General features: G+C 47.4%; 2 protein-coding genes across 5 annotated transcripts in view; one reads left to right on the forward strand and one right to left on the reverse strand.

Annotated features, from left to right (window-relative positions):
* Positions 1 to 1215: 1215 nt before the first annotated feature.
* erfl3 (Ets2 repressor factor like 3) lies at positions 1216 to 37529 on the reverse strand. Of its 2 annotated transcripts, none has more exons than XM_037273243.1 (5): positions 37126 to 37529; positions 14511 to 14745; positions 5845 to 5960; positions 4628 to 5709; positions 1216 to 4415 (listed from the first exon to the last, which is right to left on the reverse strand). In XM_037273243.1, exons 1-5 carry the CDS (start codon positions 37145 to 37147, stop codon positions 3780 to 3782), a joined length of 2091 nt encoding a protein of 696 aa, XP_037129138.1. In that variant the 5' UTR covers positions 37148 to 37529; the 3' UTR covers positions 1216 to 3779. The 2 variants fall into 2 exon arrangements, with proteins under 2 accessions (XP_037129138.1, XP_037129139.1); XM_037273244.1 differs by lacking the exon at positions 37126 to 37529 and adding an exon at positions 34364 to 34369.
* Positions 37530 to 52775: 15246 nt separating this feature from the next.
* The window catches only part of cicb (capicua transcriptional repressor b), a 24924-nt gene continuing 6214 nt past the window's right edge, over positions 52776 to 71485 (forward strand). For 2 of the 3 annotated variants that reach the window (XM_037273115.1, XM_037273117.1), the window contains exons 1-11: positions 52776 to 53013; positions 57837 to 61525; positions 69005 to 69154; positions 69313 to 69475; positions 69755 to 69866; positions 69930 to 70112; positions 70227 to 70359; positions 70447 to 70631; positions 70765 to 70903; positions 71044 to 71141; positions 71337 to 71485. The exon at positions 71337 to 71485 is cut by the window's right edge and continues 710 nt beyond it. In XM_037273115.1, coding sequence (XP_037129010.1) covers positions 57931 to 61525; positions 69005 to 69154; positions 69313 to 69475; positions 69755 to 69866; positions 69930 to 70112; positions 70227 to 70359; positions 70447 to 70631; positions 70765 to 70903; positions 71044 to 71141; positions 71337 to 71485 — 4907 coding nt within the window. In that variant the 5' untranslated portion in view covers positions 52776 to 53013; positions 57837 to 57930. Of the gene's footprint in view, positions 53014 to 53183; positions 53283 to 57836; positions 61526 to 69004; positions 69155 to 69312; positions 69476 to 69754; positions 69867 to 69929; positions 70113 to 70226; positions 70360 to 70446; positions 70632 to 70764; positions 70904 to 71043; positions 71142 to 71336 lie in introns of those variants that run through there. The other variant, XM_037273116.1, reaches the window with a different exon arrangement.

Raw genomic sequence — 71485 nt, forward strand, 5'->3', positions numbered from 1 at the left:
GCTTTTTCACAAACGCACATCCCAAACGAGTCCCAGATTTTAAAGTATCAAACCAAAGAGCTCCGACTTTCTTGATTTTTCTCTCAAAACGTCTCACCTGGCGACCTGCCACTCATTTACAACCTCTGCTATCCAAAGGGAAATAATAATGATGCTAATGAAGATAATGATGAAATGTATATTTTTGACTATTTGTCATCATCTGAATTATGATGATCTTGATGACGATGATAATGAAGTTTCTCTTGGTATCTTTGTAGCTGTTCTGATTTTTTCTGCCAAAGTTAGCCCCACCCCATCCTCCGCCCCCTTTGACCCCGATTTCCGTGTGAGTGTTCGCGAGGGGTTTCTCTTGGAGTGGTCATTTGCCAACTTCCTCGTTCATGTAGCTTTAATTGCCCCTGTCAATTGATGTGTGTAGATGGATGGATGGATGGATGGATGGATGACATCGCCCCCGCAACATCCTATTGTGTCTTCCATCATGTCAGCCCAAACCCTTGTAGTAGCGAATTTGAGTGTTTATCTTGAAAAGAAAAACAAAAAAAAGAGTAACTCTGCTTGTTCATTGTACAGTGTTGTTCATTTTAAGTCATTTTTGTAACTGAACGTGTTTAATTCATGCAAATAAAAACAGGAAACAAAAACTGTACAGATGACCCCTGCTGCTCGCCGACTCTTGCCTTCTGCTTCTTCAGACCGCACCAAAAGCTGTAGGGCCACAATCGGACCACCGGAGGCCGCTAGAAGACTTAAAATAGGTACATTTAGTTTTTTTTTGTTTTTTTTATTCTGCAAATCTAATTTAAAAATATTAAAGTTTTTTCATTAGTTTTATGAATTACTTAACATTTATGGCAAAGCTAAATTAATCAAATTGAATCTAAGATAGATATTTGGCATTTTTTATTTAATTGTATTTAAGACACCTCAGCAAAAGTATAGTGAGATAAATCTTATTTTCATGGTTACATTAACTCCACAAATGTTCTGTAACGCTTATGTCAATATTCAGAGGGAACCGTTCTCAGGAAAGTAAGTACAGTACAGTAAATTATGTGTTAACTTCAGTTTACAAGTCTATCAAATTGAAAAGTGGGTTGCTCAAACAAGTTATTGTTATTGACAAACAAGCTGGTAATTAAAACTCAGTCTGCCTGGCAGCTGAAGACCACTATTTGCATACAAGTAAGACAAACAAACGCACACATGAGCTTTTGTTTTGTCTTTTAACTGGTTTTAATTAACCCTGATTACATCTTAATTACAATTTTTTGGGGAGGCAGGGAAAAAAAACAACCCACAGGGAAGGGGGGGTAGTGAGGACGATGACATTACGTCACGGGATCAACTCAGCTCATCTTATCTCCGTGTCAGAACTGTTACGTAACAAGTTGGTAACATTTACACAAACAGTAGTCCAAACGGGTTTTTTTTTGTCCTCAACGCAACCTCCCCCGAGGTAAAAACTATAAAATACAAATGACTTTAGGGGATGGGGTGAAAAAAAGAGATAAAATAGGTAAGATTGGACTCATTTGAGTTATAATACACCAGTTAAATCTCAAAACAGTAAAAGAGGCTTCTGATGTACAGGGCAAAAAAGCTATGGAATAATAATAATAATTACAAGTGGAGGGGACTGTAGGAACAATATTAACATCAGAAAAATAAACTTTAATCCTCTTGATTGAGAATCTTTGTGCTGCGTTATTCATTGTTTTGTTTAAAAGCGAGGAAAAGATGCTTTGGGTTAGGAAAAGTCAAGAGTAAGGCGGCAGCGGTTACTTGCAACTTGTGTGTGCATGTACTGTATGTGTGCGTGTGACATGCTCTCGTGCAGACACAGAGTACGCCAGAGGAATTCAATCACAGCGCTGCCTGGAGGTCTTATGGATCCGTCTGATCGCGCGCGCGTGCACCTCGATTGAGGAGAGAGGGCATTTGAGGACATGCGTCAGATGCTAATAATTAACCTCCTCAACACTTCACTTGCTGTCTTTTCGCCCTGAGCGGTACCACACACTGAGCTGCAAAGGTGACGCAGAACCCAATGACAGGTGTGGCCGAAAAATAAAGTAAAAGTCGAAACATGATTAAGTAATTCAACGTAAACTTGGTTTAGTCCCACACACCAGCGCAGTCATGGGACAGGACAGTAGAGGTGATACTGAAGAACACAAAGTTGAAAGGGACTGACTGCAAGTAGCAACAAGATCAAGCGTTTCACTAATAATCCAACACCAAATGATCTTGCTCTCACCTTGAAGTGTTGAAAAAATGACTGAAAATTGAAGAAAACAAGATAAACAGTTTCATGAATTGCCCTCATCTAATTCTCTCTCTAGTCCAGTGGTTCTTAACCTTTTTGGAGGTACTGAACTGCACCAGTTTCATATGCGCTTCACTGAACCCCTCTTTAGTGAAAAATAAGATTTTCTTTTTTTAAATTGAAGACTGGAGCACAAAATGAGCCAAGCATGGATATTACCTTGTTCAAAGAACAAAACTAACACAATGCATGAACTCGCAACAAATTACATACCTGCAAATCAGTGTGACTTCTGCTGTTTTGCGAGACCAGTTCAGAAATGCGTCATCACGAATTTACACGATACGCCAGGTGTGTTTGGACCTCCGCAATGGAGGCTCTGCCGAACCCCTGAGACCGACTCACCGAACCCCGAGGGTTCGATCGAACCCAGGTTAAGAACCACTGCTCTAGCCTGCGAGAGCATGTCAGTGTTCGTGTGTGTGTGCGCGTGCTGAGGTGAGCACTCGTGCATTTGTGTATGTTTTTTGATTTTTAGAGGAGCTCAGGCTGGTGAAGTGTGTCGAGCAAAGTCGTCGTTGGTCGTCAACGTGTAGGCCGGCTGGGGTAGGTGTTAAGCTATTCTCCGAGAGTGGACTGTAAGCAGAAGAAGGAAGGTCAGGCAGGACACAAGGGATTTCTGAGAGGACGGACGCCCGTTCTGTTTTTGCCGACCGGCTTCCCTGACGCGAGCGGGCCGTTTTGAAGAACCACGACACCATGCGCTCCTGAAAAAAACCCTTTGCCCGTCTTTTCTTCATTATCCTGCCAAGAGAGGCAGTAAATGCAGGCACTTGTCATCGGCGCCTATTTACAGTGAGCAGGTTGGGAGAGGAAAAAGCCCTGAGGAACATGTGACAAGAGTTGGGAGCTGCGCTTTGGAGTGTGACTGGCCTTGGTAACCTTCCACGAGTGTGTCTGACTGCAGTCCACGCACGGCCCGTTTCCACCCGACGTTTCTTTTCCGTATGTCCGCTTTTTCTCTGCATTACCACCTATTTGTCGATTTTCTGCTGCGTTCTCCCCCATCACGTCAATCACAGGGCCATCGAAAAGTGACGCGCTAACCACAAGGACACCGCGCAATCTGAAAAGCCTTACGGCGGCCAACCGTTGGCATAACGGGAATTGGAACGGAATCGGTTTGAACGTGAGCGGTATTCATCCCTAACACAAAGGGACAAAAAGGCTTTTCCGGTATGATATGCGTGTCGGTTTGGCCGTCCCACCTATCGGCTTTTATTAGGCATACCACGGAACAAAACCGCTGGGTGGAAACGTGGCCTGACAGTCAGTGTTCCTGCGCTTTTGGAAGTACCTACTCCCAAATAATATGTCCCAGAAGAATCCTAATAGCGAACTTGTCGGTGGGGCCTCTGTCAGAGTAAGGCAGTGTTTGGGGTGGCCGGGCACAGAGGCTTTGGGGCGTACAGAGGAACCATTTGCACACCTCCGGCATCCAATCCCATCAGCAGTCTTTGTTTTCCAGGGACAGCTGCGCCGTGGCACGATGCAGCTCGGCACTGGCCCGCCCACGCACTGGCAAGGGCGGCGCTATGGACCTCTGGTACGTCGACAGAGGGGGGCTGTCCCCGTGCCCGGGCCCTTCCTCCTCCGTGTCCATCTGGCCGTTGCCTCGACGGTCCCTTTGCTCCTGAGGCCGGACTTTCTTGTCGTCCGACTCCTCCTGTGAGGCCTCCAGGCGCTGGTCTTCGCTCCAGCGCCTCTTGAAGCGCAGCTTGAGGGGGATGCACTTGGTCTGAGGCGGCGCGTGCGGGGGAGGACTGGCGTCCACCGGCTCGCCGGGCTCCATCTTGAGGGCGGGCGGCCCGCGTTGCGAGGCCAAAAAGGGCATGAGGCCGGGCGGGGGAGGAGCGGGGGCTTTGAACACATCTTCGTCAAGATCTTCGTCGGGAAGGGGCGGGTGGGTGGCCGAGCCATTTGAGATGAGCTGCTGCTGTTGGAGGTGGCGGCGGTGGTTTGTGGCTCCGGAGAGGCGCTGTGCAAACAGCTCAAAGTATTCGCTTCGGTCATCGAGGTCTTCATCACTAATGTCAGTAACCTCCACCTCCTCTTCTGATTCGACGTCTGAAATTGGCTCCACCTGTAAAAAGAGGCAACACAATATTCAAGGTTCCTAGCCACGTCATACATTTAAAGTTCTCTGAACACAATACATTGTAATCATGAACTATCAGTTGCAGCATGACAAGATGACATTCTGTCTGTTTATGGAAGACGTATGTACGAGGTCTTTGACGTGTGGGGATGGGTTGGTGGTGTGTTGTACAACTAAATCAAGCAAAGGCCTCTTACCTTGATTTTAGGAAGGCCTGCACTGTTGAGGGACTGCGTTGAGGATGAGGCAGAGATGAGGCCCGAGCCGCTAGCTGAGCTCAGGTCACTGCCAAAGGACAGCGAGGAGCCCAGGCCGGACGTGGATGACATGGAGCCTGAGCCGGACGACAGCGAGCTCTGCCGGCCTTTGCCTTGTCCCTGGCCGTCTCTCTGCTTGCGGCCCAGCGGCGGCGGCTGCAGCTTGAACTTGAAAGGGGACACGTCCTCGCCCAGGTGGAGCGTGTGGTGCAAGGGGTGAGAATGGGGGTGTGGGTGGGCCGAGTGAGGTGGGTGCGGGTGGTGCTGGGCCGAGTGAGACAGTGAGGCGTGGTGGTGGTGCCGCTCACCTCCCCGTTCTCGCTCGGCTGCTCCTCGGTCGCCGCCCGGGTCCACCTTGTCGGCGGACGGCCGGTGAGGCTGTGGGATGACGATGTTGGGGTACTGCAGGAAAGCCCGGGGACTCAGCCCGTAGTTGTACACCGACTGGGTGTGAGCCTGAAGGTAGCGTTTCATGTCCTCGGGGTTGAAGGAGAAGTGGGAGCCCAGCATGGGTGAGAGAGTGGGCGAGGGAGTGTAAGGGAGGTGCGATACGGGAGTCATGTTGAGAGCCGGGGACAAGGGCGGGGCCAGGAGGCCCGCCGCTCCCGGCCCGGGCAGGGGCGATACGGGGAAGGGGGACAAAGACTCCGGGTGGATACGGTGCCCGGCGGGGCCACGGGAGGCCGGGTGAGCGCCGGGATTGCCAGCTCCTCCGTAGATGCGGAACAGAGACTCGTGTGAGATGCGGGGGTGGATGAGGCTCCTGTAGCCGCAACTCCGCTCCAGCCTGTCCTCCCCGCCGCCCGGACCGCCGTCCTCTATCTCCGAATTGACGGAGGTTCCGTCGCTGCAGTCGCTGACGGAGCCACGGGCCACCCGGCGGGCCACCGAGCTGTACAAGCCTCCGGGGCTGCGCAGGTCTTCGTTCGGGGAAAGAACCTCTGAGGGCGTGGAGGGAGGGAACCGGAAGTGGGTCCCCGCACCAGAGGGCACGGGCGGGGCGCTCTGAGGGACGCCATTTCCTGGAGACAACCAAGATGAGGATATTAAAAAAACAACAGAGCTTTCTCGTCTAATCCGTCATCATCACGCCATCATATTGTGGGATTAGGAGTCACGTAAACAAGCGCACACAGCGCTCGGCTTTCCAGGCTTACCGGTGGAGCCCATGTCGATGAAGGGATAGTTGACCAACACCAGCTTGTTGAAGTTGAATTTGTAGGTGAATCGCTTGCCTTTGGTCTTGTGCAGGATTCGCTTGTTGTAGTAGTATCTGGTGTCAAACGGCAGCACATGCAAGATTAGCGGCAGTAAAGCTACCAAAGTATCAACATAGGGCAGTAGGAACACCAATGCATGTTGAACAAAAGAATTTCAAACTCATTGGAAAGCAATTTCTACGAGGACAGTTAAGCAACATTTTGGTGGAAATACAACAAGGGTAGCAATGCAAAGTGGTGCTTCAAGGCCAGATTACAACACAACAACAGTGCGTGCACCAGGTTCGTTTATTTCTTGGCCCTAAATTGCAGTCAAGCGGCCTCCACACCACATACCAACGTACAATTTATCAAGAACAATCGTCAGGACACACTCCAATTATATAGACACAGCCAGTGGAACCAAATATCCCAGGAAGAGTCGCAAAAAGGACCACATTTACCTGCGCACGCACTGGAAAAGCATGGCACCGAATATTTGGGAGCAGCTCAGCCAGCCTTCAACTGAAACGAGGCCTGAGCACACCTTTTGGTGAATCCAAAGACGCAGCTAGGAAAACAAAGTTGTAAAGCGATTCCAACTTGTTCTACTCCAAATGATTTTACTACAGCCTGTCAAGAATCTTCAAGGAAATCAGTAAGCAACGAATAAGACTTGAGTTGTCCTTTGCGTTGTTCAACAATTCATCGGGCGGTGGCCGTCTTCATGGACACGCGCGAGTTTGTTGATTCAGGAAATGGACCGTACGGATGCTGTTGTTGAGCATGTAGCGGTGGCTTTTGTTGAAATTTCATCCGCTTGCATTTCATCTCTCCCCACCTGCCAGTGAAAGACAATCTTTGTCTTGCACAGCACACAATCAAACGCAGGCTTTAATAAGCGTGCATATGAGCAAGTGTTGCGTGACACCCGCAAAAGGGAAGGCAGCGCTGACAACAGGGTGCAATGGCAACAGGTTGATGAGAAGCAGCGGACGGACGCAGCCCGAGGCCCTCTGAGGCGTGTGCGTGTTGCTCGTAGGATGCAAACATTCCGCTCTTCGTGTTGCGGCACGGAGTCAGCTCTTTATGTAACGCCCAAGCAAAGCCACTCATAATTTGGTCCATCTTTCTTTGTTTACGTAACCTCCATTCACTGTTGTTGTTTTTATTTCCCCCTGTGATCTGCGAGCTTTCCCTCTCCCGTGGCCACTGCGGGCATTTTTATTAACCTTTGTTCAGCTCCATCTCTTTATGTAACGCCGCTTGCTTTCTCCGTCTGCTTTATGTAAGCTTTCTGACCGGGACGGCTTTGAGTGAAGTCTCCGTGCGGCGCTGCGTGCGGCGCTGCACATCTACCCCCTTTGCTGTGTCAGAGCAACACGTCTGGCTCAGTTCAGTCCAGCCTTCGGGCGACGCAGGTGAGCTAATGACAGCCCGGCGTCGCATCTATCATGACACCATCTTCAGCCTGTCACTTTTTCAAGCCCGACCAAACGCATGCTATGCAAACGCCATCGATTCGCTCGCCCACACGAGTGTGCGGTAAAACTCCGCCTCTTCTGCTGGTTGGTGGGAGTCATGAGGCATTAAGTTGCCTCGACATTTAAAGTTTGGATTTTTGAATGAGTGAAAATCTTGAAATCGGGGACCCTTGTTTTGTTCAAAATAGATCAGCGCAGCCAGTACTTGGGTGCACAAGGAAGTGCATCAGTCACCAACCAAAGTGCTCAGTCCTCTTATTGTTTTATTTATTGCAGTTTGGAAAGACAATGAAACCGGTCGTGAAGTCTGAAAGGCGTTTTGTGCGGTCAGAAAGGCGCCGGCGTCAATGTAGACTTTGATGTGGCTAACGGGCCAACCCTTTTCATCAATTTATAGCGTCATAAGCGGGCATTTTTGTAATTGCATGAATTAGTGATTTGAACACGATGGGTGCATGACGCTATATTGTACGATAACAACACCATCTGTGAATTATGCGATGTTTAGTAGCAAGAGAGCTTTTTCCTAGTTTGCCCCTACCCCCAAAAACGCTGCTATGGTGGGGGAACACAATCCAAAAGGCAGTGTCTCCGCCATCTCGGTTGCATCGGAGCGAGACGACTTATTTGAAGCTGCAGCGCCCGAGGCTGCGTAGTGAGCACGTGGTCAATCGCTGGCTTCCTGCCCCCCCCATCCTGCGCCATCATGCGGGCAGACGCTCTTTGAAGAGCATTTGAACTCACTTCAAAAGAGAAGAAAGAGATTCTTGGCGTGCTCGCCGCTCGAGTCGCCGCCCCGATCCATCGGGATGGATCCACAGGTGTTCTTGGCCCCAGACCCAAACGTCATCCGAGAAAACGTCTTGATTGTGATTGTCACCAAAATTCTGGCCTAAAGTCAGCTCTGGCAGATGCGCCATTTTCCCTTTTTCGTTCTTTTTTACATGTAACAAACCACAGTTAAAGTTGAACTTCCAGTCCTGTTATCAAGAGTTGAAATGATTTCAAAATTTATTGGATGGGAACTTAGTTTGTCAGTCCAAACAAATCAGAGGCTGATCGGCATCCGGTGAAGGGTGTTGCACGTTCAGTGATATTCCGGAATAACTGCCTGACTCACAACTGCTCGTTTCCTCAAAGTGGTTGGGCTTGCGCTGAGGGCCGATCGCTGCCTCTCAATTCTGCTCCGGTTTTTAAGCATGCCAGCATACTTCTTCAGCAAAGATCCCTTTTCCAGCAACACGCGCCTGAGCGCACCACAAACGCACACACACAAAAGGCATTGTGGAAGCCACCGGCCAATGAGCGAGCGTATGCACCGGCTCGGCCTTTGCCCATTGTTGCTCGAACTGTAACAGAAAGTCCCGATTACAAGAGCAGGCCAACTCATTTTATGCTGCTTTCGCATGCACGCCAAACTCAGGTATGTGCGCAAGATGAACGCGTGAACCTTTTGTCTGAGTCATCAACGAACATTGAGTGTTTCACCTGAAATAAGGGGCGATGCTGGCTTGCTGTGTGTGCGGTGTCGCGTGCTGTGTGTGAGTGAAGGGTGTTTGTAGCCATAGCCTTGGGCGTTTCCTTGCCCTTGAATGGACTGCCAAAACGATTCCTAACACTTGCTAACTAAGTCCTAACAAACCTCAGTAAGTCCTGACCATATCCTAACCAGTTCTTAACAATTCCTAACAAGTTCCTAACAGAACAAGGATGGGCCAAAGGAGACCGGGGGGCAAAGAAACCAATCAGATGGCCCGGACCCACGCACTGTGGATGACGGCAAGCGAGATAGCTTATCTCGTTGCCGCACTTGCGTTTACTAGCGGCTCGTCGCCATCTCCATAAGTACTGTTGCGTTTGTTCAAGATGTCCGTCGTTGAGCAAGGAAAACAAAGATGTGGAGTAATAGGTGGTTCTTTATTTGCAAGATCTTGGATTGTTCTACGGCAGTCAGTACACAATGCACTTCAGCAGATGAAAACAACAACGTCAGACTCCAGCTCAGAAGATTTTATACTGTCCGCAAGCAGGAATACGGAAGAGAAGAAAAGGGAGGGGAAAAGAAGGAAAAACATATCCTCATAGGCAGACATTGGTTCTATTATCACCTGAATGTCTTGTTATCTACTGAATGTTTTATATCTATGTGTCAAGACGTTAACGAGCTGTGCCTTATGTGTAATGGAAAAGTTACCAAGCTGTGTGTGCCGTATCTGTGCTCTGATCGAGCAACTATGTTTGCATAAATTAATAAGAGTATTTACACATTGCTGTTGCTCCCTCTTCAGTCCAAACTACAAAAGTATTAAAAGTTAGCGGACTTACATTGTATGGTGGGGGAACACAAGCAGCCCCACGGTATGTTTTGGAATACTCGCGATGTCGTCCGAACGATAGATTACATGCAGAACTGCAACGTGACACAAACGTCGAACGTAGCTCTTAGCTAACATGCAGAAGGTAGTGCGCTCTAAACTCTAAGGCAGGCGTATACGAACCGGACCAGCAGATCACCACATTTCAAATCTGTTTTAGAAACTCTTACAGACTGTAAAAATCCACATTATAGTTACGTGCCCGTGTATTCCGTGTGTGTTGTGTGTGTGTGTGTGTGTGTGTGTGTGTGTGTGTGTGTGTGTGTGTGTGTGTGTGTGTGTGTGTGTGTGTGTGTGTGTGTGTGTGTGTGTGTGTGTGTGTGTGTGTGTGTGTGTGTGTGTGTGTGTGTGTGTGTGTGTGTGTGTGTGTGTGTGTGTGTGTGTGTGTGCGCGCGTGCGTGCGTGCGTGGGTGGAGTGTGTGGGGGGTCACTTCTTCACGACTGTTCAGTGCATTTAATAACCATAATTGTGCAACAGGATTCCTACTAGGCTGGTGTAACGTCCCTGTTTGCTCAGGGAAAATACACATTTCCATGTGGACAGAAGCCTGGAGCCAGAAGATGGAGATCAACGCTGGACAACATTAAACAATGTCCTCTGACACCGCTTCCTGATCAAAGTGTCTGCAAACTGGACATAACTGAGAAAAGATCCCCTCCAAATGCGTCTAACATGAGGTAACTTATGACATCCCCCTGCATCCTCCCAGACCTGGTCCCCCTCCGGCCCTCATGGACCCTCCCAGGTTGGTTTGCCACCACGAGGCACCTTCGTGCAATTCCAGGGCTGGTCCTCTCCACTCACCAGGCACCCCCAGCACATTATTCGAAGAGACCACCTCCACCACCCTCACCATAAAGTGGGCTTCCCCACCAGGCAGGTCCAGAAGTACCAGATCCCCTCAACAGTTTCCATCAATGGAGGCTACGGAAAGCAAACCTTGCGGACCAAAAGCGAGATCGAAGAGGTAAGCCACAAAAGAAACGACAGAGGAAAGAGGTGTACCACTATCGTAAGTTGTGTGGGAAGCCAAAAAGCAAAGCAACTGGAGATTCACAACTGCGTCTGGACAGAGCTTTGAGGAGTGGAAAAGCAAGTGTTTGTGTTCAATACTTGTATTGGTTTCTTCTCTGTATAGAAATTTGTATTTACTGATTGTTGATAGTTTTTCTCTCTGTGATGCTTTATAACAATAATTATTTGTGTTTGTCAAAGTGCTATACTTCATCCATCCATTTTCTGAACCGCTTAGTCCCCACGGGGGTCGCGGGTGTGCTGGAGCCTATCCCAGCCGTCATCGGGCAGTAGGCGGGGGACACCCTGAACGAGTTGCCAGCCAATCGGGGCACACAGAGACAAACAACCATTTGCACTCGCACTCACACCTAGGGACAATTTGGAGTGCTCAATCAGCCTACCAAGCATGTTTTTGGGATGTGGGAGGAAACCAGAGTGCCCGGAGAAAACCCACGCAGGCCCGGGGAGAACATGAAACTCCACACAGGGAGGACAGGAGGTGGATTCGAACCCGCACCCTCCTAACTGTGAGGCGGACTTGCTACCCAGTGCGCCACCAAGCCGCCAGTGCTATACTTGTTTTAAGTTATTTGTTTATTCATATTAATACCGGGTCCGTCAAAATGATCTGACACATTTGTAGGTTTAATAAAATGCAAATGAATTAAAGAAACAAAAATGTTTTTTTTTATTTTCGAAAAGTACATATAATGCCGTTTTGTTTTGTTTCGTTTCATTTCATTTCATTTCATTTCATTTTCGTTTTCGAATAATGTTAATTTGTTTCGTTTCAGTTGCTAACATGAATTGGACCGGTGAGCATCGCGTTTTCATTGTATAAATGTTTATCAAGAACGAATCTGTAACTGCAACACAACGGGTGTTTCGTTTGCGCTTCAGACTTGGTAGACATGATCCCGTACCTGCTTGAAACACGATCTTGTTATGGGTTACTAACTTCAGAGCCAGTGGATCAGCAGTGAAACGAAAATCAACCGGCTGACCTCGCACCGCCAGAACTCCAGAAAATGTGGCAGCGGGATGACCAAAACAACATTATTTGAAAACGAAACGAGAATGAGATGAAACGAAACAAACAAAACGGCATTATATGTACTTTTTGAAAATAAAAAAACTTTTTTGTTTCTTTAATCTATTTGCATTTTATTAACCCAACAAATGTGTCAGATCGTTTTGCCGGACCCTGTATAATATTCATTATTTATATACTACATCAAAAGAGTTATTCATGTTTTTTTAAGTTAGGTTTACTGGGTTTATTTAAATTATTTGATTGTTTATAATTGTTTATGACATATATGCTATTTAAAAAGTGATTTGTACTTATGAATTATTTTAAGTTAAACTAAACTAAAGGGGGAAACGTTAAGTATAGTAGCTGTTGAAACTCAAAAAATAAATAAAATAAACCCAACAAAAAAACATAACTATTGTGGTGTAATAGTAATGCACTCATTCTTTGGGGTGGTGGATACCAGGTGCAAATCCTGGCAAGAATATGAAATTTGTTGGTTCGACGAATACTTCATTTAAACAGTATTTGATTCCTCCAAAATAAAAATAAAAACATGATAGACATACAATGTCACATGGGGACAACATTGCAAACTCCACACTGAGGATCAAAACCTGCCTGCGCCGGGCCTCGAACCCCTGACCTTTACTCTCTCTCTCTGTCTCTCTGTTTCTCTTGGTGACGGTTAGGTTATGCTGATCACATGTCCTGCAAATGTTAACATGTACTCTGGCGTGTGTGTAAGTGAGGAGCGCATAAAAGCCGTATTCAGTCAGAATAATGCAGCGACACACACAATGGGAAGCTCACATGCGCGCGTGCACGTGGGCCGCCAGCCTTGAACTTTGCTGCCACATTGGCCTCGTGACCCACGACTGGCCGGATGAGTTGGAGTGGGTGCGTTTCCTGTAGCCCATTGCACGGACGCAGTCGCTGGACTGACGTGGACGCACGCTTCTGTTGCGACGTCTTTTCGCAAAGTGCCAACTTCAAAAGTTGCAAAAGCAGAGTGAGTCATCTTGAAAAATTGGCTTGTTGAAGATAAGGGATGAATTTTTCCCTCCCCAAAAACGTTTCAATGCTACTTGACACGATTTCTTACAGGAAAATGTATCTCGTCCTCAACCTTGGGGGTTACACTCACCATTTTCTATTTTACTTGATTCCGCTTTTGCATGTTTAGTTTTTTTATCAAGTGGCGGCCGCTCGATTCCACTTGACAATGATGCCGACGTGAGCCAGCCAGCTGCCACAATGGCGCGCTTGTGCACATGCCTTGCCTTGTTAATCTTTTCCAGCTGTGTGCGGCAGGCGGGCGGCAGGCGGGCGGGCCCCTCTGACCTCTGATCGGCGCGTAGAGAACCCATGCGCCGCTACTGACCGTTAGATGGGAGAACCGAGGGGGCTGGGAACTGTACAAAGCGGGAGGGAGGAAAATGAGGGGCAGGTGCTTTACCGTTTACGGTGGACCTTGGTTCGATTCTAAAAATTCTTAATAGCGGTACTACATCCGTCCTTAGTTGAAATGATCAGCTGCCCACACAGCAAGCAATCAAAGCCAATCAAAAGCAAAAGTGTGGGAAAAGATATTCCGGCACGTGTTCAGCAGGCAGGCATGGTATGAAAAGCAATGATGAAAAGGAACCCTTGAAAACACTCGAAGGTGTGAGGACGCTAATTGCCACATGCCAATAGCAGACGGCAGCTTTCTTCCATATGACGGCCTGCCGGGCCGCCGACAGACATCGCGCCGCCGCGCTAACAAGCACACGTGTGCGCGCGTTGCCTTTTAATCTTTCGGGGCGCCACATTCCTACTGATGCGCATCCGCTCGGCCGACCGGGCTCTGAGGACAGATCGGGTGTCACGTCAGGTGGCCACACCCACCCGCTTGATTGTGGCTGAAAGGTGACTTAGGTCCATTCAGCCATCCTCAGAGGAACAAACAAGAATGGAGAAAAGAGACGGGCGGATGCTAAGACTGGCTATATTTAAGCACTTGGCTGCGCTTAAGCTTGCAATCTGTCACAGCTCCAGAGGATGGACGCGGATGTGCTAAAAATAATCGGCATGAGGGTCCGAGTACGCATTCTTTCTGTCTGTCTGATGCTAAATGACGACTCATGACTTTGCGTGGCTTGTAATCTCAAAGCTAAATAGCAAGTCATCGAAAGCCCCTTCTATTTCAAACAAAGTAAAGCCTCCAACCTCTAATTGTGTTGGAACACGTAGCTTTTTTTAAAGGGATTTAGTCTAAGTTTGGATACGAACGAGTTGACTCGAGGTCATTCCCAGGAAGAAGAGTTGAACAAGAGTTGAACACATACATACGCGATCATCAACATCTCGAGACCTCGTCTCTCACCTCAGTAATCGATCAATACAAATATCAATCTTACAAGACGATCAACGTGGAGCCACCACATTAGCACTACAAATGCGCGGGACAAGGCACCAACAATCTCAGCCCCGCGGTGGCAAATTAAAAGTCTAAACAGAAGGCAGTGAGTGTTTTACTTGGCACAAGGGGCACCGACCCGCTACGGGTCGATAGTGAGCGTGAGGGCACATGGCCAGGGTTGGCTCGTTGCTATTTGGATGGAAACAGACATGACGGACGGAATGTCTGGCGCCAACGAGTGCCAAAGTGTACGCTATTGATTCTCCTTGTAGGTTGGTCGTTGGAACTGGCAAAGACAAGAATATTTTACCTGAGTGCCCTACTGAGTTTGTCGTAGTTCATTTGGGGTTTGCACTTCCTGGCCCCCCAGAGGCGGGCCACCTCGTCGGGGTCCTTGATGACAAACTCGCCGTAGTCGCCCTGCCAGGCGATGACGTCGTGGTACTCCTCCTTCCTCAGCAGCTCCAGGATGAAGTGCCACAGCTGGATCTGCCGCGAGCCCGGGCTCGACTCAGGCTTGTAGGCCCAGTCCGGGAAGGCGAAACCTGTCGTGGCCAAAAGAAGGAGTGACAAAATTGAGAATCAGAAGATCAATTTGGTTTGAGCGATTCACCGCCCCCCTTGGTCAAGTAGAATATTCTCAACATGGAGCCAGCCGTGACGTCACAAAACATCGTGGCGCGTTCTTCCTGGGCCACACCGAGATTTCCTGTCGTTGGGACCTTGCTGTCAATTGTGGTTTCCAATTTGTCAGCTTGCAGTCACTTTATTTTTCCTTACAAGTTTTTTTTTTAGCATTCTAAAAAAAAGCCTAAGCCGTCTATTGCCAGAAGTCTTTTGTTGCAAGGCAACCCACAAGCGCGCCACCTTGGCAGAGGTCTGCATTTTAACGCATTTTCTTGTTGCTCTTGGATTGCAAAGTCATCACACGTTGTGCTATTCAAACTATGGCGATCAGCAAACTGAATCTTTTAGTTGCTTCCAGCCCTGGCACCTTCAAAGCTCTCAAAGCGCTCGAGCACCTGAGGCCCATGACGCTTGCCGCCACTTTCCCTAGACTTGTGATCTTAAGATGACTTGCTATATGAGCGTCTGAGGCCAGTTTGACATCCATGACGGTGAAGGCCTTCATATCGTTTAGCCAAAAAAAATGCAGAAATAAAAAGGGGAAGCGGCCTGATGGCTTCATCTGCGGTCCTGGTCTCGGGATGACCAACTCGGGTCTTTGTACAAAGCCCATTCCTGTTTTAACAGCCATCGCCTGCTCCTCACAGGAAGCACAGTGAGCGCACTGTGCTCAAAATTGTGTTAGCGGCCATTGCGGGGCACTCGGCCTCCTGCGCCTCGTTCCTGCCACTCACCCTTTCCTACGAGCGGAGAAAAAACAAACCGCTCATCTCTCATCTCCAACCACCTGCTGCTCAGACGGACAAGAAGCGCACAGTCAGACTGCAGAAACACGGCCGCTTTGCAAGTTGGGTTGGAAACGGTGAGACGAGCAGGCCCAAATCGTCAGATTATACATGTCACTGGATTTAGCAGCCCGAGGCGAGACGGATAATCTGCGCCCAGAACCATTTGGTGGCTTGCGTAACGCAATCATGTTGGTGGCTCTTGTGAATCTCATTTTTCTCATTTTTGGGCGCTTACGCAATGTAAACAGAAGCGCGGCGCTTTGGAGCCCTTCTTTGCTCACGTTCGCGCGAAGTCTTTTAATTTGCGTCGCCGGCGTGCTTTCTTCAGACAGTCAGACAGTTTCAAAGCTCCGATGTCTCTCGCCCGATGTTGCCGGACACTCAAGTGGAGGGCTTGCCGCTCCAATTTCCAATCAGGTTGAGAGGGAGAAATGAGCAACGTTCTCGAATGCTGACTTGCAGGTTTCTGCTGTCGGCTTAATAAAGCTTTTATGACCGCAACATTCGATCTCATGCACGTCTGTCCACATTTCGTGAGCGAGCTCTTGCATCCTGAGCCAGAAGTTGTGTGGTGACAATTGGCAGCTCACATTTGAATTCCCAAGTCTCTCCTTTTCTAACCCCCCCCCCCGCACTGAGGAAGAGAGGCATCCGCACTCCAGGAGAGCAGGATTTGGGTGGGGGTTGTTGGTGGTCGCGGGGGGCAGCAATCTGACCTGGATGACAACAGACTAGCAGACGAGCTATGATCTCATCGCTCCCTTAATCCCCCTCAGTCCCCCCCTCACCTCGACCATTGTCCCACACTCTTCCCACTTGTTTTCCCAAATGTCCCTCCCCCGCTGTTGCCCCCCCCCCCACTATTTTTTTCTCTATTCTCTGCCTGTTCCACTGCTCGCCCCATCTCATCTTCCCTTGGACTGCTCCCTGCCTCCCACTCCTTACCCCCCTTTTGCATCACTTTCGACCACCTGCCCCTCGTAATGCTCTTGCACTCTCCGCCCGTCCCAGGGCAGAGATTAGACTCGGCCCTTTCGTCAGGGCTGCGCACACGCTCGCTTCTGCATTATTGATGCAGATTGTGCGCGTATAGTGTAATGGCTATCTGGTATCTCCCCCCGGGAGGAAAGGAAGCGGCTGAAAGAGGTAGAGAAGAGGTCAAAGACAAGACGAGGGGGGTTAGGTCACTAGCTCTCGCCTCGTCCTCTTGGCTCATATGCGTCCCATATAGTATGTGAAAAAATATATGCGAGCAAGTCAAAAACATGAACATCTTTTGAACCGCTTTCTGAAATCCGAACATGAAGATTCTGTGCGACAATATTACGTTCTTCCCAACAGTGAATTGATTTTGCGTATTTTGGCATGCCTGTAGCTAAATCCTCTGCGAAGGCCATAAAGGCCTTTTGAACGCTTTGTCTGTTCCAACAGTGAAGCCAAAATAGTTTTGAGAGACGCATGAGAAAAATCGGCTATTTGATTGCAGGTAAAAATATTTGCAACTTGGCATGTTTTATGCTAAGCACCTTGAACGGCCTTGTGACAGAATGGTGCCAGGTACATAAAGCCTCCTGGCAGGTCATTCAAAGAAGGGGGAGCTGTCCGGAACACAGATGCTAAAGTGCCAAAATGCTGTCGGGAAAAAGAGGAGAGAGCGATAGGCCAGCAGACGTGAGAATCCCGGGGGCAAATCAACTGAGAAATTCACGGCGCTGTTGCGCAACGGCTGCTTGCTTAACTACGGCGCGTGAAGATGCCGAAGGTCACCGCCGGTTCAGAGAGTCGCTAAAAAGCATTCAAAAGTGCCATACACGCGCTTATAGCTCGTAGCCTTCGTTTTCATTCAAACCAGTCGAGACATTCTTGGCTGAGCGGGAAAGCTCCCCAAGGGGAAAGTGGAGAGGCAAGAGATGAGGGCACAATGAAAAGGCAGCGACGAGCCGAGGTGGGCTCGCCAGCACTTGCCGCGCCGAGGTCGTCTGAGCTCATCGACGTCAATACCTCGGCGCCTCGACTCCGCCCACCCCACCGAGAGCATTCCAAGCAAAGGTGCGCTGCATCGACGCAAGTCATTGGACTTGGAAGAGTCTCTTTGACGCAACATACAATACTTGTTTGGGTTTTAATTAATCATCCAAAGTTACTCAGCAGTTGTCTTTTCACTCAAAACTCATGTACTCTTACTCAAGTCATTTTTTGGAAAACTACTTTTTTCAATTTCACACAGTGCTGTGATTGTAAAGTAACAACAACTGTGGAGAAATATGCTGAGGTCTCATCGAGTGAATTAGCATTGGTTACAACTCACGACTGTCATGCAACTTTAGAGGTGCATTTTTCCAAAAAGCCAATCAAAGGGATTTTTTTTTTTCACCAATGCTAGTTTCTATCGGACTCTACAAAACTTGGAATGATATACCTTATAGCATGTCCATTTTTAAATAATTCAGAAAAAAGGGGAGTGGGTCCGGTTCAACGCACATCAGGAAGTAAAAACATGGAAGCTGCTCAGCCGTTCCTCGAGGTCATCCACATCTATAGGCTTTTACTGGCTGCCACAGAAGAGCCAGCAGCCCACAGAGAACACAAGTCTTTGTGGCCTGGGAAGGGACAAAAATAGCTTCTTGCACACACAGTGGCGTTTTTGTTCTGAGGAGGACGAGCAAAAGAGGGAAGGGAGGAGAAGGACGGAAGATTTAGGACGGCAACGCTGTAAGATGTGGTCGCTCTCTGGACAGTGACACTTCCAGCCGGCGGGAATTAAAAGGCAGAGAAAAAAGGCCTAAAAAGGATTGTCTCTTCCCGAACATTCAGCCCTTATGTCCGACTGGGAACTGCACTTGGAGTAGCCGTTGGTTGACACACTTGTTTCAAAGCCTGCCAAGTTCACTTTGGAATTGACAATTGGGACAAATTTGGCCATTTTCTCTCCCTTGTGATCAAAGTCAACAAACGCTCGATTCTCACACAATCGAGCTTGACCAACTAATCGTTCCTGCCCTTTAAATTGGACAGCACAAATCGGAAGATACTTTCCTGTTTTTTAAATGCATTACAACATAAAACAAAGACAATGACAAACATTCACAACCTCTGGAAATGAAATGAGGCAATAGAGGCTTTGCAGTCACGTGGTTTTATCACGTGATTTTGTGTTATGCCGCCATCTTGGCGGTCAACTCGTCAGCTCGTTCCTACGTGTTTGTATGGATTGTCTGATTTCTGCGCTACGTTTTCACCGATTTCTTCCGAATTATGGCTGATTTGCTATCCAACGAAGTTAGGCATTTGGATGAAGACTCCAAGAAACGTTACAGAGAGAAGTTGAACCTTGTTGGCACAACGGATCCGTACCTTTTACCGAGAAGCATGCTAAAATCGCCCGAGCATTTTGCAACAGCCGACCTGCCTGAACGCTCATATCCAGATATTTATAATTACCTCGTCGATTTGTTTTGTAATGGCATTTCATAACTTGACATATTAAAAAACTGAATAGAGTGAAATCATTCAGATACTGTACCTGTCTGTTCAAGTTGCTACCATTTTTATTTTTTGTTTATTTTTGCACGATGCCACATCTGATTGGCTTGAAAACTTAACCAATAAAAATTTTAACCTTGTGCCAATGGCTTGAAAACTTTACCAATGTAGATTTTACCTTGTGCCAAATGAAGTAACAAAAACCCTCTTGTTAAAAAATGCTACATTAAAAAAAAATTGTTTCACAAGGTTCATAATAATTTTTTGGGAAATTTCCTAATGCATTCACTCGAGAATTAATTGTTCAATTCCAATATGAAGTTCAATATTTACATTGATAACGTTTTCAAGCCAATCAGATGAAGCATCATGAAAAAATAAACACAAAATAAAAACGGGGGGGTGAACTGAAGAAATCATCCCATTCCCTGCCTTGCTGCTCTTGCTGCCTTTCTAAAAATGCACCCAGCATTTTCAACAATCATATTTGTATCATCCCATATTGTATTATTTCACATTTTGTGAAACAAATCAGGGGTGAATAGTTTGTTTACATACCTGATATGAAGTCCTCATTGCATATCCTTGTGTAAATCGTAGGTTTCCATCGTTCACGACAAATATCCGCGATCCATTTATCACGTTTTTTCATGTTTGCCGGAAATCTATAGAAGCTAAGATTTGGTTTATCGCCTCGTCTATTGCTACATCCAACAGGACAGCAGGTATCCGGCATTTTTAAGCTCAAATAGCAGCAGATATAACAAGAAAGCGTGTGTGAGTCGTTGACCGGCACTGAAAAGTTGACCGCCAAGATGGCCGCCAAGCTAATGTGGGTAGCTTGATGACGTCAGCTGCAAAGCCTCTATTGCTCGACTTGTATGACCTTGTATTGACAATCATATCGTCTGTAACCCTCTTGTAAGCGTCAAGGGACCCAAAAATAAGTTATTTGATTCATTCTACATATTTTTTAATGAAGTGGCCAATTAATTAGGTGATCTGAATTTTTACCTGTCAATGGAGCTGCAGGGACAACAACCTCCTGCTGAACGTCAACAAGACCAAGGAGATTGTTGTTGACTTCCGGAAGGGTCACACCCAACACCTGCCACTGACCATCGACGGTGCTGTGGTGGAGAGAGTGAGCAGCACCAGATTCCTGGGGGTGCACATCAGTGAGGACCTCTCCTGGTCCACCAACACCGCATCACTGGCGAAGAAAGCTCAGCGCCGCCTGTACTTCCTGCGGAAACTCAGGCGACCAAGTGCTCCTCCGGCCGTCATGACTACATTCTACCGTGGCACCATTGAGAGCGTCCTCTCCAGTTGTATCGCTGTTTGGGGTGGTAGCTGCACTGAATACAACATGAGGGCCCTGCAGCGCATAGTGAACACGGCTGGTAAGTTTATTGGTGTTTCACTCCCCTCCCTGAAGGACATTTACACCTCCCATCCCACCTGCAAGGCGACCACGATTGTGTGTGAGGTGAGTCACCCCGCTCACTCTTTGTTTGATCTTCTGCCCTCTGGGAAGAGGTACAGGAGCCTGCGCTCCCGCACCACCAGACTCACCAACAGCTTCATACTCCAGGCTGTTAGGATCCTGAACTCTCTCTCCCATTCTGCGTAGCGTCCTGTACTTTTGCGCTATATTCTGACTGTCTGCTGTATGCACACTTGCTCCATTTTTGCTCCTCTTATTTATTATGTTATTTGTTTATTTATTATTTATTCATCACTCTTATTTATTCATTGTTTGTGCCTTCTTGTTTTTACTTTTTATGTTGTTTACCTGTATGTATATTGTGTACTATGTCTTGTCACCGTGGGATAGTGGGAACTTAATTTCAATCTCTTTGTGTGTCTTGGCATGTGAAGAAATTGACAATAAAGCAGACTTTGACTTTGATTACATCGATTTTTTTTTTTTTTACACGTACCGATAATCAGTCAAACCTACTTTGAGCATTTTCAAAGGCCCAAACTTTGGATTGTCCTGCATTGCGTGACTATCATTTGAAGCGGGTTGTGATTTATTTTCCTCACGTTTGCTGTGTTGGTCACACACTGAAAGAACAGTGTGAAGATTTCCCTTCTCATGTGTCTGAAATGTTAAAACTCGACCAGGACAAATCATTATGAACGCTTAACGAGTGCAGTCAAAATGAGTGAATATTTAAACAGCTGTTTTGATGCACGATCTCACCGGTGAGAGCAAAATGGGTGGCGACGCTGTGGCCGCGACCTCCTGGGAAGACTAAAGGCGCAACCCGCGACACATACACACGCATACAGTACACACACACGCACGCACACACGCACACACACGGGCTGGTGTTTTCACACGGGAACGATACAGCTAAAATGAGCACAAGCGGCCAGAAGAAAAAAAAATATGCAAGCAAACACGCTCTGTGTCCCCGCGGCATCGCACCTGAGACGGCACTCAGGTGCGTTGGACCACTACTTTTTTTAGGCGCATAATCACGCTCCTAAACAAGCCTGGTGGGAGTGCGTGTTTGTGTGCCAATGCGCTCCCCCGAGTGTGTTAAGAAGAACAGAACAGTATTGTGTCATTGGCACAAGAGCCTTTTTTGCTCTCGAGGCACAACGGCTGCAGTGTCGTCCCATTTTGCCGACTTGTAACATCGGACGCACAATTTGTTTTTCTCTCATATTGAGTCAAGTGTGACTGACGGCCACAGAAATGAGAAACGATTTCACAAACACTCCACTTGACTTGATGCATAGCTAAGTCTTCAAAAATGAAGGAATCAAGCAAAATGAAGCCATTTCAAGAGTGCCTACTAGAAAAAATAGTTCTTTCTTTGTGCCGGGCTTCTAACTTCCTTCCAAGTCAGTTTTAGGGCAACGCTGTTAAGGCCTAACAGGAGCACGTTACAAGACACAGGCGCCATAATTCCCCCCCCCCGGCTCCCTCGCATTGAGTGGCTCTACCGAGCTGGCGTCCGGGTGTTAATGCACTTCTCCAGCCAGCAGCTTGAGAGCTGCCAGTTAACACTTCACCTCTGGTTCAACAACACGCTGCCTACACTCGCCACCGTGCTCCGACTGCGGAGGAGCACGTAAGGACGCTGCTGAGCACTCTGCACTGCTGTCATTTTGATCCATTTGGACTCATCACGTTGACAAAAGTGATGAACAGCAGCAGCTATTCAAATCAAATCAAAATCGCCCGATTTGAATTATAAATGGTGGCCGTGCTGTACATTTGATATGTGACATCTCAATGTTGATTCATCACTATTAAATTGTAGTACACAAATCTTTACGTTCATAGCAGTTCAGTATTTAGCTGAAAATTGCTTGTACGGTGACAGAACAGATGATTTTAATCATTTCCGTGAGCAGCAGATGTCAATTAGATGATGCTGGAGGTTAGGTACCGACAAAGGTTAACGTGCAGGCTAAACCAAGTTTGGGGGAGGCTCCGAGGCTTCCTGGAATGCGCCGCTGCTACCAGATGGACGGGAAGCGAGCCACTGCAGTACAGCGGCACATCCGTTTCCCGAGTCGTGACGCATTTGCTCAAATCTGTGTGATGACAAAGCGAGCGCAATCACCAAGTCCAGACAACACACGTTGATTGCTTAAAAGCACCGACCTCCTCGCTAATTTTATTGTACTTGTCTTGACATGACTTGCTCTCATCAGTTAACTGAATGACAGTTTCATTATTTTTAATTGTATTAAATTATGCCAATCGTGTGCTTTTATGAAGTGCAGTATTATGGACTATATTTACTATATTATGGACTATTTTTCCTCATTAAATGCAATTTTTTTGCAAATATGGGGGGGGGGGGGCGGTGTAGCAGATTAATGGATTCCCCATTCAAATATTAAGGGAAAAGATTTTAAATATGAATGTTTTGAGCGAACGTAACCACGGAACGAATTAGGTTCAGACAAATCCTGGCAATGTTTTTTTTTATTTTTGCCTCCATATTCATTGGGCCCTGGGATTTGATCTGTCCACTCTTGCTCCTTTTTGTGTTACTTCACTAACATCCTCCAAAGGTCTAGCGGCATTTCACCCGCCTTGTCTTCAGGCGCCAGACTTCGCCTGTGATTCGGTTGTCTTGTTTAATCATGCTACGTTTTGTAACATCGGGTCGGTCAGAGGAAAAAAAAAAAAAGAGTCTAGCGTGCTGAAAGAGAAAGCAAGAGGCCTTGTCGAGCTCGCCTCCATTCAAACTGCTAGACAGCAACCTTGTTGCTAGCCTGTTGCACACTCGCTCGCTCACTCGCTCAGACTTGTTTGCCTTGAGCAGCGCCAGCATCGAGGAGAGCGAACACACACGCACACAAACGCACGCACTGTAGTATGTACGCGTATGTAGCGCAGAACTGTCTCCTGACAACGACCTGTTGCCTTTCCCATCTGCTTTGTGAAATGCCGCTCCCACGGGTACGAATGGTCTTTAGCGTTTATATTGTTATTGTTGTTCAGTGCGTTTCTTTGGCAAGGGAGGGCTTTATTTTTAGGCCTTAAGTGTCCGGTTGCTAGGAGACCAGACCGCGCCGGTCGAGAGCGCCGAGCCGAGCGAACGGGGGAGAGTTTGCGTCGTCAAGAGCGAAATTTCAAACGCATCGGCGCCCTGAGTCAGCGCTGACGCAAACTGACGTTTGAAAGCGTTTTGTTTGTAAGCGTTGCCAGCCAGCGACTCGTTTTTCTTGTTCTCGTTCTTTTCATTCTGCCCCAGCTCATTGACACTCAAGTTGGTTGCTGCTGTCACGCCAAAAAAACACCGTCTGCTTCAACAGGTGCATGCGTCTCGCTCTCCATCAATCATTCCTATGCCAAATTGCCCACTTATTTGGAAGACAGCGGACCCGACCCTCTTGCATTTACGCAACTCAGCAATTTACATGATTAATTTTGGGAAGCTAGCCCCCGGAAAGGCCCGCTTGTTTGTTTTTTGTTCATTACCAACCGATCAGCCGTTAACTTCCAGCGTTGCCAACAGACATCTGGGCTTTTCTCTGCAGCGTCTTGAGAAGTTTAGCACGCCGCTTTCTTTCTCTGGCATCAAGCCCACAAAGTCCTTCCGCATCATAAACGAAATGTAGCGTTCTGTTGAGCGCTCCAGCTGTGATTCACGTGCATTGCCTCTCGGGAAGTGTAATTTATTTGCAGCGTGTGTTCTTTTCACATCTTTTGCATGTGACCTGTGGCGTCCGCTAAGTGGCGAGACATTAGTGCAAATTTGCAGAAATAACTTCACTCGCTAATGGATCGAATGCGTCCGTTTCCACAAGACTGTGAAAATTGTCTTTTTCGCTTGGATGTCGCAGTGAAGCGCTCTTGTACGGGAGCGTGATGCGGGGCCAACGGGAAAGCTTTCTTAGCAAGTTAGAGCTGTTCTCAGACCAGAGCAAGTGGACACAAAATGGCCGTTTACCTTTGAAGTGTGTGGATGTCAGAATGCAGTCTTGAGCATACATCTATGTTGTGTGTGTACCTTGAAGGGGCATGGCCCAGTGGCGTAAAACGTCTTTGCGGCCGACAGCGACACCTTGAGCGTGTCCTTGTTTTCTATTTGTGCGTTTGTTGCGGTCAGTAAGTGCATCGGCGAGCGTGGCTCTCCTTGCCCACATGTGAGGTGTGCTAGCAACACCTGTGCCGTCTTCAATTAATGAATACGTCTTTCCGCCTAATCACCCACTTTTTTCCGTCTTGTCGCAAAAATCAGATGACGACATTCCGGACAGCTGTAGGACACATGACACGCTTGGCTTTTGCATGTGCTTCTTGTTATGAGCCTTGCACTATTGTGAGCAGAACAGTTGGGGCCTGGGGAGCCTGGAGTGTTCAACAACAACAACAAAAACACAAGCACGTGACAAAACAATGACGGAAAACAAGGTGGCGATAAGACTTGTCGCGATGCTCCCGGCCATCATCAAGGGGGACAGATGTGGCCAAGTTAAAACGGGGGCTTTGCACTCCGGGCCCCTTGGGACATCCACCAGCACTGTTGTCCCAACGCTTGGGGGAAGAGGAGGCGTCGACGGGCATGCGGCATTAATGGCGCTAATGGAAACACAATTAGGAAAATGATTTTCTGGCAGCAGCTTTATGTCACCACCGTGGTAGAGGAAGAAAACAGGCCACGTGGCTGTTGGTCAGAGCAAGCCACAAGCTTGGAAATTGTTTAAAAGAAAAAACGCCTATCGAACTGCCCTGTTCTGACTTGTATGTTGGCTCAAATGATGATATCGAACACGATGAAGCGCTTCACAGGCATGGTGGCACTCAAATGAGATGTTTGGGGTTTTTTTTTTGACAAACAATAGGCAATAAATGGGGAGTCGCGTCTGTGCCCGCCGCGCTTCCTGTGCGTCAGCAGCATGTGTCAACAGCGCCCAAAATACACACGGGCTATTTCCAACGGTCCCATCAACCTGTTCCTTCCTCCAGTTCTCAAGCTTCTGTCCATCACTTGTGTTAGTGCACTTTCCTGCCATTCTTTTATTGCAGCTAATTTTAGAAGAGGGAGAAGGCTCTGGCCACATCTGTTGGGAAAGGTGTGTGTCTGTGTGTTTTATGTGAGCATGTGCTGCGGGAGCTGAAAGGAGAGAAGTGACAAAAGGTCACGCTGAAAAAGAGACAAACTTAGCAGCACGTCGACTTGCGTCACAGATAATTAATTGGCAATGTCAAAGTTTCATCCAAGTGAAAAGTGAAATTTTGGACTTGACTTTGTCCAGCTGGGCATAGCGAGCTTAATGCAAACATGAAATTTAAAATGACATTGATGAGCTAACAATTAGCATCGTGTTTGTCAATTCTAAAAACAATGCAAGTCGCCATTGACGTGCTAGTACCGATGTGTTAGTACTGATAGTCCCGGCTTTACAATTGAGCCATGGATATTTGAACACAAATTGTGGAGCAACACACGTAGACAGACGCAAGCGTCTAGTCTTAAAATATACTCTTGACAGCATCTTACTGAGCCACTAGGAGCTCTATTCTTGGTTTGCATCTGCATGACTTTACACTGCAATCACGTCTCTGGGCACTGTTATCAAAACGTTCTCAAAATGATGGCTAAAAAACAAATGTGCACCATATTGGTTGTCTTGATGAGTGCCGAGTATCTTCAGCTTACCTGTCGCTGCCATACAGCAGAATACTCAAGTGGACGCATTTCCGAGTGCACGCCAAGCGCCACAAAGGGCCAGAGTGCCGCGTGTTTATGCGTCCGTCTTAAACACTCGGTGTAGCCGCCTGTCACCGCGTTCCCTTGCTCGGCCGCGTCGTTAAGCAGCTTTAGGGGGACGAGCTTAAGTAGTGTTGATCGGCCTTACGCAATACTCACCTCGCACAGACATCGCTGCCAGCCCTCCAGCGTGTCAGCCACAACACTCGCTTGTGTGTATGTGTGAAAGCTTTGAGAGGAAATCGGAGGCATGAATGAAGGCGTCAGTGTTTGGAGCACACACACACACACCAAGCAACTGCGTTTGGAACGTGCGCTAGCTGACTGTTGATTCACTCCACAAGTTTATTGCTAGGTTAACATCCCGTTCTCGGACGCCGCGGCATCACATTTCAAGTTACCGTTGACAAAAAGGCTGCCACGACAGGATCGTGATTGCCGTGGATGCCCTGACAGATTTTGTCAAAAAACTGCCACGGCCGTCACAGCTTAGATCCCTTTGAACACAACAAAATGTGGCGAATTGCTCTCTCGTGCAGTCGCGTGCGGCACATGCGGTCTGAGAGCGGATCTTCTCTGCCCGGACCAACTGAAGAGCTCCACTGAAACCACAAAGGTGAGGCAGAAACAGGCCGAGATTTCCATTTGAGACGAGAATTCAAATTGGAAGCGCGTCAAAGAACGCCGATTCCCAACCGCTGTGCTGCAGCAAAAGACCATAATAATCCGTCAGGTGTGCCGGCCCAATGACCCAATTACTTTTAATTGGCTCAATTATTTATTTGCCGCAAATAATTTCTTTGTTCAGCTTTCCACGCCCAAGCCGTGTCGTGCCAGGAAGAACAATGACAATTTTTCTATACATGACAGAAGGCACGCTCACCATAACCCAACAGTTTTAAGTGCACTACAGATTGGAAAACACAATTCGACTGACTGCCATGTGACAAGCCGCCGTGTCAATTTTATGCCAAACTAATAACTCATCAAACCATATTTTTAAGCTAGCGCACCGTCATATGTGATATGAAATATTTATTTTAGTCATAATGTAGCTGAGAGTGTATTATATTCAGTAAAATCATCAAATTCAGTACATTATTGCAAGATAACATGCAAGATAAATGTGTTTATTTTAATCTTGAGACGACTCAAATTGTGACACTTTACTGTGAAAATACTTTCTTTTCAATCATTGATTACCTTCAGTATCTTTATCAACCAGTTGTCCCACCCCGAGCTCAATAAGCAGCGGCAGGTCAGAACCGCTCTGACTCATGAGCAAGATTAAAATCGTCCAATGGAGGAAAATAAAGCTGGGTGTTATGCAAGAGCTCAACGGAGCAAGCAAGTGAGCGAGAGAAAGAACCCGATAGAAAGGCTGAGCGTGACATAACCGTCGCGCAAAAGACACTCAATGGAGGGAGCAGACAAGTGAGGGCTGTCCCTTCGGGTACCGTGCCCCGTCACGACGCTCTCATCGACCTGCCAGACCAGATCAACAATGGCCGCACATTTTGTTTAATACTTCCATACAGTATATAGTCAAAGGTTCCATGCATCTAACATGAACATATCTGCACATGAGGTACATAATACTTTTGTCCACTTGTACTGTAGTATCTGTGACGTTGGGAGCAATAGCAAAAACGTGAGCTGCCATATCGCGAGCGACGACGACAAGAAAACGCAAAATCCTTTGAACATTTGCCATGAAGCGCGACAAGGTAGAGGAACCCTACAAAATGGTTACAATATGTATTTAAAAAAAAAAAGCACAGGTGGGAGCCGATAAGAGGTTCGGCAGGAAGCGAACGAGAGGAAGGAAGTTGACGGAGATAAAAGCTTGACTGGCAAAAATGGAGGGAGACGAGATAGCGAGAAATGAACTTTCAACCCCTCTGTCGGGGGCTCTTATGTAATAGTCCAGCGTGTACACACACAGAGCAGAGCGGAGCAATTACCCGACCAACATGTGGCACGACCTCGCTTGTGCGTGTTTGATGTGTAATGTGCAGACTTTGGAACAAATGTGACACCAGCGTCACTCCGGCAGTCGACACGTGTCCGATTTTATTGGATGCAGCCTGTCGGTAGTCTGAACACAGCTCATCAAATGATGACGCAAGCGAGAGCCATTTTAATCTCCAAGCGCTTCGGCGGTAACAGCCAACAGGTTGCTGGTGCAACATAACGCGTTGTCCCAAAGCGTTTGCAGGCTTCTTCTCCTCGCATCATCGCTCGGGCAAAAGCGGCACAAGACTTTCTTTCTATTTGTTCGTCAGGAGCTTTTGTTAGTGGAGCATGCTTTGGCTTCCTGTATAAACTTGATTGGCAGTGTTTCTAATATGGTGAAAACCAAAGATCCCACACACCTTCATGCCGGCCGGCGTGACTCACTCAATTGTACGCGAGGGCTCATTCATTTCCTTGTTCTCTGAAAGAACACAACGCGCCGCGCTTAGGACTTGTTTCCACGACGACGTGTACACAAACTGTGTCGTGCCGTTTATCGCTCCCACTGAGTAGTCAAAGCGTGAAAGCTTTTCCTTGGAATTGTGCATTTAGTCAATTACTTGCTCCTTTTTATTAATGAGCGGCGCCCGACACGGATTTTACTAATGGACTGTTTGTCAACACGTCAACGGTCTCTTATGAAAATGCTTGATCATGCTCAATTTGTTGCCTCGTCCTTAGACGCCGTGCCTCTCGCCTTTCACGCAGCCAGCAAAATATTTTTCTCCCTTTTTTTTTTTTGTATTGCTGGTCTATATCAAGAACTTGTTGAAGTTGACGCAAAAATGTTCTTCCTATATCTAAAAATCTAATCTAATCTGAATTTGTATTCCTCTATGCCAGGGGTGGCAAATCCATAGGGAGCATTACAAACCACTGTATTCGCCGCCGATGGCCAGCACGCTCGTTAAACTTTATTTGCTCTGCTTTCCTATAAATACCTTTGCAATGTTCTGATGCATTATTCAGCTTGTCTTAGGCCGGCGCGCACGCAAATATGCTAACGCGTTAACGCACACCTGAAAAGCAAAAGACGTCGAGCAAAAACAAAACCAGCATTTGGAGGAGGATGGCTGCCTTGTAAAAAGATTCAGAGGCATGCGGAGCGGCTACCAGCTGGAGGTCCACAACATCGAGTGGCCTCAGGCTTTACCTTTGAGTTCGAGAGGCTGCCAACGTCCCCTTGACGCTGCCTGGATTTCTTTTTTTTTTTTAACTCTTTAACCCAAATGTCTGTTGTGTATAAACGTCACTGACAAGGAATATGAAGGGCAAAGGCATGCTAGCAGTGCTGGGCATGCTAGCCGTGCTAGGCATGCGGCGATACCGATATATGTGCCAGTACATTACGGACTCAAAATCATTAAAAATAAAAATGCTCCGAACCTAAGCCTAAGCGAAGGTACGATAACATAGAACTTCAGTTGTCCTGCCTCGGTTTTATTTCACACCTCGCATTCTAGGCTATATTTACGTCAAAGTGGACGAACAAAACAAGTACGTAGTTGCATGTTTAATTGGCAGTAATGACAAACTGCTACTGTAAAGTTTTGTATTTGAGGGAAAACCAAGCAACAAACGTGTGGCCAAAAAGTGTTTTTGAACAACATTTTATCCCAAAAAATAAAACATTGATCACAATTGCAAGACGTGCCAGCATTATCAAATAGCGCCGCTCTGTACTGGCCAAACAAGAGTTTTGGAACTCTACTTGTCGGTCTACGGCTGCATCCTTTGTTGCGAGTGACGGGCCAACACTAACAGACATCAACGAGCGTGTAAATCAGCGCTCGTGGACGAGACCAGACATGCAACAAGAGGGGGCGCTCCCCCCTCCAGAGGGAGGGGAGAGCACCGGGAAGAGGAGGAGGTTGATGCAAGAGGAGCCGCCACTGGGGGATTCCCGCGCGGATTGGTGACACGCGGGTGGCTACGGAGGATGGTGGGACGGGAAGGTCAATCGATGCTTAAAAAGGTTTCACTCCCCTCCTGAGATTAGCACGCACAAACGCAGCAGACTGGCTTCCAGAACTGCAGCTCGCGCGCCCCAACGGCTCTGTCGGCTCCGTCAGCCACGGCGAGTCGGAGGGTCGCCGGATTAAGTCTTAGTTGGCACATTCCCAGCAAGACTTGCTTTGACATTCAACAAATTGTCTTAGAGTAGATTTGCTGTAGAATAGCTGAACGGGGCGTGCAAATATAAAAAAAAAATTCCGGCTGACCAATTTACCAGGAAGGCTCTGAACTCCTATTTCCACACAATTATTTGACCGTTGCTAACTGGAATGGTTGTGGCGCGGATGTTGTTCTGACAGCAAACTCGTTGAGAGGAATCGACCGTCGTAAATCAATTAGTAGGCCACATCGAGCGATGCATGAAAAAGAACCGTCTGCTTTCAGTTAGAGCCGCCGATGACGCAGTTGTGGCCGTTCCGCCTCCCCGCAGTGGAAACTCAGATCAGGTTCATCAAGCCAGATCACAGTTTAGCGTTCCAAATCATACCAAGGCAACGTGCAATCCAGCGGACCCTGACACGTGTGGAAATGTGGCTATAAATACAGTTTTAGAACAGGAGCAGTCCGGCCGGCCCAACGGCATTTTTACGCACGGCATCTGCACCTGAACTCGCACAAATGGCCCGGCTTTCATTTGCAAAAGCCGCCCGCTGGCTCGCTCTTAATCTTTTTGTTGTTACCTTTGACATAGCGGCGGCGCCTTTGAGAACATGCGGCACGTTGAGCCCCGAGCTCCAACCGAGGGAGGGGACGGGTCTGAACACGGAGGTTCAGACGGAAAGCTGAGAAAAGTACAAACGTGAGCTCGCATTCCTTGCGCGCGGGGGAGGGTGGGGGTCGGCGGACAAGGAAAAGTGAGGCTGACAGGAGAGAGCAGCATTTTGTTACTCCGACAGCCAAGCACATAAATACGCACAAAGTGTTGCCACTATGCAAGCGTTCTTTTAGTGACTTCCCATCGGCCAAAATTACATCAAGAGATATCTGTCCTACACGCATGCACGCACACACATGCCCCCCCCCCTTCCCCTTTCTTCTTTTTTGGCGGGCCAGCACAGAGGCAGATTCCCAGATAAAAATAGCCAGGGGAACGATTTCGACAGCGCTGTCTTTTGCAGGGGGTGCACTTGAGGGGTGAGAGACGGGTTAGGAGCGCCACTCGCAGCCGTGATGGCCAACAGTGGCTCGGTTGAATCGTCATCTTAAGTAAAGTTTTTTTAGCCGTCCAATTATTGGCCGGAAGTTGACTGCCGTATAAAAAGCCTGTCAACAAAACAAAGCCAAAGAAAATTGTTGCTTTTATTTTTGGCCGCTTTTCAAACTGTCCAATCATAGAGGCCTTTAAATCTCATTTCCCAGCAAGCAGCTTCTCTTTTATCTTCTCAAGGGTGCCGGACTGCTTGGATTGCACGTGATCGTTTGGGCCTCGCCGTCGGGCCTCGCCGTTGGGCCTCGCCGTCGAGCCGTGGCCTTGGCGTGACCAGCATTATTGGGCCTAATCCAAGAAGATTAGGAGTATACATTACAACAGCGGCGGCGCAGCGGCCCTGGCTACTGGGGCAGGATTGGGAGCACCAGGGGGGCTGTGATGTCATTGGGGATGGTGTGACAAACACCATCTTTGTTGATTGTCAAGAAGTCTTCGGGCTAGATGATTGTCTTGTTGCTATACACAATAAAAGCGCTCATCATTGCAGGGCTACGCTGTCCTAGCTGTGTGATAATGCCCAGATCGCTTTCAGTGGCCCCTTGCTCACCTGTGACACACACACACGCACGCACGCACGCACGCACGCACACGCACACACACACACACACACACACACACACGTTGTGCTAGCTTTCACACGCACTGCCTGGCGCATGTCCCAGCTGCCCAGCCAGAAAAGCACGGCCTCCTTTGTGTCCACACCCCATCTACGTTTACAAAAACAAGCCGCCACAAAGTCACCTCCGCGACAACGTAAAAGCCCCCGTTTCACGTTACATGCCAACGCGCAAACGCACACGGGTAGGCGGCTGCGGGTTCATCTTGCTGCGCGTAGCCCAGAAATGTTGCAGACTGAAGAATAACTTTCTGCATGCAACATTTTTTATTTCGCAAACAACAGTCAAATTCGTCGACCTGCTGGTGGAAAGTTGATACTGCGGACAACGGCATCTCCCAATTCTCGTTAGCGTTGTGGAGATGCCACACGGAAGGGACGTCGCCCGTTTTGGAGAACACAGTAGAGCGAGTTGCTCTCGTCTCTGGGAGGCAGCTGGAACACAAACGCACGCCTCCCGTGAACTGCGAGTGGGTCCTGGAACGGCCGGCGGACATCCCGACCGTTGCGTTTCCCCTCATGCGTGATGCAAGACCGGCAACTATTAACCTTCCAAGCGGGAATGTGGTAGGCCCGAGAAGTGCAACCAAAAAAACAAAGCAAACGGGACTGTGGCCGCGTGTGCGCTATTACTGTGTGTGTTGGCCAAAAGTTATATCTGTCAACAGCGGCGTCCCATGCTGTCGGCCGATTAGCGGCCAATATAGAGGTCGCTCTGCGCTTGCAATCAATGGCGGCGCAGGCCCGAGGACACTTTCAGCTGTGATGCGCAAAATGTTTTGCTTTGGAGGCACGAGAAGCATGAGAAGAAAAGACTTCAATAGCAAGATGGGATCTTAATGTGGTTTCTGTCTAGGGTTACGCCACCTTGTTGGTCATTGGGTATGTACCCCTCCTCCCCCCCACAGTGGTCCCGATGGTCAAGGGCAACTAATAGCAGGGAGGTCCATTAGTATCGACTGGCTGAGCACATTGTTCCCTTTGGCCACATTCCTGGCTAAATACAGACATTTTCACAACCCCCAACCCCCCCACGCTGACCCCCACGGGCCCCCATTCTCTCTTTCGGAAGTCATTTGTCGAATTGCTAGAACACACAGGTTTTGTTTCAAACTTGGTTTTGTTCATGTTTTTTTACATGTAAAGTGCGTTTTTGCCCAATGAAAAGTGTTGCTTATCAAAATGGGCATCTTGAACTGGACAATCATGGGGAAAGAAAACACTGTCAGTGACTCGTAGCTGAATTGACCCACTCGCCGCAAAAGGAAAAACTGCCGGCCTTGCTGTTTTGGGGGTGGGGGGGTTGATAAAAGTATTCGGGCCTCACGCGTACTTTTTTTTTTCACTGGTGAGCTATTTTTAGACACCTTCAAACATCATCATGTCATCATTCGTAAATGTTCCGGATAAAATATATCGGCCAAAGCTTCTAAGCATGAAAAGATCAACTGCTTTGCGTTTCCATTTTGCGTCGCTTGACTTTTAGTAGCCTCGCTACTCGTCACATTCTTGCAAGAGTACGTTTCCCATTGACCATCGTTTGGAGTGTCAATCGAGTTCATCTGGCTTTGCGTTGAATTGCTAAACGTCTCGTAAAGGCAACAGAGATTTTTTTTTATCTTTTCTTCTGTGAGCGGTGAAGATGATAGTATCTTTGTTTTGTAAAGCGGCCTTGTACTTGGGCGAGCGTAACTGACTCGCAAGACCAAACTTTGATGAAAAACCGTTATTGAAAGTAGCGCTTGCAGGCGTTTGTCTTCCAATTCCATAAAACACATGCTTTTGTGTACAATAGAAGGAGATAAAAACACAAGATGACACCCCGAGGCGGTTTTGCGTGTTGCCGGCTGCTGATCAAACACAAGATAAGTGGTTTTTTTCCCAAGACTCCGTCTATTTTAGCCGCGTTGGCCGAGTCGGATCGCGGCAGGGCTTCCCGTCCCGCAAATCGGGCAATAAAACTATATCTGGATAATGGCTGGCCGAGTTTCTTTGGTTTTGTTTTTTGTCGTGGTCAGCAATACGTACACATGATCAACAAGCCTTGCCTTAACGCTCCACCTGAGGTGCCGTTAATCGTTGAACGACGGGAATCAGTCAGGGATGCGCCCTCTTGGCCACGCACTCCGCTCGCCATGCAGGCGAGGACAATGAAAGGTCCCCGGCCCCCGCGAGTCCTCTCACACTCGCCTCGGGGGCCGCCCCAGCTCCCACCATTGTCCCGGGCACACAATGGTTACTCCGGAGCCGGGGGTCCGGCGACCATGCCATCCGAAAGACCAACACTGGTCCCGTGAGTGGGAGAGATGAGGGAGGAGGAGGAAAACGGGGAGGAGGCCCGACAAATACAGTAGGCGGCTTTTAAACGCATGTAGGTGGGGAACCGCTTTGCTACCAGGAGCCACGTCCATTTTGTCGGCCAGGGCCAAGCAACACGTTTATTACTTGGATGCTTTATGGATTATTTACTTCCACTGCCTTGAGGAGTTCATGATGTGCAGTTTGCAAACCCGTCGTTTCATATGTTAGGTGTTCACGCATGAAGTCGGATTTGCAACGCTTCACGCAAGAAGCGCCGTCATCATTTTCGACGAGAGAAGGCCGAGGTCATGGGTTAAAACTTGCCTTCTTATTCAAACGCGGGTGACGGCGAAGATCAGCGGGAGCAGATTGGATGAAATCGTTCAATAAAGGCCGCAACAAAAGGCTTTGTTGTTAGCCAATGCCTCCAAGACGCACCCACGCGAGATTCATCAATTAAGCCAGTGGTTCCCAACCTTTTTTGCGCCACGGACCGGTTACGCGTCAGAAATATTTTTACGGACCGGCCTTTATAGAAATAAATAATACATTTATAGAAATAAATAATACATTTATAATAAATATATAAATACGATGAAATAAAATGATACGACTGGCATAAAAACAGATATAAACCACATAAAAATAAAACTCACCATTACGTTGAATTATTGGGAGCACCGGGATTGTTTCTCAGAAACGAGCCGGTCCCATTTCGGCGTAATCGGAAACAATGACACCCGAAGTGGTTAAGGTTTGTCTTTTAATGCAGGATGCTTGGTCTCCATGTGCCGAAGCAGTTTTGAAGGCTTCATTGCCTCGTTAGCTAGCCTGTCGCCACATATTATGCAGAGTGGGCTTGGCGCGTCAGCGTCACCTGTGGCGATAAATCCATATTTTAAGTAGGACTCCAGAAATGTTCTTTTAAATGCAGCGTTCCTTTTCTTAGAAGTGGTAGCCTCTTCTTCTTCAGTCTCCTCATTGGGCTTTTTTCCCTTTCCGAAGAATCTTTCCAAACTTCTCTGTTTCTTGCTCATTTTTGCTTGCCTCGCGGGCTCGACTGGGGTGACATGTCACGTGACCGAGACGAGCGTCTTGTGTCAAGAGACACAGCGACGGATGTAATTGGGAGAGAATTGCCAATTTTTTTATATTTTTCAAAATAAATTCGGACTCGTTTTTGCTAGCTTTGCGGGCTCGCCTGGGAAAACATGTCACGTGACCGGGACGTGCGTCTTGACCAGAATGAATTGATCGTCGATAAAAAAAAAATATATATTTTTTTTTTGTTTGTTTTTCCCGTGCGGCTTGGCGGCTCAAGTGATCTGCGGACCGGTACCGGGGTTGGGGACCCCTGAATTAATCGACCTAAAGATATGAAACATTGACATGAGATGACACGAGATATCACAGTGCAAACAATTTTCAAAAAGGAATAACGCTTTCCGGGGTTGCAATGCATCTTTACTCTGATCTGCAAATAGGCTTTTTGTATCAGAGTTTTTTAATTGAATCTTGAATTAAGTTTTTAACTTTTTTTTAAACTTTGAATTTAAGTTATACACCAAGTATCGATACCACTAGTACTTATGACACATGAAATCTCAACAAACACAGGCCGATCATTCTGCAAAAACACCTGCCTGATGTTTTCCTGATGCACATGATGATTCCCTGATCTAGAAAGACTTTTTTTTCTTTGATTTAAGTGTATGGTACAACACACACATACACACACGTCCGCTGTACACATCAGACCTCTAAACACAATCAATATTTAATAGCTTCCCAGAAGGCCACACTAAAGGAGTTCCTTGTAATAAAAGGTCTACAAGTTCACCATGAGGATGCCCTGATAGCCTCGTCTTGCTCCAGTGTGTGTGCGTGCGTGTGTGTGTGCGTGCGTGTGTAGGAATGTGGAGGGTTGGGGGGGCAAATCATGGGTGCAGGGGGAGTCATAAGGGGACATGGTGGCGGGGGGAAGGGAGCAGAAAGTGGTCCCACTACTCCAGAGAAAAATGTGTTAAGTATGCACGCGCTGCCGCCCCGAAAATGTTTGTCGTAGGTGCTCTGCCTCAACCTGAAAAGACTGTCAATTTAGCGGGATGGGGCCAAGTTGATGAGCGTAATAAACTCGTAATAACGAGTGGCACAAATGCTCACGCTTGCTCGTGGACTTTGTGAAGGGGGTAGGTCGCATTTGTTTGGGCATTTCAGGAATTAGAGCCACACGTGCACTCCAACAAACAGCTAACATACTGGAAAGCTCCGCTGACTATTGGCAAGCCCTATTGCGCTCACTTGGTCAATATTAGCCTCGATACGTGAAGCAATTCAAGCACCAGCAGGAGACAACACGATCCACTTCCGCGTCTTGTCAAAACGGTACAGCAGTAAATACTGTAGTAAAAGTGTAGTAACGTTCTAGACAAGAAGCAAGCTGTCACGTGCTGGGAAATTATTTGTTTGTCATGCCGCATGTTTAATGATCAAAACAGACAAAAGAAGTTGCAAAGTGTAGACAAGAAAGAGGAAAATGGCAAATTGTTATAAGTTTTATCTGCTGGATTTTGTGTATTTTTGTAACATTTTAGAATTGTATAGGGTCACAATATAACATGGAGAGGAAGTCGACTTACATAAACAAACGGTAAGAGTGGAAAAAGTGCACTTGCCATTGTCTCCGGGGGTCTTCATTTTGTCCGTAAAAGTTGACCAAACTCCGCCGACTGGAGTGCGCTTTTCTCGGCCACTTCCTCACCCCGCTATGTGGGGGAGAACTTGGCCTCTCCCTCCGAGCCCGACCGAGGGGGCTCGCTGTCCGGTGAGCTAAGCGCCTAAAGTCCGGTAGTGCTCGTCGCTGCTTCTTAAAGTTCGTCTCAGACTCGACAAGCTAACAAAAGGGGTCAGGGCGAGCTGAGAAGCGCTTTCACTCTTCCAGGAACCTGTTTGGCGAACTCTCCAGCGAGTGCTTACTCCGCCTCGGCCGCATCTTCGTCGCCGTTCGACATGTCTCCTCCGAGCTTTGACGTGACTTCTCCGTGCTAGGACGTCGCTCTAGTCGGACTTCCCCCCCACCCACCCCCACGTCTGTTGCCCGCCCGCTTCTCCGGCGCTCACGCCACTCGCGGTACTCTACTTGTTCTTCCTACTCGTCCGTCCCGCCCCCTCTTGTCTTTTTCTTCTACCCTCTCGCCTCGTTCTGTCCTCTGGGTGTCGTGTTTCGCCTTCTGCGCGAAGCCCGCCTACACTGACTGGGAGCCGGGGAGGGAGGGGATGCCGAGGGCGGAGGGCTACGTAACCTGACTGAGGGCTACGTAACATGGCTAATCTCTCTCTCTCTCTCGTTTTCTCTCCCTAGGTGGCGCAATGGGCGTCAAGCACGCGGATGCCGTTGCCATGGACACGAGGCCAAGCGCACCAACGTAAAAACGTCACATGCGATGTTGGACCTCGCCTTGACGTCATCGTGCCTCCGGTTTGTGACAGCGCGAGTGGACTGTAACGTACCAGGATGTTTGCGTTGAATTATTAGTTGAGAATATAACTAAATTAAAATAATCAAATTACTTACTTACTTAATACATTATTTGTTTACACATGTTTAAAGGTAAAAATTTCAATTAATCAATTCAGAAGCTACTTTTTAAATGAGTAATATATGTTTGTATCTTAAACAATGACTGGTGTGATTATGCTTTTAAAATAATGATTTTGCAAAAATAATTAAGAAAATATAACTTAAATATACTGTCAGCATTTATTTCAATAAATAGTAGAAATTGCATCGGCAACTGCGGCTTACCTTGCCCACCTGTGAGGGCATCACGTTACCTTAATTGCTCTTTTTTTCATGTCACGTGTTCCCCCTAAGGGTACGTGTACCACCAAAGGGTACATGATATCCATCCATCCATTTTCTGAACTGCTTAGTCCCCACGGGGGTCGCGGGTGTGCTGGAGCCTATCCCAGCCGTCACCGGGCAGTAGGCGGGGGACACCCTGAACCGGTTGCCAGCCAATCGCAGGGCACACAGAGACAAACAACCATTTGCACTCACACTCAAACCTAGGGACAATTTGGAGTCTTCAATCGGCCTACCAAGCATGTTTTTGGGAGAACATGCAAACTCCACACAGGGAGGGCCGGAGGTGGAATCGAACCCGCACCCTCCTAACTGTGAGGCGGACGTGCTACCCAGTGCGCCACCGAGCCGCGGGTACATGATATATAATATGTAAATCCCCTAGGCCTTGAAGGACGCACTTTGAGAGTCACGTCAAGCAAATGTTTCATGGAGCACTTGGGTCCATCCTGCCACTGCAAAAAAAAAAGGAAATTCATCTTCCGTATTTATGATGACGTATTAAACGCTGAAGGGTGGGCGTCCTGCGCAAGAGGTGAAGTGCGTGCGGGCCTCATGGAGTGCAGCACTTGCCCTGTGGCCCCTGTTGACAGCATGAGATGCTGCTAGTAAAATCAACTAGCGCCCCTGCAGTGTGATTTACAAATAGGATTTCTTCTTCCCCGCTCACTTGTCTAGTCTCTGACTGGCGCCGGAAACGAGCTCTGGGCCACATGGTTGTTGTATTGCATTTTTATATTGTATTGATAGTTTCAGATACGTCTGAAGCGTTGGAGTCATCCAGAGAGACTCTCACTGAAGGCCCGAGCACCAAACGTACCGTATTTCCCGGACTATAAGGCGCACCGGACTATAAGGCGCACCTTTAATGAATGGCCCATTTTAAAACTTCGTCCTTATATAAGGCGCACCGGACTATAAGGCGCACCATTAATGCATCATGTCAGATTTTTAAACCAAATCAAATCATTCTCCATTTTATCTTTTTTATTTCAACTTCAGACGCAACAAATTACTTTAGAATCACAAAATAATGATCCATAGTCTTTTTGATTCATGATTCATAATCTTCAGCGGGCCACTTATGATTGATTTCATGACACAATGCTTCGGGCCAGTTTAAATTTAGGAATTTGGTCCATATATAAGGCGCACCGGACTATAAGGCGGACTGTCGGCTTTTGAGAAAATGTTAGGTTTTTAGGTGCGCCTTATAGTCCGGAAAATACGGTACCACTGGTTGGCGACATGTGTCCCAATACTTTTGTCCATATTGTGTATTCACATGTTCTCAAGAGTTTATCCCCGGGAGAGGAAATTAAACAAAAAAAAAGAACACGAGGATATGCTGCAAAATTGAGGAGGAAGTAAGTCACGGTGATGGAACTATTAAGTGCGCGCGTGTGCATTTGTGTGCGTGCGTGCGGAAGTCGATGACATTTTCAGGTAACATTACAAGCACAGAACATTCTGAACGCTGATAAACAAGCTGCCTCCCCACTCTTCCACCTCCTCCCCCGCATCCTCCTTTAGCTGCTCACATTTGCTCTCAACCCGCTTGCATAGATGTGTGTTACCCTGTTAGGATTGATGTTGAGTGACGATGGGTGATTTTTTTTTTCTTCTAGTCAACGAAAGTCACGTTGAAGCTAATGGTATAGTAGCGCCGGCTACCGTATATACCGTATTTTACGGACTATAAGTCGCTCCGGAGTACAAGTTGCACCAGCCATAAAATGCATGATAAAGAAGAAAAAAAGCATATGAGTCGCACCGAAGTACAAGTCGCATTTTTGGGGGAACTTTATTTGACAAAATACAACACCAAGAACAGACCTGAATAGGCAACAACAGGCTAAATGATACGGTATGCTAACGTTACATAAACACAAACAAGGAACTGAGAACGTGCCTGACGTAACATGTTAACAGTTATTCAAATAACTATAACATAAATAACAAGTTTATCGAACCATCCGTGTCACTCCAAATCATTAAATCCATCGAAATCTTCGTCCTCTGTGTCACTTATAAACAACGCCGCTGCTGATTCCAGAAGTACATGCGGCGCTGATGTCAGACTCATCGTCAGATGCAGTTCCAGGCCTATATAACTACTCATAAACACTCACTCATAAACAACTCCAGAAGTCAGTGGATGGAATCAGACTCATCGTCACTTGCTGTTCCAATTATTCCATAGGCCTAGGGTGCCCTCATGCGGTTTAGTGTGAAGTAAGTAATGTGTCAATGATCAAGTAATGTTAATCATTTCACATATGTCACTCCTGAGTATAGGTCGAAACCCCGGCCAAACTATGAAAAAAACTGTGACTTATAGTCAGGAAAATACGGTATATGTCCCACTCCACCCCACCGGGCACCGCTTCTTAAAAGTACACAGACTTTACAATGCATGTATATTCTATACATTTAATACTCGCAGGTTGTTTAACTTAAAATACGTGCTTAAAAAGTGTGATCATACTGTACTGGAGGTTCAGCTCTTCTCCCGGCTTCACAATACGTCACTAATATTAGTCGTTACACACCTGTGTTGAACACGTGTAAATAAGATAGTCTCGCCTCCAATGAATGGGGCTTTACCGTATGATGTTTATTGAGTCATTTCCTTGGGATCCGTTTTTTTTAAAAGCCCGTTTGTGCAACAGCGGTGTAGAATCCCAAGATACTCAGGGTTGATCGGCACCCGCCTCAAGTGTGATTATCTGACAAAGTATTTTCGGCTCCTTTTCATTGGCTGCGTCTTTCTGCAGCCAGCGTCTGCCTGTCATGCCGATTAGGAACGGGTGGCGGCTGCATGAAAAGAGCGAGACGGGATGACACAGGCGGGACAAGGGCGCGCCTTGTGATACAATCTGCCTGCCAAGCGCGTCACCCACTTCACTCAGCGCTCCGACTCAGAGCGATTTAATGGTCCGACTCATGTGACACCCCCGCACCGCCAGCCCAAAAAATAATAATAAGCCAAAAAGAAGTTCAAATCCAATGTGCAAATGGAACAGAATTAACATCGGTGTCACCAAAAATGACACATTCCTCATTACATTTGTGTCATATCTTAGATATGTTTTGAACAAGATTATAAGTATACGTTTAAATTTAAAAAAAAAAGATCCCATTTGTATGATTCAAATCAGATGCACATTTCACATATTTGCATAAAATACCAGCTGTCAGTTTATGGGAATTTTGTATTTTTGGCTCACTTCCACCTTTGCCTTTTACACAAAACTTCACAACCCTGTCCCGGCATCCGATGACACACGCAAACGTGGGTCCGGCTCAGAGCTCGCCTCCCTCCCCGAAGGAAGGACGTCCTATTGCCTACAAGAGAACAACACAGAAGGTCAGAACCATCCTTACAACACAGATGGCTCAGAGTAGGTGCAATTAGCGTGGCCGTCGGGTGCGGTGGACTCCACGATGCAGCCGCACCACAGGCAACACACACACACACCATCACAATGTGTTTGTGTTAGCAGAGCCGAGGCAGGAAACAGCACAAGTGTAACATGCACTGATGCTGACGACTCAGGCCTTGAGATACTTTCCCTTTTGAAACTGGCCTCTCCAAACAAAATGAACTGAGAAAAAAAATAGTCCCCTAGAAACTTTATAAAAACACCCAGAATTCCCTCAATATGCAAATGTATTATACAAGTAAAGACGTTTTGTACTGAAAAGAAAGTGATGAGGGACAGAGAGTTTGGGTAGCAGCTGAGGGGATAACAAGTGTGGCGAGTTGGCGGTTAATGACCCCCCCCCCCCCTTCAGCCTTGGTGAAACCACGACTGGAGTGGGGGGGGGCACAAGAAGGAGCAGGAGAGAGTCAATGGTGGCTTTGTCATCGGAGAGCTTGTTTATTTTCAAGCTCGCTCACGTCCAATCGCCTGAAGACAGAGAAGACCTCATGTCATCTTCACCCTCCCTTTCTCTCTTTCACACTCCCCAGATTCAATAGATGAAGACATTCAACAAGAATGGCACAAACCTACAAGCAAGAACAAATATAAGTATGACATCTAATAGCAAGAAGCAGTGAAAATGATTTATTCATACAAATAATGTAATTTGTGCATCAATCTATATCAGTGACCTATAGTGACAAGCAGAACAATGATAGGCTGTTCCGCTAGATGGTAGAAGGTCCAATTAACTCGTGTATCCAACCTCCATTGCGGGGTTTACGTTCAAACAAGTCAAAGCCACGATACAAAAATACCCAATTGCCATGTTTTTATATTATTACAACACTAAGCACACTTTTAAAGTAATACGAGCACATTTAAACTAACAAACTTAACTTCTACATCAATAACGATGGCCAAAGTTGTCCATTATAAAATCAACCTTTCTTCAGGTGTAAAAAGCAGGATTAAAGCGGATTTGTCATTCAAAATGCAAACAGTAGGCCCAGCTAAAGTCTTAATTCAGATCAAACAAACGAGTATACCCTCTAGTGGTCAATAGTGAAAATGCACCCAAAATAAATGGGCTGAAGAACAAAACAGAGTCAGAAACTGTACCAAAAAAATTGCCAACTAGCATAACGGCGACCCCAAAAATGTTTCACAAAAATGTGTACCCTTGTCAAAAAGAGTTTGAGCTATTTCCCTAATTCTCTCCCAAAAAAAGAATCTACTTGGCAGAGGTAATTAGCATTGCTGTTCTTCTTCCATCTTGTTTATATTTCAGTATCCAAGCATCTAGTTGAGCCCGAAAGGCCTCCACACACACAGTCATCCTCTGTCCGCGCTCTCCCTGCTGCCCCCGCTCCTCCCCGAGGCCGCCTCCTGCTCTTCCCCAGCTGGTATTCACACATGAGTAATGGGATTATCACAGAGACTGCCATTGTGGCCGTGGTGGATGTGGAGGGCCTAGTGGCAGAGGGGCTGACACTGGAGGACGAGCGAGGTTGGCGGCAGGAGGAGGTCCACCTGGTAGAGGGCAGTGAGGCGTCGGTCGGGAAAGTGTTGTAAACGTTGCGGCTGCTTACACAGCCAGTGCAAATTAGCGGCAGTTGATTTTTGTCCGCTTCAAAAGCCGTTGTGTCTGACAGATGAACCGCACTCCCTCTCTCTCTGTCGGATCACCATGGCGATGAGAGAGTTGTTCAAGAACTCTAAGGCACAAAAAAATGTTCCAACTCTTAAATCCCTAAAACTCACTACAACTGCCAAAGCCCAGAACCTACATCCCGTCATTTAGAACCCTAAGAACTTAACCCTAACGCATCTTAATAACCTAGTTTTGCTGTCATTTTAAATTTCTGAACCACAGTCTGACACCTTACCTCGAGAACAGAACTCTAACCACTCCTTCCCTAATTTGGATGCTGACCTGCAGCTCACTATCGATGACCAAGCGCTGACTAACGCTAACTCCAGGACCCCGTAATACTACCAGCCGAACCCTAACCTTTACCCTCCCTCCCGAACATGAGGATGGAGGCACATGGCGGGGGTGGTTGACATTGAAGGACAAGTTCCACCTAGTAGAGCGCCGAGGTCGGCGCGGGGAGCACGCTAAACTTTACAGCTTCTGAGACAACAAGTGCAAATTAACTGTGCTTGCTTTTGTCGGATTCGAGGCCACTTAAAGAAAACCCATCGTGACTTACTATTTCCAGACAGACAGACAAACCGCACTCTCTCTCTTTCCAATCACCATGGCAATGAGGGAGCTATTCAAGAAGGCACAGAGGCTAAAAAAGCCGCTCGCAACGGCGGCTAAAGTAAGTGGCGGGTAACGTGAGAGCGGGTGGACACGTTATATTAAACGTCTTGGCCCGCAGACAAGGGGGGGGCAGGGAGGGGATCAGTTCTTAAACCCCCCTGAGCGACGTGACATTGATGGATGGGACCATGGCGGAGAGACTCGCCCGGCTCGGCTCATGGGGGGAAATGTGTCGGGGAAGGTGAACCAGGAAGTGTCGGCATGGAAAAGGGGGAGAACGGAATGCTGGCCGGGTGACAGTTGCTATATTGAGCTCAGCATGAGTGTTGACACTATCTGCTGCATCGCACCCAGGAACAAAGTCTTCCTCGCCTGCTGGCACAGAGCGCGGCTTCCTCTTTCAATCGTTCCGATACATCCCGCCGCTTGTACCATTGCTTGTACCATTGCTTGTACCATTGCTCTTTTTTATAATCTCTTTTCTTATATTCATGTGCTTCAAATTTGCCATCGTTTTTAACACGCTCATCTCTGTGGTGTATCAGACTTAGAAGACAATTCTATTTTCATTTTCAGGTCATTTTGATGCAAATCATTTGGGGTAAAATGTTAGAATATATTATAATCTTGCGGACTTTCACCTATCGAGGATGGAATGGTAACATATCCTCCACAATAATCGACCACTACGTAATGCTAATTCCTTGGTAACAAGCAGAACTGTTCCATAAATTGCGGAAGGTGATATGAGTAAATGCAAAACAACTGAGCTTCATGTCATACTGCTTGTCTTTTCTTGCAGCATGCTAAGTGCAGTGTTTTCTTGTCCATACGTGTCAGTGTGTCACAGCCAATCCTCGCTTAGACTCCCATATAGTATATACATACATAGCCTGTGTATGCGGTCAACCTCGTCCTATCAAATAACAGGCACCCGTCAATATATGAGCGAGTTACATCCGAGCTCTCTCGAAGCTGCGACAGCGTGTGTGAGAATGCCAACAGACGCCAAGTGTGTGACACATGTCCCTGCTGCCGCATGACACCGGCGACCAACATGAAGTCACATGCATGACGAGGACGCAGCAGATGTGCACTCGTTGAACCGCAAGCGTGCAGCCGTGCTTGCGCCGACCGAGCGGTCCGATGCTAACGCTAACCAACCCAACACAATTTGGTGTTGTTGAACTTGTTGCTACAATTCCCTAGCTACCAGAAAAGCCGCTTATATAGAACCTTAGCTCCCTAACCTGGTCACCTGAAACCGGACAACATAACCCAAACACCCAAATACATTAAGGCTATCTCCTAACCCAGTAATACACATAACCTTGAACCTAACGCAACCAACCAACCAACCAACCAACCAACCAACCAACCAACCAACCAACCAACCAACCAACCATAACCTTGAGCCAACATCCCAAACCCACTAAGGCCCAAGCATAACAGCTCGAACCATTCTATTGAATTCCTGAGCACTCCTTTCCTGACCTCTCGAAACTACCCGTCCTTAACTTACTTGCTAACTCTAACTGCCAATCCTAACGCCGAAGCCTCTAATCGAAAGCACAGATACTGAGCCCCAACTCTGCGGTAAACTCCCAACTTTAAGTTCCACAAACCTAAGCCAAGCCTAACCCCTCTTCCAAATCATTTTTCATGTATAAACAAGACTTTTCTGGTCACTTGAATGTCGTAATAATCCAAATGTTGTTCTTTGCCGGCAACCTCTTTCCCCACCATCATCATCGCAGTTCAAGACAGCCGGCCTGTAGGTGTCTCAGCTATGCGTCACGCTTCACATGCCAGCGTAGCGGAGGCCGGGGCGGGCTGGCGGACACAGAGCATGTGTTACACCGCCGCGTCTGATGTGCGCTGCCTTCGCACACAGGCACGGGCGCCGTGGGTGGCATAGTTATGTGTCATAATCACCATCAGCCGTGGCTTTGTTCCAGCATGTAAACCGTCACCTCGGCGCGGTGGAGGAACTCGACCACAGTGTGGCTGCCACCCTTAGCCGTCGTAATATCCAACAGAACTTTAGTCTTTAAAATGGTGGAACCTTTATGGGGTCAGATGAATTCATTTCTTATATAAATGAAAGTCTCAAATCGGGACAGGCGCAATTGAACACGGATGTGCGGTACTGGAGGGAGCCAAGGAAAGGTGCAAATTGATGAGAATCAGGCCTCAGTGTGTCACTGGTAGCAGACGTCAGTGTGCCAGCTGTCGCTTTAACTAGGATGGCTGTGTGCGTATTAGATTGGTGCCAATGAGAGACGCTGATGAAGTGCCACTAGACAGATCTGATTTCCCTCCCCCGGAACATGAGTGAATGTGTTTCAAAGTTGTGTTTGTGTGTTTGCCGCTGACTCACCCTTTGACCTGTCGTTGCCTTCCTCACAAAGTGGTACATAGAAGACATGTTTGTGGATTTGAATCAAGCTGCAACCCTGGTGTCGGACCACAGGAGATGTTCAAATACTGCGGTGTCTCGAGATACAAAATGATTTGTAATGAGTTTTTTCAATGAGAATATTAGCAATTATTATATTATTATACTTGATACTTATTATACTTGATGAAAACATACGGTGACAAAATGAAATACAATTCAAAATCATTTTTGTGCTACTTATTTTGGTGTGCACAGCTTGGCCACCAGAGGCAGTATAAGGCGGGCATAGACATCCTGTACCAGATGCTCAACTCTATTAGTCCTCCTTCAAAAAGGATAAAGACTATATAGTATATATATATATATATGTGTGTGTGTGTGTGTGTGTGAATATTGTTTTGGTGTGATGCAGCATCATTTGTGTTCAGACATCCACTGCTTAAAGTGTTACACCATTGCCACCTAGATGCTAGCTGTTAGCCCGTGTGCTCATGGAGTTTCCCTATGTATGTTAGCATTCAGGTGATGGAGGCTACATGGTTGCTTTAAATGCACACTGTATAATTCTCTTGCCTTTATGTTTGGTTTGACAGTAAACTTTTATTATTTATTATTTATTTTCATGACATTTACTCTAGGAAAAAAAAGTGCAAGGGACCACTTGTTGCTAGTCATAATACTAAATTCTGCTCCTTGTGTCCACAAAACCAAGTCAAACATTTTAGTGCCGCTTGATTTTGGAGGAGACAAGGCCAGATCTACCTACCCGAGTCGCCGTGGTGATAGGATCACATGATGGCCATGGTTGGTGCGTGAGTCAACGTGGAGGTGGCTGTGCGCGTGCTGTCACACTAGAATGCACACACTCCAGCATCATCCTACCTAATCATCCACCTACTGTGACATGCGTGGAGGGAAAGAGGAGGAGGAGGTAAAAGAAGAGGAGGAAAGATATTTAACAAGTGAGGGATGAGTTGGGGAGGGATGAAAAAAGCAAGGTCACAAGTGTTCGGGTTAGGGTGAGGAAATGTTCTATAGCGGTCTAGTCAATAGCTTATGTTTGCAAGATACTATGTGGTTGAAAGGTTTGCAGCCCTGCTTTGAGCATAAACTATGCTCGGATGATATGTGCGTGTGTGTGTGCGTGCGTGCGCGCGCGTGTGTGTGTGTGTGTGGGTGAGTGCGTGTGCCCCTATACTAGAGCACACAAGCTTTGTTTGCCGCCACTTCCTGCGGCTTACAGAGAAAAGCAACATCTGTGCACACTTGCAACCTGATAACCACAACCTTGTGGTTTTCTTTGACAGTCTGCTACTCACGTTTTCGTTTTCTTCTCTGCTGACCTCATCAGGCTATTATATACATTACCGGTGTGATAAAATGCTTATTTTGCTGGTATCTAACATAAGCTCCAGACCTTAATACTTGAACTCAGCCATGTGTGCATGATTATTGTACTGGTCAAGTTTATGGTCATGGGGATGTTGTTGGTACAGCGGAGGCATGCGAGAAGGCAGTGAAATGAACGTTCTGTCATGGATGTGAAGGTGGAGCTGGTGTAGGGAGCAGCTGAGCGGTGTAACGTTACAAGAATGCGGCGAGCACACAAGGAGCAACTGTTCCGCTCCATGTGGCTGGCCGTGCCTTTTCTGCACCCACTTTATTATGCTTTAATTAAACTCTGTCGTCTCCTCTTGAGCTTTTAAGTTTTGCAAAATGCTAAGTTGTCATCCACGTGTTACAAGTACGAATTGTCAACCACTAGATGTCAACTAGTAGAAAGTCACGAGTAGCGCAAGTACTGCTCTTTGTCCTCACAAGACAAAAAATGTAAATGTCCTTAGGTTTCTTTTGTGAATGCTTTTGTAAATGTTGTCGTATTTATAAGTATGTGAAGAGCATTTAAGTTAGCTTCCTTGTGTATGAAATGCGCTATAAAAAGTTGTTTTGCCTCACTAATAAGGGTGTGTGACACATGCCCACTATTTGGGTTTAGCCATGTTAATAACGCAATGTCTTAGTTTGCCAGTAAAGTTTAATTGCGTATTAGTCTGACAAATATGGCACTAGTAGTGGACAATAATTCCAGCGTGAAACAGTCATTGTGCCGGTGTGTTGAAGTAGTCCACGGACTTTAAACTGGATATCAAGATTACGGGATAAGCGCGCAAATGTTTTTCCATAATGGAAAGAGTTTTACCACAGGTGCTTCTTCTAAATCTTTAACCCTGAAGAGGTGGCACCACAGCGTGAAATACGGGGACACTTAAAGTTAAAGTCCCAATGATCGTCGTCACACACACATCTGGGTGTGGTGAAATTTGTCCTCTGCATTTAACCCATCCCCGTGTGATTTTGATCCATCCCCTGGGGGAGAGGGGAGCAGCGAGCAGCAGCGGTGCCGCGCTCGGGAATCATTTGGTGATATTACCCCCCAATTCCAACCCTTAATGCTGAATGCCAAGCAGGGAGGGAATGGGTCCCATTTTTATAGTCTTTGGTATGACCCGGCCTGGGTTTGAAACCACAACCTTCCAGTCTCAGGGCGGACACTCTACCTCATTTCTTCATTAACTTGATTGTCAGCCTAAAGCTCAGGTTAAAGGTACTAAACATAAACAACGTGATATCTCTTAGGAAATCATTTAAAGGGAATTAATTCAACCCAGGCTCAAACTGTGAAGACCTTTTTGAATTGTACAGGTGAAGTTTTCAAGTTACATGCTAATGGTAATGATTTGATAAAGAATAAAAATCCAGCAATACTGTCACTAAGTGGCCTTTTATGTGTATTGCTAGAACGTATACAAAGTATTTAACCACTGTGTTTTTTGTATGATTGAAAGAAGGCTTCAATTAAAACGAGTAATAGAGGGGGTGAAGGTTTATGCAGAGCGATACTGGCACCTAGCGGCGTTGGAATTTTAAACACTTATTTACCGCTGCACGTAATTATGTGATCATATCCATGACTCAAATAAGCACACACACACACACACACACACACACACACACACACACACACACACACACACACACACACACACACACACACACACACACACACACACACACACACACACACACACACACACACACACACGCACTACCTTTGAGGCACATCTTCCTCAAATAAAAAAAGGGTATATAGGGGGAAAGTGTCTTTGGTGTTTAATTAACCACCAAGAGTGAGGTCAGCGGGGTGAGGGGTGAAGGTCCAAGTTCAGTCTCCTAGTGAGGGTTAGGTCGGGGGCTTGCTAACGGGATGAGACAATTGGTGGGGGACTGACTTACGTTTTGAAGAAATGTAAAGAAGGTTTGACAAAGACGGACACGCAAAATGAGGAAGATATTTTTATTTTTCGACTCTTTTTTTATGTTAAATGGCATTCATTCCAATAAGGGCTACTATTTAGATCAGGGGTCTCAAACTCCAGTCCTCGGGGGCCGCATTCCTACATGTTTTCCAAGTTTCCCTCGTTAAACACACCTGATTCAATTATCAGGCTCCTGCAGAACGTGAGGATGAACTGATCATTTGAATCAGGTGTGTTTAACGAGGGGAACTTGGAAAACATGTAGGAATGCGGCCCCCGAGGACTGGAGTTTGAGACCCCTGATTTAGATTGTAGACCGTTTAATCCGGCCCGCCAAACCTGAATAAATTGTATTATAAAAAATGTTTGGGGTCATTTTCCCTGCAATTACTATGTTTCCCCAGTAGATGGGGAAGCGCCCGCCCGCGCATTTACTCCCGGGAGCCGTGTCAGAAAGCTCGGTGCACACTCACAAGTGCGTGTGCGTACTCAGTAGTACGTAGTAATTTCATCTATCAGTGCTGAATTTCGAGTGTAGGCTGTGACGTCAATATTCTCGTAATTCGCGCGCTGAGTTTTCAAATACAGTTTTACGCTAATGCCACCCACAAACCTTCCCCTGGAATCCTTCCATTAAAATGAGTGGCCCGAAGAAAAGAAAGGTGGACACTGAGTGCCGAATGTTAAAAAAGAGTGGACAATTCGGCTCGACCTACGTGTGTGAGCAGACGTTCAGCCACATGAACGTCAACAAAGCCCGTCACCGATCTAGGTTAACGGACCGACACCTCGGCTCTATCCTAAGAATGACCACAACAAATTTTACTCCAGACTACGATGCATTAGCAAAAAAGGGAAACCAACAATACTATTGATTTCTTTATTACTTTATTTAGATGTATTCTTTCACTGATTCTTCAAGATGATGTATTGGGTCGGAATGTTTGCCGTTGGATGTGATTTCGCCTAATTAGATAAACATATTTCATAAATCTGACCTGCAGGCGCTGAAGTGATGGAAAATGTTATTCATCATAACAGTGTCGTATTTAATAAGAATCACTGATAGTAGTTTTTTGGTGAATTTTTTTTTTAATGCTGTTAATAAATGCATTTGTTTTCAAAAAGCTTTTTTTAATATCCATGCTTTAGTATCTACTAAAAGTAAAAACCTTTTATGCAATGACCTTTACATGTCATTTATATTACTTCACACAAACACTACATCCATCTGCTCCTGGTTTGGCCCCCCGGTCAAAATTTAGAACCCAATTCGGCCCGCAAGTCAAAAAGTTTGCCCACCCCTGTTGTAGACTCTTGAGATAAGTGTGTAACGATGAAGAGATAAGTGTGTAACGATGAAGGTAAAGACAGAAAATGTTAACGATGAAGAGATAAGTGTGTAACGATGAAGGTAAAGACAGAAAATGTTGTGCGTTACAATTTATTGAGTAAACTGATCCCCGAGAATAACTCGTGCCAGGCTTCTGTACACAATCAACCAATAAAGGGCACACAAAGCGAGTGACTCTTACTATGTGCAATTTTGCTAGATGGCCAGTAGATGTTGCCCCAAAACAACATTTAAACGTTAGCAGACAGCCTCGCCTACTAGTAATGGAAATAAGTCACGTCTTCTTAAGTTAAAATCTTAAAATGAGCAGTGTTAATCGATAGATGGATGGATGCATAGATAGACTGATAGATATATTTTTATTTTACACTTTTTAGCTTTTACTTAATTAACTTAATAGTTTTTTTTTTTACAAAACTGTTTTCTACACATGTATCTGTACATCCAAAGAAACATTGAGTGTGAATATTTTTGCCACCTCTGTAGAAATTTTGATTATTTTCATGAATTTTGATTTGTTACCTTATGACAGTTTTGGCACTGGAGGGGGCGCTATTGTCTGTCCCAGTCTGGGTATTACTACACATAAAAGGCGATTGTGTAACGTCTACTTTTCTCTTCGTCGTGTTCTTGTCTTTCTTACTACAACAAAAAAATATTAAATTAAATTATTATTAAAAAGGCGTCGTCTCCCAATGTGTCAATCATCGTCCAACGATTTACAAACAAGAGGTTAACCGAGTGTACGTAGGCCGCGCCCCCTCCGACCAGCTGGTGGCAACACTCTTGGTGACGTCACCCTTGCAAGCCTCCATTGGCCAGAAGAACGTCTTGCGGTTGGCCAATCGCCTACTATTGTGGTGACGTCACCAGGCTCCGGCCTCGTTCACTTTGAGAGGAGTGGGCGGGGCGAGTGGCAGAACCGGGAGCTTGTGCCGCGTTATGATTGGCTGGAGCGGCGGTGAAAGCGGGGCTCTGTTGCTGAGAGAGTAAAAAGAGAGGGAAGGGTAGAAAGTCATAGCCTGAAGTAACACAGCTGCGTTTAGCTCCAACTTATACAGTATAAAACACGGAAGCGTTTTATACCGTGTAAAATACCCGTAAGTATTGCACATTTGATTTAAAGCATTATTGTCCTCGTATGCCGCTGTCAATTATGGCAGGGGTCTCAAACTCCAGTCCTCGGGGGCCGCATTCCTACATGTTTTCCAAGTTCCCCTCGTTAAACACACCTGATTCAAATGATCAGTTCATCCTCACGTTCTGCAGGAGCCTGATAATTGAATCAGGTGTTTAACGAGGGAAACTTGGAAAACATGTAGGAATGCGGCCCCCGAGGACTGGAGTTTGAGACCCCTGAATTATGGTAAATCATACTCACAAAGGGGAGGTAGCGTTTGTGCCTTTTTATTGGCTCTCCTCTGCATAGTCCCGCCTCTCAGCCCTCCCTCGTGCTGTTCCTATGGTTCCCAGAGCTCTCATTGGTAACTGTAAAGTTTGGGACGGGACGCCGGTTTGTCTGAGCATCTCCGCCGCTATTGGCCGGCTCCCTCCGTCCGTAAAGTGGACCTTGACAGCATACCGCGCCCCCTTGTCTCGGGACACCGCCGCCGATTGGCTACTGTACCTGTCAGCGACCTCTGATTGGCTGCTGCGCCCAGCTGTTAGTGGTTCATTCACCATTTTGTGACTGTAGTGGAAAAGAGACGAGCGATACTTTTGCGTATCCTTGTTAGAGTTTCAGTGCAGGGAGCTTGGTGATGTTTGACAGGAGAGAAAAGTATCTCATCTCCGGGACTTCAGTGTCCTCCGAGCCGACAGCCAAGGGGATGATCGCAGGTGCCGTGCGGGCAACCTCTTCCTCCAAATAAGACCGTAAATCTTTTTTTCTCCCTTCCCTGCTGAAGAGGAAAAAGCTCCGCACGGGTGAGTCCTAACTAAGTTAGCGGAGGGGAGGCTGCGAAGCTCAGCCGACTTAAACGCTTTCTTTACGGGGGATAACGACCGGGTTGTTGTTCTGGTTCCGCACGAGAAACGAACCGCTCAGTGGGCAGGACGAGGAAGGAGGCGGAGGGCTGTTGTACACACGCACACACACTAAACAACAAGCTTTAAACTTTCCCGAAATGTCGCACCACGAATGAGCATGACAACCGGCACACAATAGAAGACGACTACGGCTTTATTACAACGTGGTAGTGGATTTTCGCTACTTTTTCTTCACCACCTTTTCCGTGTTGGGGTCGAGTCCAAAAAGCACGTCGACCTCTTTTCGCGGCACTGCGGTCCGAATTAAAACCCGCCACGACGGGACATTTTGTCCACTTATTTCTTTACATCATTTTTCTTTTATGAACGAGGAATGGCAGCATAGACGTGAGGAATACAGGCTAATTTGGACGGTTTTAGCGTGGCCGCCTTCGCTGCCGTCGTCGTTGTTGTGTAGTAAGTCGTGCGTACTACGAAGGCTTTACAACCGAGTAGCTTTCCTTTAGCTTGCTGCCATTTTTTGCAAAGTTTAATAACAATATAGCCAGTGAATTTTGTGTTTTAGAGGTGGGAATTTTGACTGTCCTGTCGCTATCCCCTAAAACAACGTCACTTGACTTTTAATTTTTTTAGGTGTTGTTTACGAGCTGGGCTTTGAGTCAGACATGATAGTAGTACTCTAGCTACGATCTTTTCTTGCACTGCATCACCACCATCACAGCTTACATTGCAACCATCTCAATCATGCAGCTTTTTAGACATTTTTAAAATTTGATTCCTGCAGGCACATTGATGTCCACGATGGCAAGTACAGTCTGCCCAAAAGGACATGGAATCAATAGAAACCAGAATCTCATAGAGCAACCTACGGCCCGTGGGTCTTATACGGACCCCTGAGAGCATTTAAATGCGGCCTGTCATGCCCCAAAATACTCATAATGCATCAAAACGATCATTCACCGTGTCATATTTCATCACGCCAGCTTGTGCCTTGCATCGTGACCCACTTAAAGGAAAAAGGTGGCCCCCACATCTTCCAAAAGCAAAATTCTAAAAAATCTGCAAGAAGCTACAAACGGGCTTGGCACCCCATTTTTCAAGGCAAATCATGTCCAAGCAACACTATAATGTGTGTCCTGTTATGGTAGACGTGCACCCAATCGCCCTTCGGTCCAAAATACTCAATTGGGCAATTCACAGTGGCATTTGCCACAAAATGTCTGCTTTGACCCAAAATGGCCGACGTCATTTTCAATTTTTGGTAGGGTTGTTCAATACCACTTTTTTTTCCCCCACACCAATACCAGTACGAGTATCGGTGTTTGGGCGTCAAAGTAGGCCAGATATAAATATCGTGCGCGCACCATGTCTTGTGTTAATGAAAACAATTCTGTTAAATTCTGCATTTGAACTCTTACTTATAGATTTTCATCTCGTGTACGGATTAAACCGAAAATGTCCTATTTGATGCTTCTCAGTAAACGTGTGAGTGCATGCTTGCATGTGTCTCTGTGCGTGAGAGAGACAAGGGAGATTTTAACGCGTGCACGAGTGCACTGTAAATTGCGCAAAGAGAGAGGCAGAGACCGAAACCGTTTTCAATGTGTGTGTAAAGTTTGACGTGTTTGGAGGACGCCGAGGTGACGTTGTTTGTCCTGTCCAACAGCAAGGCGACGACAAGCCCACCATTTGTCTGTCTCATCACTGAAAAGTTCCGGCTCTCCGGCTAACACCTTGATCAGGCTTCACTTAGATGACGTGCAAATGGGAGGATAAGCGTTGGACAAAAAGGACGGACATTTATTAAAAGAAGCGGAGAAGAGTTGACCTTAGCATTTGTGACAAAAATGTGGGGTTGTTGATGTTTTTATAGTACAAGTCATGTCGGTCTTTATAGCCTTGAATTAATCTGTTCCAGGTTCATACTGACACATCATTAAAAACTGTACACACGCTGTTTTAATCTAAGTCTCGGAAGAAGTTCACCAGCATAAAACAAAATCATGTAATGAGGCTTCAAGTGGACATTTTTGCAAGTAATGAAAAGAGTGGAAAAACGCAAACATTGATCTTAAGAGACTCAAGTCTGCGAGACAAGTTAAAAAAAAGACAAAAAAATCATCTGCATCTTAAAATCTTAATATAAGACTTGTGTTAAAATCTTGGAACTTTGTTAGTGAAAAAAACGTCAAGTTTTTGATAGAAAAATATCTGGTCATGGACATTATGCAAATCTGCTGCATTTTGTCGATAAAAATACCATATTATGAGACTAAGGTCAACGTTAGGAGAAAGGCTTTTAAAAAGTCAATTTTTCAGTTTTAAGCAACACAATGAGATGACTCAAGTCAAGAAAAAAATGTTAGGACAACTCGACGGTTTATAACTCGACGGACTGCTACAGCATAACTAAATCTAAATACTTTCCAGTGAAAATAAAGAGAAGGGTCAAGATGGCCGCAAACTCCTTTGTGTACTAACAGAGTAAGAACACGCGCGCACGCACACACACGGCGCCACGAGCACCACCGAACAGATTTTTCCGAGCGAAGATCAAGCAGCGATTTGGCCGAGTGGTTGGTCAGCCGAGAGCTGGCGTCTCCTTCCTGCTTTTCTCTTTTGTTTTTCTAATTTGCCTCAAGTCATATCGGTGTGTAGCAATGGGTGGAGGCTGATCATGTGTTTTCACCTCTGTCAATAGCTCGCATGGAAATAAATAACATCATGTTCGCAAGGTTTTCACTTGTGTGCCACACCATTTTGAAAAGCAACAAATTGGAGGGAGATACTATATTCAAACAAAATGGTATGCAAAATAAGTCTGCAAAATGGCATGAAGCTAAAAACAGACGTCACCTTTCACCGTTGCAAAAATGAACAGAAGAATGCCCTCACAGTGAGAACCCAGACCTAAATCCACGTGTAGAGGACTATTGAGGGAGCAGAAATCTGAACCATAACAAAGGGGGAAAATATAATTTTACAAGAATAAAGTCACCACAAATGATCATTTATTGATATATAATTTTTTTACGTGATAAAACCTTTTTATTTGTATTAAATTAATTTTCTCCATTGAAATAAAGTGAAATACAATTAATTCGTTCCAGCCTACTCCAAATTTTTAATGAAGAAAATTAACAAGGTGTTGTCTAAAACATATCTTAAATTACACAATATGAATTTCATTAACTTAAATGCGTAATTGCTGAAGTAATTTTGAATGTTTTTAGGAAAATGAAAAGACGTGTGTGGCCTACTTGTGTTTGTGACTTTGACCTTCTGTCGCATTCAAGGAATGGCTAAATGTGCCCAGGGGACCGTACACGAACAGTATTTCAATACTTTGCTCATATCACGCTATGGAAATGAGGAAAAGATACAATTGTGATGACAATAGCTGAAAAATGTGCAAGAGGGTCAAGGAAACAAGTCCTTTTGCTGCTCTCTTACGAGAAACGGGATTAGATCTCGCTGCGTTTTATTTGACGTCGTCTTTGACCGCAAGGTCACGTCATGCAAATGTGTGTAACTTTGTGTAATTTGTTGCGTGTTATAATTGGAAAGAGGCGTGCATTTCAACATGATTACGCGGAAGGACAACATGTGCTTGTGTGTTTGCACAGTCTGTATTTGTCGTGGAGCGTCCTGTGCCAGATTTAAAGAGAAATAATGAAATAAATAGACATTCCTCCCATTTTTGTCAGCATAATTCCACATTGGCTTCCCCTGTGCTGAAATGTTGATGTAGGAAGATGACTGGAGAAAAGTGTGTGTCGGGGAGCGAGCGAGAGAGGCTCTGGAAATTCCCAGCGACTCCTCCAGAAGGCTCTTAACAAACATCCGCCTCGCACGCCACCACCTCTCGCTCTCCCTCACACACTCGTGTTGTTGGGTGACCTCAGCGGCGCCCGCCGCCGCAGGCCGCTTTCGCAAGGCAAAATAGACTGTTTGGTGTTGCGACGTTTAGTTTGAAGACACAGGTTGGAGCCTAGCCTGAGTAAAACTCTCCGTTGCGGGTGAAAGTCGCTCGGGGGAGATCTGGCGACCTGTACTAGGAGACTTGGAGCTTACGCGTGTGTGTTTGTGCGAGCGCGGGTGTCTATATGTTTGTGAGTCAACACTTTTTTAGCCAGGAACATTTACTAAAAGTTTACTGCCACAAATGTAGAGTCTATATATTTGTTTGTATTTCAGTAGTTCCACATGGAGGAGGGTTGTGCCCATAAAAAGGTATCAAAAAAGGGATTTTCCTTATTTCTCTTTCTTTCTCTCTTTACCCCCCCCCCCCCCCCCCCCCCCAAAAAAAAGAGTGCATATGGCGCAGGGAAGCTTTGATGAGTGAATTTCATAAATCCTCATCACAAGGCGACACACTGCAATGCAGTAAATGTCAAATGTTCAACCAAGCCAATTATTACATTTTGGATTGAAGTTAGAGCGGCACAGTGGTGCGTGCGTGTGGTTTACCTCAAAGTCGACGTTTCAAATCTTCAAATATCGACTGAGTGGCTTTTCCATAGGTCAGCTGCACGTACTCCATTTTCTTCCGAAAAACATGCATCTGCCTCGGTATGGTGAATTGAGACCACAATAGTAAATTCTCTGAGTGTGAGTCTGTGAGTGTTTGTATTTAGCCTGTGATGAACTGGTGACCATTCCAGGGTATATCCAGGTTAGCCTGGAAAATACGCAGTTGAAAAACAGATGAATGCATTAAGCTAGTAAATGACCATGTGTGTCTCTTTCTTTCCTTCTAGATATTCAGTACAGAGAAGACGGCAAGACAGAAGTGCCTTAAAGGAGAGCGTGAAAAAGAAAAGGAACCTCACACAAATCCGTATCTAAATAGAAATGAGTCCATTCAAAAAGCAACGGGGGCGATCCCCTTCGTCATCCCGAGGCCGAGGAGGGCGAAGGAAAGCGAGCGCTAAGCCTCCTCAAGAGACAGACCCCAAAAGAATCAAGCGGGAGTCACTCTGCAAAAGCCCACAGAACACACCCAGCACTTTCTCCAAGCAGAACCCACCTGCGGCGGGCGACCTTCACAAGGAGCTGATCGCAGACAAGCATACCCCCGGGAGGGGCGAGTCGACCGGGTCGAGGAAACCGGCCGATAAGGACGCGGCAAAGACGGCACAAAATTTGACGGAGTGCCAAAGTGCGTCGGCAGGCTCAGCAGCATCCCCTACCTCTCTGGCCGCTTACCACAACCCCAGCCCGGCCTCGGTGTCAAGCAGAAAAACGGCCACTTTCAAAGCTCGCGTTCCCAAGAAGAAATACACTTATGAGCACTTTGCCAACAACGCCACTCTTCCCGCCACCCTTCCTACCTTCAGCCATGCACCCACAGGCAACAAAATTGGTGACAGTGTGAATCTGACTCTTAATCATCTAAAGAATTGCAACAATGTTAGTCATATCATGAACATCAAAACAGATGCTCCTATAAAGAGTAACATTACCATGGCCAATAGCAGAAGTAATGCGTGCTCAGGTAATCAGTCTTCAGTTCAACAAGTTGTCAGTAAAGGCACAGAAGATGGCGGGGCTCTCAGGACAGTAGTAGCCACCATAGAAAAAGAGCCCCAGGTGGGGGCGAACGAATCAGAGGCCGCCCCCAACTCAGTGCGCTCCTCCTCCACCGACACAGCCAGCGAGCACTCGGCTGATCTCGACGTGACGGAGGCAAATGGACTGAGCAACCCAAAGACCCCTGCTCCCTTTCTGAACTCGCTGCCGAAGGGGGCCGGCGATACCGGTGAACTTGGTGAAGCACTTGCTGAAGAACTTGGCAAAGGTTTGAAAAACCAGAGAGTCTTGGCTCGACAAATAAGGAACTCTGTCGAAGCCGGTGTCGGCGCGACAGGCCAGGAGAAAGACTCGTGCTCCCTGTCCCTGGTGTTCACACCTGGTGTGGTAAGGGATGTAAGGGGGTGTAGTGTCCAAGTCCAGCTCCAAGGAAAGAACACCATTGTTAAATATCCTTTTGATGGCGGAACTATGATGACTGCATCAGGATCCGCGAGCGTTGTGGAATTAGTTTTGGATGCGCCCCCACCTGGCATGTCGACCGTAGCTGTTAGTACAAAAGTGTGTGTGCCCTTTGGGGGAGACGAGGGGGGGCCACTGCTGTACAGAGAGGGGGTTGTCTCTCAGGTGGACCCTCACCCCGGTGTCTCGTTCCCCTACCAGGTGGTTCTGAGTGAAGACGGAGAGACGCTGGGCAACGGCACTGGCCGTCAACAGGGAGATAAAAGTAAACCTCAGACCGTGTGGGTTTCCCGACAAAGTCTGAGACTCCTCACCCCTCCCTGGGATGTCCCGCACTTGGAGGGTGGGGGTGTGCGGGAGAGGGAGCGGGACAGGGAAAGAGAAGAACGAGAGTGGAGGGAGGAGATGGAGGTGGAGAGAGAGGTTTGCCAGTTGAGTAGTGGAATGGGTGTACTGGGAGGGGGAGCAAGGCTGACCCATGGCTTGTCTCATCAAGGGCTCGCCACCGGGCATCCCTACGGAAATTTGCATCCCTCCACCATAACTGCTAATATGGGGGCCAGCACAGTCTACTCAGACATAGAGAGACCCAAACACATCAACATCCCAGAGGAAGATGTTGAGGTATCTCGTCTAAACATGTCTGCTGCGCCCAAGACGAGCCCTGCCACGTCACAGCACAGAAATATAATTTCCAAGTCCAGTAGCTACCAGTCATCCTCGACCCACCTCTCTGTGGTGAGGGGTTTGGGGCCCCCGGATTTCGCCAACCTAGCAAGCCCCCAGCCTCCTCCTTCACCTGCCTTACTCAGTTCCGAAATGAACACTGTGCCAAATCTACCTCCATCCAAGATCACATCCAGTCAGACCCCAACACCCTTGTCCGTAGGGGGTTCTTCCACTACTTCTTCTCGCTCCAGGACGCCCCTCTCGTTAGCTCAGAAATACAAGAAGGGCGACGTTGTGTGCACCCAGAACGGTATTCGGAAAAAGTTCAATGGCAAGCAGTGGCGGCGGCTGTGCTCCAGGGAGGGCTGCATGAAGGAGTCTCAGCGTCGCGGCTATTGCTCCAGACACCTATCCATGAGGACCAAGGAGATCGAAGCCGCTGGGGGAGCGGACAGGGCCGGAGGTGGCGGGGGCTCAGGGACCGTGACGCCGTCTGACCTGCGGGGTAGAGCTGGCAGTGAATTTGAGTGGGATGACACGTCAAGGGAAAGCAGCGAGACGAGTAGCCGGGGAGATTCCAGACCCCGCTTGTTCCTCCCCCACGACCTGTCGGCACGCTTCGACTTTGACGAGTGCGAGGCGGCCACCATGCTGGTGTCGCTAGGAAGCTCCCGCTCAGGCACCCCGTCCTTTTCGCCCATCTCCAACCAGTCCCCGTTCTCCCCTGCCCCCTCTCCCTCGCCCTCCCCACTGTTTGGCTTCAGGCCGGCAAACTTCTCCCCGATCACCGCCTCCCCGGTTCTTCAACACCGGCACAGGCACAGGCAACCAAGCGGCACGGGGGGAGGAGGGGGCGGCAAGGCGACCACCCCGGCAGGGGGAGGGGAACGGGAGAGACACTCTTCGAGCATCCAGCCGTCGTTCCACAGCAACCTGACGTTTACGGTCCCGATGAGCCCCAGTAAACGAAAGCCAGACGCACCCCCTGCTCCGCCCCTCCCCCTGCACCACCACAATTACACGCCCAAGACAGAGCTGGAGCAGAGCGACCTCAACAACTCTTTCAGAGTGCTGTCCCCGCAGACACCGGCGTCACATTCCCACACGCCCACCTTTTCGAGGCCGAAGGGGTCCACCACCCCCTCCTCCAGCAGGCCTCCGTCCTCCGCTGCTGCCTCCCCTCCTCCTCTCCTCGTGTCCCCGGCGCCTCCGTCCCCTCTGACCCCCGACGGAGGGCCTCGTCGCGTGGTGCCTGTGTCCCATCAGAACTTGCGGGACTCACCTGTCATTGTGAGGAACCCTGACGTTCCGCTGACAAAATTCATTGAGTGTCCCATAGGAAAAATGGGCGTAAAAGACGGAGGGGTGCAGCCTCCTTTACCTAAAGACAACGGCATAACCACCTTCACGCCCCAACCGATTTCTGGCCTCCAGGTTCCTGTCCCCATCAACGCTGCAGCAGCCCCAGTCCCCAGTGGTACCGTCCTTCTGCGAAGTCTGGCACAAACCTTGCTACTAGTCTCCCCGTCGCCGTCCTCTCTGCCCACATCGGACGTCGCCCCGCTGGCGGCCCTATCTGTCGCCGTCGGCACGACGGTCGCTGGACCTGTTCCGTGCAACGCGGACAGCTCCAGAGAAGGAGGGCAGGCCTGGGGCTTTGAGGGCGAGGTGCAGCAGCCCGTCCCTTGCCACCCTTCGCCCACGGCACTGCTACCCCTGATCCTGCCCATGGAGAGCCTTCACCCAGCACCGCGCAAGGACATCATCATGGGACGGCCCGGCACAGGTGAGAATGGTTTACATTTCTGCTGACAGAGCCTTTTTTCCTCCTAACTTGATTTCTGTAACATTATTCTCTTCAAAGTGCTTTGGACTCGTAATATTAGGACGTAATGTTAAAACACTACCACTTGGCTAGCTACTTCTTTCCTTGACACATCGCAGCAACAAAAGGGGTAAGAAGCAGGAAGGTGGCATGACCCGCATGTGGCAGCGATGCCCAGCAAAAGAATGTTTGCTGAAGCGACATGCTGTCGTCCCATATGGTCATCCTTCGTGTTTGTCACTCCGAAGCTGCCGCTCATGTGACCCGCGCAAGCACCTGCGATTTGTCGCGCAGTCCTAATATTGTGCACATGATGTCCCGAAATGCAGCACGCTTGCTGACATGGCTCTCATTTGTATAGCAGAGTTGTCTATTTTACCCCCTTGCAGGAGTGTCAAATTCCTTTTTATGGCAGGCCACATGGTAGTTAGAGGAAAATTATAGAAAAATTATCACCTCATTATATAATGGCCCCGCTTTTCATTATGAAACATATTTTTAGTAAGAAATAGAACTTGAAATCAGAAATCAAGGATATGATGGCAAACACCTTTGTTCAGTTTATGTTGAGAAGGGTTTGGTGAAGAAAAAAAACGTGTATGATCTGTAAAACAAAAAAAAAAGAGAAATCACAATGTTAGTACAGATTTTCAGACAAAATGAAAAGTACAAATCCATTTAGCAGGAACTATAACGTCGATGCTGTTGATTTGCTTTAGTAGGTCACATAAAAAAAATGTTGCCTTCCAGATCGGGCTCGCAGGCTTCCAGTTTGACACGTACCTTAAAGTATCCATACTCATTTACTCAAATCGTCTTGCATGTCGATTTAGAAATGAGAGGGATGAAAGAGAATAGATGCTGGTGTGTTTGTGGGAATTAGACTTGTTCTGGGAGTAGCTCCATGTTCCATATTTCAAGTCATTAGAGAAGGATGCGATAAGAAAATAACACACAAAGTTGGAAATCTCAGGACTCCAAAAAAAAGGTTTTATTGACTGGATTGACTATGCAAGGTGCTGAATGTGGACCAGGAAAGGTGTGTGTGTGTGTGTGTGTGTGTGTGTGTGTGTGTGTGTGTGTGTGTGTGTGTGTGTGTGTGTGTGTGTGTGTGTGTGTGTGTGTGTGTGTGTGTGTGTGTGCGTGCGTGCGTGCGTGCGTGCGTGCGTGCGTGCGTGCGTGCGTGCGTGCGTGCGTGCGTGCGTGCGTGCGTGCGTGCGTGCGTGCGTGCGTGCGTGCGTGCGTGCGTGCGTGCGTGCGTCCGTCCGTCCGTCCGTCCGTCCGTCCGTCTGTCTGTTTGTCTGTCTGTGGGTCTTTCGGTCTTTCGGTCTGTGGGTCTTTCTGTCTGTCTGTCTGTCGGTCGGTCTTTCGGTCTGTGGATCTTTCGGTTGGTCTGTCTGTCTGTCTGTCTGTCTGTCTGTTGTCTGTCTGTCTGTATGCGTGTGTGTGTATATATATATATATATATATATATATATATATATATATATATATGTATGTATATATATGTGTGTGTGTACGTGTGTGTGTCTGCGTGTATTGTTATATTATTAATGTGTGTGTGTGTGTGTGCGTGCCTGCGTGCGCCCGCAGCGTCAATCACGGAATGCCGGCAAGGATGTACACGTGAGTGCCCAAACGTCTGTTGCCATGGCAACAAAGCAAACATTTCAACGGACAAAACATGGAGGCAGGGAATACAATCACGCACGTGTGTAAACGGGTCATCTGATGACACGGGCTCACGTGTGCGTGTATAGCACAACAACACGTTGTCAAGCGGGATTTGGGTCTTATAGATGATCTCTGAGGGGACTAGAAAGCCACTGGTGTAAATGACGCCCCCCATTAAATTTTTAATATGACATTTTGATTATTAATACAAGTGTCAATAGCAAGTGAGGAGGAGAGTGTATTCGCAAAATTAAAGCGGAAACACATTTGAAAGTCAGTGCAGGCCCGATTATTGCACGTCTGTGAACAACGTGATTATCCTGTAGTGTTGGGTGTGTTAAGCATGATTTATTTTATGGGTGATTTGTCAACGGCCAACGTGAGTGGACACGTGGCACATGGCCCTGTAGCACCACGCACCACCTCTTAAACGTGTGCAGGTGTGTGTGTGCGTGTGTGTGTGTAATACTATGACGTTAGATGATGTTTGAAATAAAAAAACAAAACAAGCATTTTTCTGCCGAACGACACCGCGCTGCAAAATTCTTAATCATTCCCTAAATGATACTGTTTGGAAGGACATGTTCTTAAATGTCGCCATTTATCCTCGGGGCAATATTCAAAACGGCCTCTTGACAACACTGCAGTTCTTCCAAAATTGTGACACACGCGACATGTCACAAATGACACCTTTGGAAAAATAAAAAATAAAGCTCGGCGTTTTTAACCCTTCACTCCATCGCATTGCGGTGCCCCCCCCATCCTCCCCTCTCCCGCTCTCCTCATCCTGGTCTACCCGGATACGGATACACGGCAATAATATCCCATCTCCCTCCCTCCCTCCCTTTTTATGTAACACTTGAAAGCACTTGCATATCCTCACCGGCCGTGGCAACAAGCACAACTGGATGTGGTGTTTTTGCTTGCCGCTGACCCAAAAGGACTTTTTCCTGCATAAAAGGTCACTTGGAAGATCAACTGTTATGAATACCTAGAGGGAAGACTTTGTCAAGTTTTCAAAACTCTTTTTCTCATCCTTACATCCCCTCAAATCGTTATATCTGCACGCCTTTATCTTTTGAATCTCTCTTTTTTTATTTTTTGCTCAGCACTGTCCAATGTTCCGGGTGCACGCAGCCCATTGGCCATGTATCTGCGGGCAAGTAGTGCCACCATACGGTCAAACTGGAGAATCGCATGTACAGCAGAGATTTATTTTTGTTGAGGGGGGGGCGATCTCTGGGGCAGCGTAAAGTACCCCCTCTCCATCAGTGTGTCTGATAACTGTCATTTGCACATTACAGCACACTCTTAGTTCAATACCAAGTCTCCTGTAACGTCTCACCTACCAGAGGTGTGTGTGGGGGGAGGGGAGGGGGTGTCCCACAAATTGTGATGTGTAGCAGCAAGTCAAGTGACGGGCGAGTGAGGTCCAATTCGATGCGATAGGCGAAAGCCTCGGCGACGAGACCTCAGGTGACTTGGATCACTGTTGCCACGGTAACTGCGAAGGACTGCCGCATGCAAGTTCTAATTGGAGCAAGTAAACGGCGGGCGCCGGGGAGGGCGGAAGACAAATTGAGGCGAGAGCGAGATTGGACGGGAGTGCAACGAAAGGTGGCACCTCGCCCGCCTCGTGGCCAGCGGAGGTAACGAGTGGGAGTAAAAGTTTCTCGTTCATGTGGCACACGCACACGTTGGGTTCATGATGCCTGTTAGAAGAGGAGACAGGCAGCGGTTGAACACCTACACACGTTACAAGCGCAGTCACAGCGAGGGTTCGTAAGGCTTCAGTGAAAGTCTATTTTTTCCCTCGAGGCCGCCGATTCGCAAAATGCATTGCGAGCACCATTAAGTACGTGGGCTCTCTCTAGTGGTATGCAGAAGAATCACTCCCCAAGTACAGTTCAGTTGTTTTCAACTTAAGTTCATTTTTTATCTTCAAGAAATGTGAATTTCAACGTACCTGATGCACAACCACATGTAGAAAAAGTCCAAATGCTCCAAAATGGCTGGCAGCAAATGTTAAAGTGCTCAGTGCTGTTGCGCCGTACGTCATCACTCCTGGAATGACTGTTGTTAGTATAATATATACAGCTTAAGTTAAATATTACGTTTCAACCATTTACTATATTTTTATACGCATTTCAAGCTTTTTCAAAAGGATGTAAAATCTAAAAAAATTGAACAATGTAATATGACCCTGATCACAGTATAATCACTCTGGATAAATTGACTTTGATCGCAAGGCTAGGAAAATACTCAAATTTTGCTCAGTTGTTAGTTTACGGTATTGTGTACCCTGCTTTAACTGATTACAGCAAAACTGCTGTTGTGGGGACCTGGGCCAAGAATGAACCTGCACAGGCCTTTTTCTCAACAAAATTGCAAGATGATACTTTACTTAATTTCTTAGTGAATAAAGCAATGACAAAATGCAGGTGCACAGTTTGGTGCTGAGGGGGTTAAGCGTTTTTACAAGTGAGGGCGGCCTGCCAGAATCTCTCTCAACATCTCTGGCCATATCTCAAAGCTCTTTATGGGCTGACCGCAATGGAGACCCCTCCCAGTATTGTGTTGGTCTGGATGTGCTAGCTCAGCATGACTCATGCATCTTGCTTGAGAAATACGGCAAGCAAGTGTTCACAATGTCCAGGTTGTGTTCTCACCACACTTTTTCGCATTGTTCCCTTTGTCTGTGGCCGAGCCTTCCTGTATTTGAGAGGACTTGTCTTTTCACAAGTACTTTTCTCTCCTCCTCCCCCGTCCATGCCTCCCCCTGGTGAAAATGGCTCTATTTTTACCCACCACTCATGGAGCGTTTCAGCCGTTTCCTTCTCTTTCAAGTGGCCTCCTCTTTCCCCTCTCCCCACCCACTTGTGCAAGCGTGTTGCATCAGAACGCTTCGCACTCTTGTTTCAGAAATGTCTATTTATGTACATTGATTTGAAACGTATTCATTTGGGAAACTGGCATCACTCGCCTCTTATTGCATTGGTCGTATAAGAGCAAACGCGATGCTTTCTGAAATGATTTGTGTTTTGTAGTCAGTAATATAAAACGCCGATAAATGATTTTAAGATTAAAATCTACAACAAAGGCCTCATTACCATCAATCAAATTGCAAAATCTTACAGTAGTGAGCTCACAAGCGCATCCCATCAGCAACAGAAATTGGAACGTTTGTGTTTGGGTGGGATCTTGTAAAAGTCCCCACAAGGCAATTGGTTGTCCTAAATCCGAATGTCGATGTTCAATTGGTCGCTTTCCGCGTCTGTCTGCGTTTACTACGACAGTTTGCACCAATGGTACGAGCCGGTGGGGTGGCGTAAACAAAATAAACTGTACTAAGCTCTCGAAAGAGCTTCATTCGAACGACGATAATTGTCACCGTAATAAATTTTAAGTACGTATACGTGTTTTATTATCGAAGCTGTGTTGTATTCTTAAACGCTTTTTAAATTAGTTAATCGACCATGACTGTGGCACCGGATGACATTTGCATATGACTGGCATTCCACTGCACCTTTAGACCAATCACAATGAGCGGCGGGCTCATGACTGGGGGCCGCCCCAGCCAATGGCAGACACCGATTGGTGGAGGTGGGCGGGACAAAGGTTGGGCGAGGTTGACAGGAGCAAGGGGAGGGAGGAAAAGCCAGCCAGCCAGCAAGCATAGCAAGCGAAGCAGCCTAGTTTACAACAAGAGGAAGAGGGAGGGAAGAAAAGAGAGAGTAGAACGGGGAGCCGGGACAAAAATACGCGATTTACTTCGGCCGACGGTGGACTTTTGTGGACCGTAAAACCCGCCCCGAAGTGAACGACGTGTGCCCGTGGTGTGTTCCGCTAGAAGCTGCTAGCTAAACCTGCGTGCGGACGGCGGCGCTCTCCCCTCGCCACTACTCGCGTCTCGTCTTCCGCTGCGAAACGCTTTAAATTCGAGGAGGAGGCGGAGGACTAAGTGAGGAACGGGCCGTTCGGGTCCGTTTTTGTTTGCCCGCTCGCCGGAATCGGCGCCTCGGTTGTTGTCTTGTATCGAGGGCTGGCGGTGGTTGCGGCACTGGCTCCATTGGTCAGGTTGTGATGGATGAATGCGCCAGTCAGCCACATTTGCCCGTACCTAGCAAACAGGTAGACACACGACAACAAGAGCGTAATGGGCGCGCTCATCCTTGGCTGTAATAGAGCGTTCCATCCCGTCGCCTCGATGGGCTGCGACGAGGCCAGCGGATAGATTGTAGTTCGCAAACGGACAGCGGAATTGGGGCAGTGCATGTTTCCACTACGTCTTTGTAACTGAGACATGAGAACACCCGCGTCGTTTTGGCGTCTGTCTGTGCGCGACCAGGGGCGTGCCCGAGGACTCGCTTCCGAATTGGGCGCCGCGGCGATTCGGGCTCTGATGCTCGCTCCGGGCATGAATGCATAACCCCCCCCCCCAAAAAAAAACCCCCACAAAGAAAAGAGTCGAACCTCAGTGGACTCTCAGCTTGTGTAGACATTTTTGTTTTTTAATCAACCTTCTGCATTTTGGCTGCGTCCGGAGGGTGCCAGTTTTGCGCAGGTTGCGTCGCGATATGACCCGTGTTGACTGCGTAGTGGCCGGTCTGATGTTCTAATCCAGGCCGTGGATTCTAATCTAATTCGAGGCCTCGGTAACCCCTTCAGCGCCACGCCGCAAAACTAATGTAAACAAACAACCGCGGGAGGGCATCGGGGCTACTTGGACCAAAGCCAACGGGGGAACCCAGTCTTTGAACCACAATCAATTCTGGTTTTATTACGTTGGAAAGTTTTTACTGCATTTTCTCCACTTTGGAAGCCAAACAATAGCTTGACGTTTTTTCTCAGCCTACTGTCAAGGATGACATATACAAACAGAATCCTCTCATCAATAGCAGATCAACATTTTGGACCAACTCACCGTCTCTTGTAGAAGAGACAAAATTGTTGAAAAGGCTACATTAGCACGTTTTTCTTTTTTCTTTTTTAAATTTGGGACAACCATCAGCGATAGCGCCACCATGTTCTCGTCAGAGAATCGTCAGTACCTTCGCCAAGGATTAAGCATGTTTGGTTAGTCCTCCCTTCAATTCCTCCATTGTTGATTGCTATTTGTTGAGTTCAGTGTGATAGTTTGTCAGCTGTCTCCATCTTGAATTTCCCCACGTTTTTGCAACATACGAGTGTTTTGCTAGTCACATGACCCCAAACAGATGCAATTTCTTGATTGGCTTTTTTTTCCCATTTGTGGTGATAATAAAATAAATCGTTTATTTATTTTACATATCGATTTGTATGATAATATATGGTGTATACTGTTTATCTTAAGTTTATGTCCTGGAGAAGGAACCAAATTTAGGAAATTGAGCTATAGTGCTGTAAGTGTTTATACTTGTGGCTTCATTGCTCCCCTTCCCAAAAAAACATGATTTGCATCAGTAGATGTTCTGTCCAATAAAGGAAATAAAACGGCGGTAATTATGCGTAGAAAGGCCTGCTGCTTTGAAATCGGATTTCAGAGTACAGCTTGTACTTTCTCATATCAAGACCCAAATTCCAAATCTGGTTCCTCCCCCACATTCTTAAGATGGGATATAGTAGTGCTTTGACTTATGAACCTCTTTTTCCGTGACCTCGCTAACTCAAAACACATCTCAAAAGCCCTCATCCAAATTCATTCAAATGCAATCAATCATTTGGGTCCATGATCCGTTTGTGGGCCCCCGACCCTCAGTTTGCACAAACCGTCTTTTGTCTCCACAGTGTGGACCAATGTGGAACCCCGGTCTGTTCCGGTGTTCCCCTGGCATTCTTTAGTGCCCTTCCTGGCACCCACCCAATCAGATACCCCTTCTCAGCCGGGGGAGGGCCATCACCCTGTCAATCACCCCCATGCGGCCGCTCCAAAGACAGGTATGGCCATAGCGCCATTGTTTTTCTTTCCTATCAAAATACTTGCTCGTAGTTTGGCTGCTTTTGCGACGTGTGCAACTCGTGTACAGTCTCTTCAAATGAAAGCCGGAGCGACCAATTTTGTCCGAAAAAGTTGTTCCATGTGCCATTTTTCTCAGACTGTCAGGCGGGGGCGGTGCCGCCCCCCGAACCCGCCGAGGCCCCTCACACGTTGGAGCGGGGTCCCCCGACTCGGCACGCCGTCGCACCCGAGGAGTCGGAGAAGGAGAAAGTGGACGCGGACAGGCCCGAGAGCGAGACGGAGAGCGACGTGGATGACCCGTATGTCGTCTTTTCTGCATTCGGCCCTGTAAACACGCGTCATGTATTTCAACATCTTACTCTTGAAGTGAGCGTGACGGTAAAGCGTGGAAGGTGGAAAATGCTTTAATTCAAGGGATGTTCTTCCCGCTCTGGGTTGTAATGAAGCGCCATTCTCACATAAAAGTCAGCGGCCTCGTCAGTGACGCGCTTGTGACGTTGAGCATGTTGATGGAAGGCCAGTGCACGTCTGGACTTTCCTCCGCACTTGAGAGAACTTTGAGTTTTTGTCACTTGTAGCTTCCTCCCCGGCGTTGTGCCCGAGCAGCCGCTCTCGACGTCTCCCGTTAAGCGGCGGACACAATCCCTCAGTGCGCTGCCCAAAGATGGGGACAAGAGCAGCCCCGGAAAGGTAGTCCTCCTCGCGCTTGTGGATGAGGCTGCGCCTGTGTTTAGTTCCGTGTGTCATTCTCAGCGGGAAAAGGACCACATCCGGCGACCGATGAACGCCTTCATGATTTTCAGCAAGCGCCATCGAGCGTTAGTGCATCAGCGCCACCCCAACCAGGACAACAGGACCGTCAGCAAGATCCTGGGCGAGTGGTGGTATGCCCTTGGACCTAAAGAGAAACAGAAGTACCACGACTTGGCCTTCCAGGTCGGCTCTTTAATAGGCCTGTTTAAGAAAAAAAATCAATTTGGATTTATGAAGCATGCAAGTCAGTGTTAGCAATGAACTAGCAGACTCTTCTGAAATAATTTCTTTGCTCAGGTAAAAGAGGCCCACTTCAAGGCTCACCCAGACTGGAAGTGGTGCAACAAAGACAGGAAGAAGTCCAGCTCCGAAGGTCGCGGCGTCCCTGGCGGCAAAGACATCCGCGAAAGGAGCATGTCTGAGTCCACGGGTTGGTCTGGCGACGCCAAGAGTCACCATGACTTAGAGCTTTTCCCGAACATCCATTTTGGTTTTCTGTCCCCCCCCCACCCGGCAGAGCCCCATTCTGTGGAGGTGAAGGGGGTGGCGGCCCCGAGCCTGGCGGGCATGTCGGAGAGGAGTCAGACGGCGGAGGGTCACATGAGCCAGCTGACGCGTCCCAGAGCCTTCTCGCAAAGCGCCGTGCACACCATGGAGAGGGCCGACAGGGCCAACACGCAAGCACTGGCCGAACTGGCTCAGGTGAACAGCAAGTTGTCCGGAAGTTGCCATTTTTGCATTTGCTATTCCAAAACGCAGAGTAGTTTAAAAAAAATTGTTTTCGAAAGAATGATCATCATGAATAACAAAAGAATCAAATTGGACCATTTTGAAGATGTGTGGTGACGGAGGCGGACAGTTTTCCAGCCACGCCCCCTCCCTGTCGCAGTCCCAGCGGGCTGTCAGCGAGGACATGACCAGCGACGAGGAGCGCATGGTCATCTGCGAGGAGGAGGGTGATGATGATGTCATCGGTAAGAACAAAACAGCCTCTAAATTGGCACTGACTTTTGTAAACCGTCAGGAAGCTTCATGTTTTGCCGCGCCCCGCTTGGTACTGAACGTGTTGTGGCATTGAATGTCAAGTGGAACTGTAGCGCTTGTTCTTCTCTAGAGGACCCTTACCCCAGCAGCTCCATCGACCTCAAGTGCAAGGAGCGGGTGACCGACAGCGACAGTGAGAGAGGCTCCGGTGACGAGAGCGCTCACAAGGTAAGCGGGCGTCTGCCGGCACTCCGTTCTTCATACAATGCGTCGTCAAATGGCAGTCATGACATCGACGCAAAAGACTCACTTGGGTACTTTCACCAGTGTTTGTTCAAAACTTGACAAAAGGACATTGAAAAAAATCATGAAATATTCAAGTCGCAATGAAATATTGAGGAAAAAAAATGCTTTGCTTCCCAGCGTGTCTTCGCTCCCGTCATCTGCTCCACGGCAGCCTCGTCTTCCACGCATCACGGCAGGAGCGCGTCCCTGTCTTCCTATCCGGTCGGCAAGCGCTACGATGAGGGGAGGTCGGGGGCCGGTTCCGACTCTCGCAAGAGGGGCGAAGG

This window comes from Syngnathus acus, chromosome 16, assembly GCF_901709675.1.
Source record: "Syngnathus acus chromosome 16, fSynAcu1.2, whole genome shotgun sequence".
NCBI lineage: Eukaryota > Metazoa > Chordata > Actinopteri > Syngnathiformes > Syngnathidae > Syngnathus > Syngnathus acus.

Bases quoted from the DNA above. Each gene is read 5' to 3' on its own strand.
- erfl3 (XM_037273243.1), bottom strand. From the start codon at position 37,147: ATGAAGACCCCCGGAGACAATG. The intron at 14,746-37,125 runs GCAAGTGCACTT...TGGCCACGACAG, and splicing joins GAAGACCCCCGGAGACAATG to GTTTCGCCTTCCCGGACTGG. The intron at 4,416-4,627 runs GTAAGAGGCCTT...CTCTTTTTACAG, and splicing joins CAGGCCTTCCTAAAATCAAG to GTGGAGCCAATTTCAGACGT.